The 72,089-nt window shown below is 33.8% G+C and overlaps 1 protein-coding gene and 3 pseudogenes across 1 annotated transcript; all 4 read left to right on the forward strand.

Annotated features, from left to right (window-relative positions):
• Positions 1-25,566: 25,566 nt before the first annotated feature.
• Positions 25,567-28,243, forward strand: LOC120158728 (geranylgeranyl diphosphate reductase, chloroplastic-like). The gene is made up of 2 exons (XM_039169510.1): positions 25,567-26,328; positions 27,401-28,243. The coding sequence occupies exons 1-2, from the start codon at positions 25,645-25,647 to the stop codon at positions 28,100-28,102; spliced, it is 1,386 nt and encodes a 461-aa protein (XP_039025441.1). The 5' UTR covers positions 25,567-25,644; the 3' UTR covers positions 28,103-28,243.
• Positions 28,244-30,782: 2,539 nt separating this feature from the next.
• LOC120158552 lies at positions 30,783-33,268 on the forward strand (annotated as a pseudogene).
• Positions 33,269-46,459: 13,191 nt separating this feature from the next.
• Positions 46,460-52,604, forward strand: LOC120158700 (annotated as a pseudogene).
• Positions 52,605-58,317: 5,713 nt separating this feature from the next.
• On the forward strand, positions 58,318-59,588 carry LOC120158701 (annotated as a pseudogene).
• Positions 59,589-72,089: the final 12,501 nt, after the last annotated feature.

Consider the following 72,089-nt stretch of genomic DNA (forward strand, 5'->3'; position numbering starts at 1 on the left):
GTTCATCCTTAGCAACTAGGCATAAATTATCATATCAAAGAATTTAAATGCACCATGTATATGTTTCCTATTCTATGACCAACAAGCATAATCCGATTAGAGCAATGTCAATGACTTTACAACCATTAATTTAAAATAAGACATTGAATCCTTTATCGCATAATTGACTAATACTCAATAGATGCTTTAATCCATTCACATATAAAACATTTTAATTGTATGGAAGAGGTATTACCTATTGTACCAATACCTTCAATGTGACCTTTTGAATTGTCTCCAAAAGTCACTTCCCCTCCATTTTGGCGTTAAGCTCAATGAACCGGCTTTTGTCTCCGGTCATGTCTTGAGCATCCACTATCAAGGTACCATGAATTTGAATTTGTTTCCCGTGCCTTGTAGTAATGCTCCTTTCCCTACAAACATAGATAATTTTTGATTTTTGGTACCCAAATTCTTTTGGGTCCATATTTATTAGTTTCCAAAATCCTAGTCCCCTTAGGTATCCATTTGTGTAAGATTTTTATCTTTAGTAGTAATGAGTTCTTTAGGAACCCACATACTTCTAAATTTTTCCATTAGAGGTTCTTTGGGGACCTATGATTGTAGTTTCTAAAACTTTTTCTAACAAAGTTGGATTTTGAATTTCCACCTTTTTCAAAATGTTTTGTTCCAACTTTATCAAAAGAAGTTTTAAGATCATCAATTTTCTTTTGATGATCATCATTGATCTTTGAAAGTAATTTTGCAAATCTAAATTTTTCTTTTCAAACTCTTCTAGTTTGATTTGTAAATCTTTGATTTTACTTTCAAGATCGTTGTTGGTTTGGATATGAGTTTGTTTTCATTTTTCAATTTTGAAACATCATTTTTATATTTTAAAATAATTTCCATAATCCGAAGCCAACCATTATATTCCTCTAATAACTCATCATAGGATAAATCATCAAAATCGGATGAGCTAGAGGTTACCTTAGAATCTTTCCCAAATGCCATCAAGCACAAGTTAGCTACTTCTTGTTCCTCTTCATCGGAACTTTCTTCATCGCTCCATGTAGCCACATTAGCCTTGTGCTTATTCTTGATTGACCCTTTTCTTCAATTGTGGGCAATCTATTTGACATGCCCTGGCTTTTTGCATTCGTAGCAAATGATTAGGACCTTCTTTTTCGGTTCATTTTTGAGGCCTTCATTTTGTTTGAATTTTCTTCCTCGATAAGGTCTCATCATTTTATGAACCGTTTGGCAAACAATGACATTTCCTCGTCATCGTCGTCGTTATTCGAATCACTCTCATCTTTTGTGGATTTGAGAAACTCCAATGTTTTTCTTCTTCTCCTTCTCTTTGGTGTCTCGTCAATCTTGTCGAGGTCCACCTCATCTTCGAGCATCATTTCATGAGTGAGGAGTGACCCAATTCTTCAGAGTTAAGGACGTTAAATCCTTAGACTCGATGATTATCGTCTTCTTTGATTGCCATTTTGGGAGGGAGTAGACTAACTTCCTCACAAGCTTTCATTTGAAATGATCTCTCCATATGATTTGAGACCATTGAAAATCATTGAAAATCTATCCGTCATAGCTTTGATATCTTCATTTGGTTTCATCCTGAAATTTTCATAGCTATGCGTTAGAATACTATTTTAGATTTCTTTACCTCATCAGTACCTTCATGAGTGACTTGAAGTTTGTCCCATATTTCTTTGGCGGTTGTACACGATGAAACTCTTCGTATTCATGGTCCAAGAGCACAAAAATGATATGGATGGCTTTGGACTTGAGGAACTTCTTGTCTCTCCTTCACTCCACAACCTTGGATGAGTGAGAGGTTTGATGTCCTTCTTCTATAGCATTCCATGCTCCCATGTCACTTGCTTGAATGAAGTACATCATTCTATTCTTCCAATAGGCATAGTTAGCTCCATTGAAAAAATGAGGCTTGTTGACGGGCATCGAGTCGAGACCGGAGGCGAAGTTTGAAGTGGAGGCCATTGATGACTTTGATTATCGATATAACTCTTCCCGAATCGACTCAAGAGGTGATTAAACCTTCAAATGAGTTAGGCTCTGATACCAATTGTTGAGTTAATCGATGGATAAATATGGCCAAGAGGGGGTGAATTGGCAATTAAAATTTTTGGTGGAAGCTTTTGCAGAAAATTGAAAATAATTGCACAGCGATTTAGAGTGGTTCGACTTTATCAACCAAAGTCTACGTCCACTACCTTAGCTATCCCACTAAGGATTTTCTAACAAATTCACTAATTTGTTCTTTCTTTGAGGACAAAGAGTAACCTTACAGCTCCCTCAAGAATTACCCAAATTCTGACACCTCTTTTTCAAAGAGAAATACACAATTTGCAAACTTACAAGGAAAACCTCACAAGGTAAGATGTTTGCACAATTCTAGAACAAGAAAGGACACTCACAAATAATACAAATGAGCACAAATGGTGTCTTTGAAAGCAAAATGAATATTGAAAGGAAATTGGCTTGATTTGCACAAACTTGGTTTTGATGCTTTCTCTCTTGTTTCTCTATAATTTCTTGTGATCAAGGGCTTCAGAACTTGTTTAAATACACCTTGAATCACTTCTGAACGTTGGGATGATTAGTGAAGATCATATAGTCGTTTTAGTGTGAACAATTAATAAAACAGCTTGGAGCGTGGGGGGAATCGGTACCCCTATGGGGAATCAGTTTCCTAAGTGTAAATTCAATATTCGACCGTTATACAAGGGGGAATCGGTACCCCCGGGGGGAATCGGTTCCCTCTGAGCATACTAGAATTCCCTGAGCCAAACCATTCAGGGGGAATCGGTACCCCCTTAGGGGGGAATCGGTTCCCTCTGAGCAATCTGGAATTTTTAGCTTTGAAATGGTTCGAAATACTTAGTAAAATTATTTTGAAATGTTTTAAGATTAAACTTAATTTACACTTTGAGTAAGGATTAAAAATGATCTTTGAAAGATTAGGAGTAATGTTTTGATATTCGAATAATTCTTCGAATATACTTAGAAAATCATTTGGAAAATCTTAAAATTCATTTAACTTAATTTGTTATATCGAAATATCAAAATGTTTTCAACAATACAAGAAAAACCTCACAAGGCAAATATGTTTGCACAATTCTAGAACAAAGAAGGAACACTCAAGAATAAATACAATTGTCTTTGTTCTAGAATTGTGCAAACATATTTGCCTTGTGAGGTTTTTCTTGTAAGTTTGCAAATTTGTATTTCTCTTTGAGAAAAGAGTGTTCTCAAGAATTGGGGTATATTCTTGAGGGAGTTGTAAGGTTATCTCTTTGGCCTCAAAGAAAGAACAAATTAGTGAATTTGTTGGAAAATCCTTAGTGTGGATAGCTAAGGTAGTGGACGTAGACTTTGGTTGTTAAAGTCGAACCACTCTAAATCGCTTTGCAATTTCTTTCAATTTTCTGCAAAAGCTTCCACCAAATTTTTTATTACCAATTCACCCCCTCTTGGCCGATTCAGTCAATCGATTAACTCAACACTTACCCTTCCCCACATGTAATCGATCTCTAAACTCCCTTTTTATTACAAAAAAGAATAAATCTCTGGTTACACGTAGACTGATTTATCTTTTAAAATGATGTTTTCTTAAAAACTCTTTTAAAAGAAAATTTTTTAGGTATTCGACCTAACTAACTCAAAAGGTTGATGGCGACTCCAAAACATTTCAAAATCTTTTCAAAGAAAAACCCCAAGTCGTACCAAGTTTTTCCCCACCCGGGCAAAAAACGGTGTCGATAGCTTGACGACTCCACTGGGGAACTTAGTGGATCAAGCCCTAAATCGATTATATATTGTCTCTATAGTGGAAATTAAGAATTCAATTTTATTTAATTAATTATTCTTTTGATTTCTTTCAATTCTTTTATTCTTTTATTATTTTTATTTCATATCCTTCTATATTAATGTTTGTATTTGATTGATTTTCATATATTGAAATTTTGGATTCATTTTAGCTCGATATTAGTCTGGTTTTTGGTCAAAGGTTTGAGAATTTCTCCTCACACACAACACGTGCATTACATAACCTAAGCTCTATATTCGAGGTCTTCCCTCTTTAAATGGGAGTGAAAAGGACGTCTTCATGAGAATTTATTCTCTGTGTCAGACCTAGCAAGTAGCTTCCAGGGTTCATATGCCCTATGTCTTCGTGAGAATTTATTCTCCGTGTCAAGCATAGGGAAATATGCCCTCTCGAATTGAACTCGATCCGCTTAAGCCTATAATGGGTGGGGATTAAGGGTCTGGCTCACCTAAGGGGGCACCGACAAGGACAATTCGAGTACCTTTAATCCTAGAACCAAAACTATGCATATAGTAAACTGTAGAAACCCACTCGATCTAAAAACATGCTGAAACTCTGTCCATGGGTATCTAAATAAGTGTACACAAAGGATAAATGAACTCTAATCTTCGTCTTTTAATAGATTATTTTTGAATAAATGCATGTGAACTAGAAATTATGCGGTTAGGGTTTTAATTTCCTCTGTCTATTTTATTTATTGTATTTTATGGTTCATTTACCAGTTGAATTTTAATCTTTTCATATTTCACTAACATACATTTCCTCTCATTGATTATTATTTTTACTAACATCTTTTCCTTGTCTTGTTGCTTTATTTGCGCATAAACATGTTGTTAATACCTGAGGTAATTATCAAATTAGAAGGCTTTTGAAACGACAATGCCACAAGAAGGGGTATATATTTTTATCTGCTTTGATATATTGAGGCGTTGTGAGTTCTTTGAAAGTTGTTTTAAGATAATTACCTTGACAATAACACATACTTCATACATATCATGTCATATAAGGTATTGATTCCTGAATTAATAGTCGCATTAGAAGGCTTTCAATACAACAATGTCACTCGGAGAGGTAGAATAGAAATACAAAAAAGCATCAATGGACCAGAAGAGTGCTCCAGGAAACAGATGAAGAGGTACATCAAGCTGGCATACATGAAGTTCAAATGATGCAGTAAAACAAGCTTTTCAAGGGTGCTACGACGATGTTGATACAAATAGCCGAAAAGAAATAATATGTTTGAAGTCATCAAGCAACAATGATAGCCAACACGAGACACTAGATGATGACGGTCGCATATGGTCGCTCAACAAATGCATTGCTGGAAGAGAAGTCGAAGCGTTAGAATTTTCCACCAAGCCAATGATAAAAGAAAATTGTTTCCTTGCATGTTCAAAATTGAAGAAGTCGAGTAGTATGACGTGATTTGTAGTTTCCATATGCCTCGGTGTATTGAGACATTGTGTGTTCTTTGGAAGTTGTTTTAATACAATTACTTTAGGGATCAATTCCTTTGTTGCATTTACATTTTGCATTTTGCATTCCCTTTTTTGCATCTTTGCATTTGCATGAGCATCTTTGCATTAGCATCTATACATAGTACATTGAATATCAATTTAAATTAATCACGGATCCTGGGAGTAACTCGCTGAATCTTTTGAGGTAAATTGAAGTCACCCCTTTCATACCTAGAAAAGAATTTAGAGCTAAAGACGTCATGTTAGCGCCGTCCAAAGTTTGATGCACATCATTGAGAACTGTGAGGCACCGAATATCAAGGTCTAGAATTTGTTTGACCCAGGGGTATTGACATTTAATGTGTCATGAGACATCCTGGTGCGAAATTTTTTTCTTTCACCCACCGTGAATCCTTTTGGCACTACCTTTGTCCTTTTTGAACGTGTTTTTATTCTTTCTTTATTTTCTCAATAAATATCTTCTTGATTGAACTTATGTCATTTTCCAAGGTTATGAGCAATAAATCAAGTTTTAATCTTGCAATTCTTTGAATATTGACTGGATTAAAGGTTATTTTACTACTTCATTAATTATATATCTTTGACAAGGGGTGAAGATTAGACATTTCATACCCCATCCAATGCCGAAATAACCATTGCTATGTTCCTTACCTGAAATAACACACAGTTACTCCTAAAAGACCGAACTTTCATATCACTTCCCTTCGAAACAATAAAGTCATACCTTTATCCCTAAGGCACCAAAATTTGTATTTTTACCTTCCCAGACAGAAATAACCTTTCCATAACATTACCTTTTCCAGAATTACGACTTTAAAGTCACGTATTTCCCTTCCTATACACGGAACCAACATTCATTTCCCAACCTCAATAAATCTTGGGGTATAACGAGGACATTTCTTGCAAGAAAGACAAGATGAAGTGGTGCACGTAGAGTTTTTAAGAATTTGAATAATTGGGGCATATTATGGGTGAATGGAAGAAGAAGAAATAAAAAGAATCATTGAAATAATTATATCATGCATTAATTACATTTTTTCATATAAATAAGATTAATCATGAATATTCGACCACCTGGGGATACCTCTTTTACAAGGACTTCCATGTATGAGATGATGAATGGAAATGTTTCATTTATCCTTTTATATATATATAATCACTTGATGTCCCCTTTTGAGCCTATAATTCTTTTTTCTGATTCAACCCTAACCAAGGATCACCCTCCACACTGTGGGGCAAAGGTGAAGGACATCTGCTCGTATGAGTGAAGATCATTAATCTAGATTTCGCTACATAAGCAAGTCATGAGGAATAAAGTGAGAAATAATAAGATACCGCGAGGCAGACCAAATATGAAGCTGTAACACCCTAATTTAGGGGTCAAAATATAATTTTTTGAAACTTATAGCCAGTTTCAGAATGTGTAGGAAATTTAGGGACCCATTTATGAATTTGCCTATTTTTGTTGAGTGTTCAAAATTAAAACCCCCTCCCCGAACAATATGGTTTTCCCCAAAAGTTTACCCCTAATTTTTCTTCCCCGTCTACCCCCTTTACCACCATATTCTTTCACCGTCCGCCACCCCAGCTCGAGCCACTACCACCTATAGACTCACCATTGAACGGTGATCATAACCTGGCCTCCAGCTCGTCTAGTAACACCGTAGTTCGTCGTGAAACTCACCGAAAAGTCCTATCAAAAACCATTCGTCATCGAGTGTTTCTTCATTGATTTCGACTGCGTTCGACGTTGTTTCGCCTCACCACCGCCTCCACTGGACTCTTCGACACCGAGCGCTCAAAACCTGACAAAAATTGTCACGTCGTTGTTGCTCCGTCATCGTCACTCACCGACCACCGTTGGAGAAGTTCGTACCTTTTAAATTCTGCATTCTGTTATGTTTCATTGAAAAATAACACTTCATACATTTTAAACTCTACAATCTTGAAAAATAACACTTGCATGAGAATCTCGAGGTCACGATATAGTAATCTGGAAATTTTTGTTGTCGTCCAATAATCAGAGCCACCGCACGCGCCTCTCCCAGCGCGTGGGCATCATCTGCCAGTTTGGGAGGGTGCTGATCGGCTAAATCGGTCTGGACTGGTTTGCCTAAGCCGAGCTGAGCCGCATGCATGAACCGTTGACCAGGTGTTGATCGTTAACCAGCGTTGATCGACCATTTACTTTTTTCAAGTACACATATTCTGATGTTTTTTGACGTCCTACGTTTGTTTTTTAGGTCTGTTTTGCCAAATTCGAACTCGGTAAGCTGTTTTCACTTATTAACCACCCCATTCGATTCCTTTTTTTTGCAATTAAGCTTTGTTTCTGACTGTTGTTGTATATCTAAGGAATTATTGGACGTTTAATTCGAGTTCGAGGGAGATCGAATGGAGTTTAAATGGTCGATCAGTATGGCATGGAAATCAAGGTAATACTTTTCTACCTTATGCATACTTTATTGGAACATGTGGTATTGGTAAATGCTTGAATAAAATGCTTCTCGTTTGTGTTGTTAATTTTTTCTAAACTCAATCCGAATACGGTTAAAAGTCGGTAATTGAATAAAATCCTTATGGCTTGTATAAGATATTAGAAGTTTGATAAGGAATAATTTCAAGTTCAGATATTATTCGAAAAATCAATTAACCCTAGGATCTCTAAATTCTATTTATCCTTATTAAGAGTTTTAATATCGAAATTATATGGTTAAGAAATTACGAAATTACCCTTTAGAGGTAAAAATAGCTCGAATTGACCCTGAATGAGCAAATACTCGAGAATTCATCCTAATCTGATGAATTACTAATCTAATCGTTAAGTTCACACTTTTACACAGAAAATTTTGGATAATCAGTCCGTAACCTCTAAGAAGACACTCGACCTAAAATTTCTGAGTTATAAGCAAATCCCTTAATATTAAAATAGATTATAGTTCTAATTAAATAAAAAGACCGGACGGAAGGGAATAAGTAAAATACCCTAGATCTATAAAATGACCAAAATCCCACTGAAGTGTAAATGACCCAAGAATATCAGCAAGTCATGAATGATTGGATGTCCTCAAGTTATGAAATAACTGGAGTAACCTTGAGCACCAAAATGACCAAAATGCTTATGATTTTCCTGAATAATGGAATCACTCTGGTCATATATGAAAACACAAGTAACTCATATGCAAAGGAATCTGAATACCTTTCTGAATTTATAGTGCCTCCGAAAAATATCCCAATACTATATGATCCTGATAAATCACATTCTGAATAACTGATGATCTCGTCACCTAATGAACTCTTTCGATAGTGATACTAATTTATGGTATTCTATCGATATATTGAAGATCCATATTTCCCTGCCTGATAAGATTATCCAGTACCTCCGAATAATATCTGGAACCTCTAGTGTGTTCCCTGATCAAATAGATGTTTTCACTGATTTATGTTATGATCTCTGCTCTGACTGGTAATTCCTTGTATAGGTTCTGCACCGACTGGTAATTTCTATCTCTGGCAGGTTCAGTCGCTATTGATAATTCCTTTTATAGGTTCAGCATCGACTGGTAATTCCTTATGGACCTAAGGCGACCCTTAGGTAGGCTCTGAGACCCCCGAGAATCTTTCTTGGGTAGGCTCTCAGGCCCCAAGGTGCTCCCTTATGTTCTGCAGTTTTGGGGAGCTGCATATGGCGTTCGGTTGGAGGGAATACTACGGTTTTGAAAACATGTTTTAAATGGTTACTATTTTAAAAAAAGATATGTATATTTTCACTGGTTTTGTGGGAACACACTAGACATCCTATTTTGATCTCCTGAAACCACTCATCTGAAATATTTCCCTCTCAACTGAAAGCTTATTGTCTGTTACTACTTGAGATATCACTGGGACCTCAGCTCAGCATAAAAATTTGTATATGTCTGAATCAATAAGGAAACATATGCTTATCTGTTATACTTATGTTCTATAGCATCAATTGGTAGTGTTGTATTACTGAGTTTTCCAAAGCTCACTCTGTTACTCACTATTTCAGGTTAAAAGGATTGAACCAGTACAACTATCGACATCGATAAGGGAGTTCCACCGGCGTTGCTTGCGAAGTACAGTGTATGTGTTTAGGGGGCATGTAGGTTGTATTTTGTTTTTATATTTGAGTCTAGAAATCTGTTTTATTTCTGAATATTGGCAAATTTCACTTTTGTATTTATAATTGATTTTATGACTTTACGTGTTTTAACATAAATTTGATATTTTCTTTGATTTTATGGTGGGTCGCTCCAGTGGCCCTAATGTGATACCCCAGATCGGATTGGGTCAGCCGCATCAATCTGAGGGGGTTATATTGAATGGTATCAGAGCCTAGGTTGAGTCAAATTTTTTCAAGATAGACTGGTCAGTCAACAATCTAAAGATGTCTGGTCATTACATGCCCCTAGACTACAACTGTACTTCCATAAGCCGAAACTCCAAGACGAGTCCCACTCTGTAACCTAAGTTTTCTATCCATTAGGGCTCGACCTATGAATAAAGAAATATCAGTAACATTTGTCCAAATTTTGTAAAGTGTCTCATTAGTAATGTGAGAGTTACTTATTCGAGAAATTCTAACCCGACTCAACAAATGAATTAGAACATGTTACCGCTCTATAAACCTATTTAGCCAAGGTCGAATTATTTCCATAAGGATAATTCCATTCTGATTCTTTTATTGGAATGAGGAAGACTTCAGACGAGAATGTATACTCAACTGGTTAAGGATTAGTAAAAGACTTGTACTTCTGTAAAGCTCTTTGAATTTATGGAGGAATTGACAAAAGCTTAAGTCTTGCATTTCTGTGACTTGAGTAAATTTTGAGGACGAAATTTATTTTAAGGAGGGGAGAATTGTAACACCCCAATTTAAGGGTCAAATTATAAATTTTCGAAACATATAGCCAGTTTTAGAATGTGTAGGAAATTCAGGGACCTAGACGTTGACCGTTGACCGCCATTGCCTGACTGTTGACTTTTTCTGGGTTCACCTATTCTGATATTTTTCGACGTCCTGAATTCGTTTTTTAGGTTCATTTTGCTAAATTCAAACTCGATAAGTTGTTTTTCACTAATTAACCACCCGATTCGATCCGTTTTTCACAATTAAGCTTCGTTTCTGATGCAATTTTTGTTGTCGTGTATCTGAGGTATTATTGGACATTGAATTCAAGTTCAAGGGCGATCGAATGGAGTTTAAATGGTCGATCGGTATGACATAGAAATCGATATAATACCTTTCTACCTTATGCATGCTTTATTGGAACATATGGTATTGGTAAATACATGAATAAAATGCTTGGCCTCGACTGTGTAGTTAATTATTTCTAAACTCGATCCGAATACAATTAAAAGTTGGTAATTGAATAAAATCCTTATGGCTTGTACAAGATATTAGAAGTTTGATAAGGAATAATTTCAAGTTCATATATTATTAGGAAAATCAATTAAACCTATGATCTCTAAATTCTGTTTATCCTTATTAAGAGTTTTAATACCGAAATTACATGGTTAAAAAATTACAAAATTGCCCTTGAGAGGTAAAAATAGCCCAAATAAACCCTGAATAAGAAAGTACTCAAGAATTCATGCCTAATGTGATAAATTACTAATTTAATTGTTAAGTTCACACTTTTATACAGAAAATTTCGGATAATCAGTCCATAATCTCTAAGAAAGCACTCGACCCAAAATTTTTGAGTTATAAGAAAATCCCTAAAGATTAAAATAGATGATAGTTTGAATTAAATAAAAGGTTGGACGGAAGGGGATGGTTGAAATACCCTGGATCTATAAAATACCCAAAATACCCCTAGATCAATAAAATGACCAAAATACCACTGGAATGTAAATGAACCAAGAATATCACCAAGCCCAGGAATGATTGGATATCCTCAAGTTCTAAAATAACTGAAGTGACCTTGAGCACCAAAATACCCTTATAGCCTAGAATAAGTGAATGTTTTGGATTAATTATGGAATCCAAATAAGCATGGATGTTGTATTGTCCCTAAGATCCATTCCGCGATGATTCTGAAGATGATCAATTCTACAAGAATTGTCTGTATAAAAAAGTGAATACTCTGGAAGGGCAACGATTTGACCAGTTGACAGGTATCAGTGATGGGACTTGTACAGTTCGGGTTGACTCGAAATTCTGATAGGTCGAAACAAATCGTAAATACCCTGAATCTTCATTTCTCCATTCTCAACTCAAATCACTAAGAATCCTCCAAGAATAAAATGTCCAAAATGCTTATGATTTTCCTTAATAATGGAATCACTCTGGTCATATATGAAAACATAAGTAACTTAGATGCAAATCAATCTGAATACCTTTATAAAATCATAGTGCCTCCAAAAGATATCTGAATACTATATGATCCTGATAAATCACATTCTAAATAACTGATGATCTCATCACCTAATGAACTCTTTCGATTGTGATACTAATTTACGGTATTCTATCAGTATACTGAAGATCCATATTTTCCTACCCGATAAGATTATCTAGTAACTCCAAATAATATATGGAACCTCTAGTGTGTTCCCTGATCACATGGATGTTTTCTCTGAGTTCTGTTCTCATCTCTTCTTTGATTTCTGATATCTCTATTTACTGACTGAAAATATTTTAATTGGGTTACTCTAGGATTTGGTATGAAGACTCTGGCAGGTTCAGTCGCTGTAGGTAATTCCTTGTATAGGTTCTGCACCGATTGGTAATTCCTTATAGACCTAAGGCGGCCCTTGGGTAGGCTCTGAGAATCCCGAGAATCTTTCTTGAGTAGGCTCTCAGGCCCCAAGGTCTCGATCTAGCAATCTAAACATTTTCGTCATCGTCTGACGATCAGAGCCGCCGCACGCACCTCTCCCTTCATGTGGGTGTCGTCTTCCATGCGTGGGTGCTTACCGGCTGAACTGGTCTAGACCGGCTGAACTGGTCTAGACCGGCTTGACCGGTCTGGTATGAAGATTGTGGCAGGTTCAGTCGTTGTGGGTTATTTCTTTGTATAGGTTCTGTATCGACTGGTAATTCCTATCTCTGGCAGGTTCAGTCGCTGTTGATAATTCCTTTTATAGGTTCAGAACGGACTGGTAATTCCTTATAGACCTAAGGTGGCCCTTGGGTAGGCTCTGAGACCCCGAGAATCTTTCTTGGGTAGTCTCTTAGGCCCCAAGGTGCTCCTTTAGGTTATACAGTTCTGGGGAGCTACATATGGCGATCGGTTGGATTAACTACTATGGTTTAGAAAACATGTTTTAAACAGTTACTGTTTTTAAAAAAGATTTGTATATTTTCTCTGGTTTTGTGGGAACACACTAGACACTCTATTCTGATCCCCTAAAACTAAACATCCAAAATATTTCCCTCTGAACTAAAAGCTTACTGTCTGTTACTACCTGAGATATCACTGGGACATTAGCTCAGCATAAAAATCTATATATGTTTGAATCAATAAGGAAACATATGCTTATCTGTTATATGCATGTTTTGTAGAATCAATTGGTAGTATTGTATTACTAAGCTTTCCAAAGCTCTCTCTGTTACTCACTATTTCAGGTTAAAAGGATTGAACCAGTGCAACTATCGATATCGGTAAGAGAGTTCCACTTGCATTGCTTGTGGAGTACGGTGTATGTGTTTAGGGGGCATGTAGGTTGTATTTTTTTATATTTAAGTCTGGAAATCTGATTTATTTATGAATATTGGTAAATTTCAGTTTTGTATTTATAAATGATTTTATGACTTTATGTGTTTTAACAGAAATTTTAATTTTTCCGTGATTTTATGGTGGGTTGCTCCGATGGCCCTAATGTGACACCCCAGATCGAATCGGGTCACCCGCATTGGTCTGAGGGGGTTACAGAAGTGCTTGAAGATCAAATCGTGTTACCAACACAGAGAGAAAGAAGGAAAGATATAGCAAAAAAAGACGTAAAAAGATAGAAAAGAAAGAAAAATAGAAAAAAAAAAGGTAGAAAAAAGAAAAAAAATAAAAAAATAAAAATGAAGAAGAAAGAAAACCGATCAAATACTTTAAGAAGGGTGGTTCAAAGATCTTGAATCAATTCACCTGAAGATAATGAAACACCAAAGAAAAATAAAAGAGAATAAAAGACACACAAGCGGATTCAAATCAAGCAAGACAAGATTGAAGACAACAGAACGAATTGATACTTGGTTCAATAACCCTTAAACACTTATTTGGGCCTATTTATCCATTTCTTTCATAATCATAAGTCCTAGCCTATGTTACGTGCCTGAAAAGTCTCTTCTAATCCATACATGGATTTCTAAGTGGAGAGATTCTCTTCAGATTTCATTCTGCCCCACAGGGTTAATTTTATTTGCAAAATTAGTTTTCTAAAATTTTTAATGCATGATAGAGAAAAAATAATAATAATAAATTGAGGGTTCAAGACATAAAATTTTAGATGACGTCATTTACGTCTTGAAACCAAAGGAGAATTCGAGTTGAAAACCTGAAAATGAGACTCGATCGCGAAGATTATCAACCACTGCACAGAAGATGATCTTATACATCTCTTGATAAAGCACTACACAACCTAAAGGTGCTCATAAGGGCTGAGAACCAATAAAAATGTCAATAAGAAAAGCATGATGGTTACTGCATCATATCAATAAACACCAGAATCAATGACGCAATAAGCCAACCTGAAATACATTACCTCCCCAGATTTACCTGAAACACCTTACCTTCCCAAGTCAACCTAAGCTCTATATCAGCATTAATCTTTACAATTTTCAAATGTATATAATTTTTGAAGGATTAAAAGAAAATTTGACTTATTTGATAATCAGTGAACTCTTCTTTTACAATTTGTTTTGATTGTGAGCCCAGAGAAAATGATAATTTTTTTAATTTTATTCAACATTTTTTCACATTTCTAAAATAAAAGAAAGAAGTGAAACATTTTCAAACATGACAATCTCAAGTGAAAAAGGTCCTTGAAGCTGGTGATGCTCATTCTGCCTCTATCAGAGAAAATAACAAGCAATGCCATAGTAATGAAGACATTTCACATAGTCTGAGAGACCAGAAAGACTAGAGGATAGAATTTCTAACATTTTCTTGTGATGTCGTCAGTAATTCATCAAGAAGCAGATGATCGCCTTAGTCAAAAGAAGCACATATCTCAGCTAATAGCAAAGATTCAAGACATTTATGTTAAAAGAATTTATCACTTCTAAAGTTTCTATCTGATTGTGGCATTATTCGATAACATTTCTGTTGATGGCATATGATTGCTTATTAGAGATACAAGAGTGAGACCATTTGAGATTAAGATTTTGGCACGAAGAGAGCCATGAGAACCCATATTGGGGCATTACCAAAAATAGATGTTGTTAAGATAACAAGATTCGAATCAAACAGACATGGTGAATTACCCCCATCGCTTGGAGTGCTAGGGTCAAAAAATGAGCACAAGCAAAGCTCACCTTAAATTGAACCATGTTGAAGAGAGGATTCAAAAGATGAACCATGTCAAAGACATGTAAGGTGCCCAATCATCGACATGATCGCAACGAGGATTCAAGAGAGGAAACACTTCTTCTAGAATCATGTTGAAAAAGCAAGACAAAAGATAGAAGATGGGAGGGACATAATTATTCTAGATGATTAGTCTGACCATGCTGATGTTGGGGCAGACTCTATAAAAGAGTTGTCAAGTGAAGGAGGACAGATATCTCCATTTTGAAGTTAAAAGAGGATTGCTGATAAACATTTCTGCACATAAGAAAGTCATGCATTACATTCAGATACAAATTACATTCACATTTCATGCATCAAGGCATATTTTATAGATTTTTCCAAGAAAAGAAGAGAAAGAAATTTCATAATTTAAGCCTCAAATTGAGGGAATTATATTAAGAGTTGTAGAACTTCAAGAATTGAGGAACTGAATACACATAACAATAATCATTTTTGAAGTGAGGCATGTTACCCAGCTAATGTGTTTTTTAGAAACTAAGTCTGATTTTAAGAAGTTTCTTGATTATTTTTAAATGAGCTTTCAAAGAAATTAAGTCTAATTTTCATAAATTTCTTGACAAAATGAATTTAAAGAAGTTAAGCCTGATTTTCAGGAGTTTCTTGATGTTTTCAAATGAATTTGAAAGCAACTAAGCCTAATTTTTAGGGGTTTCTTGATGTTTTCAAATGAATTTGAAAAAAGCTAAGCTTGATTTTCAGGAGTTTCTTGATGTTTTCAAATGAAATTTTAAAGAAGCTAAGCCTGATTTTTAGGGGTTTCTTGATGATAATTGTAAACGAAAGTTTTTAAAGAAACTAAGCTTGATTCTCAAGGGTTTCTTGATTAGTAAGTCTTTCAGGCCATCAGTAAGTCTTTCGAGTATGATTCTTAAATCCTTCGGGTCATATATAAGTCTTTCGAGCAAGATGATAAGTCTTTCGGGTCATTCATAAGACCTTTGGGAAGGATGTTTTCAACATTTTCTTTGCTCGATTCACAGCACTTCGAATCAGCAACGCCCCACCAGAGGGGTTAACATTTCATATTGCTCGATTCACAACACTTCGAATCAGCTAAAGTCCTTCGGGCCATCCATAAGACCTTTGGGCAGGATGTTTTCAATATTTCCTTTGTTCGATTCACAACATTTCGAATCAGCAACGCCCCATTAGAGGGGTTAACATTTTATGTTGCTTGATACACAACACTTCGAATCAGCTTAAGTCCTTCGGGACATCCATAAGACCTTCAGCCAGGATGTTTTCAATATTCCTTCGCTTGATTCACGACATTTCAAATTAGTGACGCCTCACTTGAGGGATCTTTATCTCGCTTGAGATAGTTTTATACAAAACAAAATTTTATCTCACTCGAGATTGTTTTTCTTAAAACAAACTTCGTCTTGCTTAAGATAGTTTTTACTCAAAACAAGAAATTTAATCTCACTTGGGATTGTTTTCTTAAAAAAAATTCATCTCGCTTGAGAAAGTTTCCCTTGAATTATAAATTTTGAAATTGTTTCACTTGAAACAAGAAATTTATCTCACTTTATATTTTTTTCTTAAAACAAACTTTGCCTCACTAGAGACAGTTTCTCTCGAAACAAATTTTATCTCACCTGAGATAGTTTCTCTTCAAACAAATTTCTTTTGATTCATTTATTCCCCTCACAAATGTTGAATATTTGACAGGAATAAAAAACGAAAAAATGATAGAAAAGATTTCGTTTCACAATTCCATGTTGAAGAAAAAGATTTCAGCAAAGAATTAGTCCACTTTTCAATCTTTGAAAATGTGGATCTCAGCAAAATTCGATGACCTTTTGGTCAATACCTTCGAGTACTTCAAACATCATTATTACTTACACATGATAATCTTTTGCAGGTTTAAAACTCTTCAAAGAGAGGGTAAACCAATCAACATTTTCAATTACGAGTTCATAATGAGAAGAACTCATCCGATAGAGGGAGAAGAAGTTCATAATGAGAAGAGTTTGTTCGACCTATCACTCAATTAATGTCATTTTGAATCAGCGACGCCTCACTCAAGGGATCAACATTTCTAGTGGAGAGTTCATAATGAAAAGAACTCATATGATGAGGGAGAAGAAGTTCATAATGAGATGAACTTATTCAACTTTAGCTCGATTCATCGCATATGGAGTTGAATCAGCAACACCTCACTCGAGGGATCAATATTTTCAGTGGAGAGTTCTTAATGAGAAGAACGCATCTGATGAGGGAGAAGAATTTCATAATGAGAAGAACTTGTTCAACCTTAACTCGATTCATCGTATATGGAGTTTAATCTGAAACACCTCACTCAAGGGATCAATAATTCTAGTGGAGAGTTCATAATGAGAAGAACTCATCCGATGAGGGAGAAGAAGTTCATAATAAGAAGAACTTGTTCAACTTTAGCTCGATTCATTGCATATGGAGTTGAATCAGCAACACCTCACTCGAGGGATCAACATTTCCAATGGAGAGTTCATAAAGAAAACAACTCATCCGATGAGGGAGAATAAGTTCATAATGAGAAGAATTTATTCAACCTTAGCTCGATTCTTCACATATGGAGTTGAATCATCAACACCTCACCTGAGGGATCAACATGTCCATGTGAGAGTTCAAAATGAGAAGAACTCATCTGATAAGGGAGAAGAAGTTCATAATGAGAAGAACTTGTTCAACCTTAGCTTGTTTCCATTGTATAAAGAGTTGGAGCAACACCAATATTTCGTTCGATTTCATCATAAAATGAGTTGGATTAACATTTTCATTTCACTCAAATCCATCACATAAGGAGTTGGATCGGCATCACCTTGGGTCAACCATCGCAGAAGATGGTGAATTGACATCCCCAGCGAAGAGTTCATAACGAGAAGAACTAACCCGATAAGAAGAACTTGGAGCTCGATTGTTTGGCAGTCCAATCAGATGAAAAAATTGGTGCTTTACATCTTTGCTCTATTCCTGTTTCACAATAATGAGCAAAGAGGGGTAGCTGTAAACACCAATTTTTATCTAATAAAAATAAAAATCATCACTACTATACCTGCTACAATAACCATGCCTCCATAACAACTGCTACTAGCAACCCCATCCCGGGCTTACCCTACCACCAAACAACAACCCCATGCCCCACGTCATACCCTGCAATAGCAAGGTCACCATCTCCAACAAAGTTATGTCACCTTCAACTGCCAATCATTTTTTAATTTCATTTTCAGCTTGTAATGAGTATAAAACCCGAGAAAACAAACAATGTAAGGCATTTTTCAGCAATAAAATTTTTTCTCAGCACTAGAAATTTACGAGAAAAGAGGTCTTTTTTCCTTTTTGGTTTATCAGTTCAACTATTAGAATGCAATTCCAGAGTAGGGTCTAGTTTCTAATTAGTTTTGGTGTTATGTAAATTTGGCGATATCAAAAAAAATATAAAATAAGATTGGGAGAGTTTACCTTGCTGCCGGAGTAATAGTCAGGTTGGTGAGGAGTTGAGGTCGAAGAGCCACCGCGTATGGTGGTCTGGTGCTAGGTTCTTGCCCGAGAATGGAAACATCGTAGGGAATGATGTTTGCATTTTGTGGTGTTTCCAACACCATTTAGGTCTCGGTCGGAGTAGCATCACCACCCATATAGGGTGGCCGAGGCGTAACTAACTCCAGTTCACTGATGATTCGGTCGTCGTGGTTGTTGCGTGCAAAGGAGAAAGAGGGATGAGAAGAGTGGGGCAAGAGATTTAGAAGATATCAGGCAGAAGGGAAGTGGGAAAGGAGAGATGTGTTTTTTAGTTAGATTTTGGGCAAATAACACTAAGGTTCCAGACCTTTAGCGTGTTTTGCATTTAGGTCATTAAATAGTGGGTTTATTACGTATAGGTCCTTTGACTTTAGGAATCTCATTATATTCTGGTCACTAGCTTATGGGTAAATTATTATGTGGTCCTTGTCTTTAGCAGATGTAATATTTTGGTCAGTTGTTCATGGGAAAATCTCCCTTAGGTCCTTTATATCTTATCGTATTTTATATTTAGGTCACTAGATTCATCTTTATTTGCTAGTTTTGATTTAAGCCTGCAGTTTTTGTTGCATTTTATTCTGTTCACTTGCTATATATTATTTATTTGTTTCGAATTGTTCTGTTAATTTTTATTATTTTTATTTAGGTAACTGTTATAGTTATATTTTGCTTGTTATCTTCATGTGATGATTTATTTCACATAGTTTGTAATATTCTATTTTAGTCCCTAGTTGTGGTGCAATGTATTACACGTTATATTTTGCTTGTAAAATATGTAGTATGTATTTTAAGTGATGCATATGTTTTATATTTTAATATTTATAATTTAAGTGAATGTATAATTTTATGTTTTTTTTACTTAAGTATTTTAATTTCTTTATTTACATTTGTAATGTTCATTTTAGTATTTATTATTTAAGCTTTATTATTTAGAACTTTAATATTTGTAATGTTCATTTTTGTAATTATATTTTGCTTGCTTATTTAACGTACTATTTATACTTTAAAATATGCACTTGTTAATTTATTCAAATTTTATTTCCAGCATTGAATAGTATTTAATTTTTATATTTGCTTTAATTTCCATTTATTTGTTCCTAATTAGTATTTTAAATTTTTAGCTTTTTCCATGTAAATTTGTTTGCGTATATAGATCTAGATATTTTGAATATATATGAAAGCTTCATAAGCATAACTCAACGGATTTCATAACTGGATTAAAGGTAGTATTTATTTATTTTAAAATATTAAGAATCGACTGTCTTAAAGTAACTAGATGTCCTATTTTGATATTTTAAAATAAATAAATATGCTACTAAAAGAACCTAAAAATCTAGTATGCTAAAATTAATCAAGCTTGAAGGGAAAAAGAAATATTCGCTTATTTAAACTTATCGAGACAATTCACCTAATTTTATTAGGGATTATGTCTCGATATTTTTAAATAATTGAGCATCCCTTATCTTTTTTAAGCATATGTAATTTGGATTAATTGGCTTCTTTTTTTATTTAGTTGAATTAAATTATTTTAATCTTGAATTATTGGGGGAAAGTATTATATTCTTTTTATTTCAATTGAAAAGAGAAATATTCGTCCTAAAGTATTTTAGGGATTATTTTCTCTTCGATTTGAAATATTGGAATATTTTCTATTTCCCCTTAGAATTTTCTGTTAAATAAAACTTGCATGGTTGAATTTGGAATAATGGGATCATAACTTAGATTTGTATTAGAATTCTTAGGTTTCCACTATTAGAGATAATATATAATCGATGGGGTACCAATTTTGGGCGTTTTGGGGGTGTTTATCCTTCCTCACACATAATCGATCCCCGAACCCCTTTTCTTATTACAAAAAAGAATGAATCTTTGGTTACACGTAGACTGGTTTATCTTTTAAAATGATATTTTCTTAAAAACTATTTTAAAAGAAAATTTTTAGGTATTCGACCTACCTAACTCAAAAGGTCGATTGCGACTCCAAAACATTTCAAAATCTTTTCAAAGAAAAACCCCCCAAGTCGTACCAAGTTTTTCCCCACCTAGGAGAAAAATGGTATAGACAATATACATACACAGATAAGCATCATGGTGTGGTCGGAGGGTTTTTCTACATCTCAGAGGCACGCATCACAATAACCTACCTAGGGTGGGATCCAGAATTTCTACATCAGAAGCATTCACTCGACCAACCTACTCCAACGAGTACTTGGGGCATCTACGTAAAGCCAGTAATAAAGTGCCTAGTGTACTAACTAAGACATGTCTAGACATTCTAATAAACAAAATGATCACCTTACTACTAGAGTACCTTGAGTGTCCTAATCATTTCTCGAGCGTCATACAAAGGCAAATTTTATGTCTTCCTAATTTATGTCATTTCTAGTTGTAATTATAATCCTTACAGCTGTTCTTAGTTGTAATCTAATTTATATAGTTTTTTTATGGCCTTTGATCCCATAACCATAATACTTGAGATAAGATAAGTTCCTTACCCAAATTAAGACGAGGGTATCGATATTAGGCCTTTTAGTATCGATATCGATCCAATATTAGCAGTACCAACGTGAGGTATCGATACCAAAATAGGATATTGGAATTCAAGGAGTTCTAGCGATATTGATACCCTTAATTGGAGTATCAATATTCCTATTGAGGTATAAACACTACCCTTAGTATCAATACCAAATTTGGTTTCAATGTTTGAAAAATTAGTTGAGTATCGATACCCTCACCATGGTATTGATACTCCCTTGAGTATCGATACTAAAATTGGCTACTGGAATTTAAAATCTAAGGATGGTATCAATACTACCTTTTGAGTATCGATACCAGATGAACAATATCTTACTCTCGATCAAGTTACTTTACTAATTTTAACTACACAAAAAAATATTGGCATTGTTCATTTAGTACCGATACCCAAGCCTAGAAATGCCATGATTTGAGCACAAAAATGTAACCTAACATTACCCATTTGCCCCTAAGGCCATCAGGTAATGTTTAAGTCTTATGTAAGTTGATAAGGGTTATAAAGAGTCATTTTCATGCTTTATAACATCATAAACTAGAATTTACCATGAACATGCTCACATGCTTCATAACTAATGCAAGCTAAGAAAGGGCACTTGGTGATCCAAAAATGGTATAGGGAAGCTAGAAATGTGTTACCTTAACTTTTAAACTGATGAAAACATCTTCAATCAACAAATAACTAACTTCTCCTTACCCTTGTTTTTGGAACCTTCTCCAATCTCTTTCACTAATTATAACAAGGGAAATGAGTTACTAACTCGATTAAGGGACCAAAATGAAACAAAGAACACTTTCCTAAATCTAAATATACCAAAAACGAGCCTAGAAATATCTAGTTTTCTAAATCCCAATTAAACTCCCATCTATGGCCAAACCTTATGTTTGAGAGATTGAACGAAAGCTTGGAGTGAGGAGATTATGATTTGTACCATGGAAATTTCGTAATAAGCTTGTAGGTCACCAAGATTTCACCTTTACTAAGTTTTCTTAAAGGAGAAAAAAATGAAGATGAAGAGAAAAGGTAGGGGATAAAGAACTAATAAAAATGAGAGAAATAAGGAGAGTGATTCAACATATTACATCATCCTCAATAAAGAAAATCAGCCTTTGAAATAAAAATGGTATAATAACCCTTTTAGTCCTTCCTCTTCCAATCCAATGCTAAAAATACCCCTTTATGCTTCTATTTGGGCCTAACCCAAGCCCAAACCCACCCTCAAATGGTCCAAGCTTTCTTATAAGTCTAGTGGGCTTATTTAAATCTTCTCGGGTTAGCCCAAATCTACTAACCCGGGATTAGGGGCATTACAATTCCAATTTAAAAGGTTTTCTATAACCATATTCAATACATATATATTTCTTCATATTTTTCATATATGATATACATATATCCTACAGAACTGGAGGACTCGACTCAAACTTGAAAATCAATTCACTAATTACCAAAAAAGTTTGAGTTATTCACGTTCTATTTTGTAACTCGACTCAAATTTGAAAATTTTTCGAGTTGAATTTGTAAAATTTTTGAGTTTGAGTAAAAAAGGTCAATTTTTTATAAAGTCGAGTTGAGTAAAAAAAAGGTCAATTTTTTATAAAGTCGAGTTGAGTTTTTCATACTCCTATTTATATCAATGTTTATAATTAAATTTTAAAAGATCTTGTATCGTATACATAAAATTTTAGGTCAGATGTAAAATCAGGTATCCTTAGTGATTAAAATGATGGTTGTTATCCCTAGAGGTTCTGAGTTCGAGCATGACGTTTGTAGTGTGTCTTGAACTTTCATTATCAAACAATTGAGAGTCTTTTGAATATATACTATCTTGTAATCATGTCATACTAATAAAAAGATTGGTTAGTTATAGAAATGTAAAAACGTTAACTCAAAATCAATGGATTGATTTTATTTAATTTTAATGAAATTTACCTCTTTAATTTTCTTAGTTTTATATTAAAGAAAATATATTATGTCAAATATATTTTTATATTATAAAAATAAATAATAAAATATTTATATCAAATTCATCCTTTCAACTGATTAATCAATATAAAAGTTTTTGTATATCTATATATTCTTCATTAGTCTCTCCTAATCTTAATTAGATTAATAAATATTTGTAGGATCCAGTTTTGGTTGTAAATTAGTTTAGTCGAGTTCGAGTATTGTGAAGCTCGATTCTACTCAAAAACTTTAAAATGAAGTTTGACTCGGCGTAAAACTTGCGAGTCTAAAATTTTTAAGATCGACTCGAACATAAAACTATGAATTGGAGTTCGTAAAAACTCAAAATGAAAAAAATTTTAAACTTAACTCGATTAAAGCTCAAACTCACACTCGAACTTGAACCTTAAAAACATAAAAACCTTATACTATATTTTAAAAAAATCGACACATAAAAGTTAATATTATTAATAATTTATTTTTACAATAAAATTTTTAATATATCATATTTTCAAGTTTCTCGTGAATTTTTCGAGTCGAACATTAAGTAACTCAAGTGATCATTGGTTTGATTAACGGATAACATTAATCATTGAAGGATCACTTGTTTAGTATTATAATCTTGGCATAATGTTAAAATAATTTTGAATATTTGACTATATAATTATTTTTTCTCTTATTATTTTAAAGTGTTTTATTTTTTAACTTTTTAATTTTTGTTAAAATAATTATTTTATGAAAAATATTAATTAATTAACTTTTAATATTTTTTAGTGATATAACATATTCATATATATTCAATGATTAATTAATTACTATTATCTCTTGAGTTCTCGGGTTTGAGCATCATATTTGTAAAGAATACAAACGTTTTTTTTCAAATGATTAAGAGAGTCTTTAAACAAATACTACCTTATAATCTCATATTTATAAAAGTAATGATGTAATGTAATAATATCACATCAATAATTTTTTAACTCAATTATAATAAAAATAATAATATATAACCCTTAAATAAAATCTCTTGATTTATTATAATACTGTTAAAATTAATTTATATTAATTTCAAAATCTGAAATAATTTTTACAATCATTTAGTTTTTTTTAATATTTATAAACCTAGATTTCAAGTGCCGATGAACTACAAATAAGACTATAAACTTATTTTAATATCAATTGGCTTAATATATAAACTTGTTCTAATATAAATTTGCTTAATATAAAAAAATGTCTAAATTATACTTACAATTAAATTTTGGTGTTTAAAGAATTGTTTGTTATAAATAAGTGGCTAATGTTTTATCCGTTACACTTTTAGTTGTCTACTGTTAAGTGATTTTTTAATAAATACTTTTAAATAATATTTTATTTAAAAATTAAAAAATATAAACGTGACACGTGTCACTTAACAGTAGGTAACTAAAAGTATAATGGAGAAAACATTAAACAACTATTTTTAACAAATTAATTTAAACACAAAAAATTAATTTTAAATATAATTTAAACACTTATTTTTATATTAAGCCATATCAATTCCATTCTTAGATTCAAACTACACATATGCTTGTCTCATGTATAGTACTTTTCATGTAAAAAGTTTTATTTTTGTATATGATATATATATTATATGTATTATTGATATTCCATTAAAAGTTGTGTTATTTTGTTGTGGTATATGGAAATGGTGGGTTTAAAATTTTAATACTATTTTTGAACAAAATAAGTAATGTTTTTTATGTTATCTTTTTCGATACCTAATATGTTACAATTGTTAAAGAATCATTAACTTACATGCCTCACGTACAAACAAAAATTAAAAAAAAAACTTAAAATTATCAAAGACCCCAAACTTTTATAAAATTACAACAAAAATTAAAATTTCTTAAAATCCTAATGGTAACCCCTTAGCATCGTCAACTATCACTAACATTGTCAGTCGATCAAACTCTCAACGTTGTACAACATTGTCAGGTGTTTAGTTTGATCACACAGAGTTGAAGTTTCAGTCGGTTGGCGACATTGGTGCCAACAGTAAGGATATTGAGAAGGATAAGAATTATATTATGATTGAAATTTTGAGTAAAACTCAAAATCTTAATTGAAAAAGGACACATATCAAAATAACAATATTTTAGGGATATTATTGTCTAAAATGAAATTAATTGTGCAATACTTTAGAATTTAAAAGTAATAGATTATTATATGATAATGATATTTTTCGTGAACTAAACGCGATAATAAAATTCTGAAAAAGATTAATCCTTCGTAATAATCATTTCTGTAAACAAAATGTTCCCTTAGAGTTTTTTAGGAAATTAGTTTTTTTAAAATATTTTTTAATTTTATAATTAAATAACATGATTTTTTTAATTACGATATAAACACTTAAGAAAACAAAATACAAAACGTACTTTGGATAATTTTTTTGAACAACTAAAATTAACTTCAAATACTTAATTTTATATTAATAATATTAATTACATATAAAATATAATTTTTTCAAATTAATATGAGCCAAACTCCCTGATTTGTTTTCTGGTTTTATGAAACAAAGCTGGGTCCGTAACGTGGCACAAGATTGGCCATAAAAGTCATCGAATCTCCAATGAAATTAATTTCAGCACAGAAATCGAAATCTATCCCTTCATGATCCAGAATCCAATCCTCACTGTCTATTCTCCGAATCCAACGATCATTTCCCGCTCATAACCTCAAACCATATCCACCCTTCTACTGCAAAATCAGAAAACACTCTTAACTTCGCTTGGTTAGTTGCTGGCATTTCTCATAAAAAGAAAAATGAGCTCCATTGCTTTCAAACCCTTCACCGGCCTCCGCCGTAGCTCCGCCGTTCCCTGCCCCAATCCTACCGCCACTCTCACCAAACCCGTCGTCAAATTCCACGTGTCAGCCGCCAAGAGGTCTCCAAAACTAAGCAACCGCAACCTCAGAGTAGCCATCATAGGGGGTGGCCCGGCAGGAGGCTCGGCCGCCGAAACTCTGGCAAAGGGCGGCATCGAGACGTTCCTAATCGAACGCAAACTCGACAACTGCAAGCCCTGCGGTGGAGCCATCCCGCTTTGCATGGTGGGTGAGTTCGACCTGCCATTGGACATCATCGACCGGCGAGTCACCAAGATGAAGATGATTTCTCCTTCCAACATCGCCGTCGACATCGGGCAAACGCTGAAACCCCACGAGTACATCGGGATGGTGAGGAGAGAAGTGTTGGACGCTCATCTGAGAGACAGAGCTAAGGAGAACGGCGCTAACGTTATAAATGGGCTGTTCTTGAAGATGGATATGCCCAAGAGTTGGGATGAGCCTTATGTTCTGCATTACACCGAGTACGACGGCAAGGTGGGAGCTACGGGATCTAAATCTACTTTGGAAGTCGATGCTGTGATCGGAGCTGATGGGGCTAACTCTCGTGTTGCTAAAGCCATTAATGCCGGAGATTATGAGTATGCCATTGCATTTCAGGTATACACTTTTTTTACCCTTTTTTGAGTTATTTGTTGTTCAATTGCTTATTTTAGCAGAGAATCCATGGATGAATTGATAGAAGTTAGGGTCATAATTGAACATCCATTCACATAACATGGGTGATTGGACCTGCAAAATCTAACCATAATACTAAATTGCGGCTACGGCTACGGCTACGGTATCCCTTCTGTGAATGTTACGGACTTTACCTTACAAAGTGATTTATTTCATAAAAATAACTATGATTTAATATTGTGGTTTGCTGTATCGACTTGATCTTGAAATACATTACGGTAGTTATAATTAGAGGTGCTCACAAAATCCAGATAGTATAACAGGTTTGGGAAAAAATTGGACGATCGAATTTTTTACCTGATTAAAAACCGGTTTGAAAAAAACGGATAAAAACCGTTTTTTTATCCGAAAAAAATTCGGTCTGGGTTTTAAAAACTAGCCGTTAATATAGCCTTTAGGAGGTTTTTTGACCTTTTTTTCTAAATACACCACTGGTTTTTTTATATCCGGTTTTTTTTTAAAAATCAGTTTTTTTCAAACCGAAACCGGTTAGGATCCGAATCGGTTTTTTTAAAATCTGGTTTTTTGGCTAGATCGATTTATTAACCGACTTGGTGCATGTCTAGTTACACTGTATTGCGGCCGCAAGCAATTTATACTATGTACCTATCCTGATTATTGGAATGTTTATTTTTTATATATATACGTGTGTGTGTGTGTGTGTGGAGTAGTATATTTGATATATCTCTTTAGTTTGAAAAAGGGTTTGACAAATCTCAAAATAGTTCATGTGCAAGGTGAAGTCTGAAAAAGTTGTTAGAAAATGGGTGTTTTACTTTAGTTGTAGTATTTCAATAAATGATTACGCTCAAAATCGTTCATTATGGGGCTTCTTTTTGCAGGATTGTTTGTTGTGCATTATAATTATAGAAAAACACTAATATATGCAGTTAAATATATGGTTAAGTGAAGAACATGTGTTCGGTACACTTTCAATCATTTTTATATGATGTTCAATTTCTCCTACATTCATGAAACCTCATTGTGATTGCAGGAGAGAATCAAAATCCCGGATGACAAAATGGTGTACTACGAGAATCTTGCCGAAATGTACGTTGGAGATGATGTCTCGCCGGATTTCTACGGTTGGGTTTTCCCCAAATGTGATCATGTTGCAGTGGGAACCGGCACGGTGACTCACAAGAGTGACATCAAGAAGTTCCAGCTAGCCACTAGAAACAGAGCAAAGGACAAGATCCTTGGAGGTAAGATTATACGAGTCGAGGCACACCCAATCCCGGAGCATCCTCGTCCACGCAGGTTATCCGGGAGAGTAGCCTTAGTTGGAGATGCTGCTGGATATGTGACGAAATGCTCGGGTGAAGGCATCTACTTTGCAGCCAAGAGCGGGAGAATGTGTGCGGAGGCCATCATCGAGGGGTCACAAAATGGGAAGAAGATGGTAGATGAAGGGGACTTGAGGAAGTACTTGGAGAAGTGGGACAAGACATACTGGCCAACATACAAGGTATTAGATGTCTTGCAGAAGGTGTTCTACAGATCGAATCCGGCTAGGGAAGCTTTCGTGGAGATGTGTGCTGACGAGTACGTTCAGAAGATGACATTTGACAGTTACTTGTACAAGACGGTGGCGCCCGGAAACCCATTGGATGATCTCAAGTTGGCAGTGAATACCATCGGGAGCTTGGTGAGAGCCAATGCACTTAGGAAGGAAATGGAAAGGTTAAATGTATGAGATAAATTATCACTAGTTTCGGTTATTTCTGTTAAGTTAAACCTTTTGAGAATGACGTTTAATTCTTGCTCCAGGGAGAGATTATATTATGTTTGTATTTAGAAGATGAAGTTGCACTTTAATTTATTACTATGTTCAGAATATATTGTATGCCAATGCCATGAAAATTTATATGATAATTTCTTTTTGTAAAAATTTACACAGTAAAGGTACTCCACCATATATTATTAATCAATAGCTCCAAGTATTTATACAAGTAATGAATAGCCAATTACTTGTAACATGCAAACTCTAACTCTAATGATTAACTAAATCTCAGCAATAACTAATTCTAACACTCCCCTCAAGTTGAAAATGTAAAAAACAGTTCTAAAACCCAACTTAGAAACTAAATAATCATGCTGTCGTGATACAAGACCCTTTGTGATGATGTCTTCAAGATGTTCAATTGATGCTACATGTACTGCATGGATTAATTCTTGTATCTTTTCTCTAATAAAGTGACAATTAATTTTGATATGTTATCGCTGCCGTCGCCGCCTTCCCCTTCCGTTGAACTCCTGTAGCTCTTCTGCCGTAATACATGCTTACTATGACAAGGCCATTTCCAACAACAGACTAATTTACATCCTGGGTCACATAATATTGGTAGTGATGTGGGCACCCACATTGCGCTAAGAATACAAAGTTTCTCTATGGTCGAAGCTGGGAGAGGAGAAAATGGGGACAAATCAAGGGTTAAGAACTTGGAGTGAATTGATAATTGAAGACGAGAATGAAAAAAAAAGAAGGGGAAATCGACGAGACTTACCTGTAACCAGAATGTTGGTCAAGTTCGGATCAGGCCACTAACAATTATAATTGATGGACCAACCCAAATACAAATGGAAAAGAACAGAAGTGGGGTGATGAAGTAAATGAGCTAAACATTATATCAACCTAAAGGACATGCATGAGTCATTAGATTATCGTTAGATGATTGTTTTGTTAGTACACATTACAGCTGTAATAGGGTGCATGTACAAATATAATACCTGGTACTGAATTTAAATTATCACTATATTGAATTAAGTTATCTTTCCGGAAATCTCGTTTCCTTTTCTAAATCTTCTATTCTTTTAATCTCTGTTTTTATTTTCTTCAATTATCGTTCTTTGATTTTCTTGGCTTCATGATAAATTGATAATCAGAACCACACCACAACGATTTCACCCAAACAGGCAGGCACAAAGAATTTTCAAAGATGGTTTCAAAGGATGGATGGCAACAATGGGTAGAATAGAGGCTAAGCTATAGAACAAAATAAGTGCCTCTCTAGAATATTGAAGATTTTAATGTAAAAAAGGAGTTTAATCTTCCTATCGAGATGTTGATTTTGTGATTCAAGCACAAATAAAAATCAACATTGTTCATCTTAAATCTATACAGCAGAACCATACCACGGAAAATGACACAGACTATTATGATGGATGATAATTATAATAAGAACAACTACACCGTCTGTACACTTGAAGAAACTTCAAGGACTAAAATACCCAAGATAAAATAGGAGATAAAGTGATCATTTCTGCAAATGTTGAGAGTACTTTTATAACAAGTAAATAGCATATGTGATCTTCCGACTATAGGACATTGTTTTTTTAGTACACTAGCTATTAAAAATTACAAAATGATCACCGATTATAATACGTTGTTTTATTGAGTCATCGACTATTAAAAGTTACAAAATGGTTACTCGATTATCCATATGCTCCAAAATCGTTATTTTATGTTAAAAAGTGACACATGTCTGAGCTAGACGTTAACTTGCTAACTGAGATATGATAAAATTATATTTTAATAATGTCTATAAGCACCGATGTTTCTTTCAAGCACTGGTTTGTCAGTATAATGTTTCAAGTACTAGCTCGAAGATATAATGTAAATGGAGATTTGATCCACAAAATACAACTAAAATGATTTTGGGATTAGATTTTATCATATCTCAGTCAATAAGTTAACGTCCATCTTAGATGACCGTAAATTTTTTAATGGAAAAGGACGAGTTTGAAATGTATGAATAGTCAAATGATTATTTTTGTAATTTGTAATAGTTGGAGGACAAAAAAAGTAGTGCTCTATAAGTAAAGGATCATCTTATAATTTTTAATAGTCAAGAGACTAAGAAAATAATACTTTATAGTCTAGGGACCATGAATATATTTTACACTTATAATTATGCAAATTTTTTGATTGTAAAATATAAAAGGGTAAATTAAAAATTTGGTAACTGAACTTTACTTTGTATCCTATTCACTCACTATACTCTAAATCTTTTCAATTTCCTCATTAAACTTAATACATTGAGTTTTTGGTCACTCAACCGTTTCCTCACTAACTACGTTATAAATAGGATTTTATATAGATATAAAATGATGTCGTTTTGGTAAAATTTTGTTTTCCTAAAACGGTTTCGATTTGACGCCGTTAGCTATTTAGAGACAGAGTGACTAAAAAAATAAATATATTAAGTTTAATGAGGAAATTGAAAACCTTTAAAATTTAATAAGCAAAATAAGAGAGAATAAAATTTAGTGATGCAATTTGTAATTTACCCGATAAAAAATTACATTTCTATCCATCGAGGCTCTAGGGCCAGCTGTGCGACTATATATTGAAACTTGCGTAGCTCTGCGGATTAGAATATTATTGTTATCGGCTTCGATAGGTTCCCAACCAAGCTTGCAAATTTGCAGGTTCATTTTTTTCTTTTCTATTTTCGTATTTATTTATTTTTACTTGTTCGATTAAGTTGGATACTCATGTTATTTCTATTTTGATGGTCAAAGAAATCTTAGAAATCGATACGGTTTGAATTTCGTCCTTTTTTCTTATGTAATTTTGTGGTTACCTTTATCTGTTGATTTCTTCTCCTTTTTTGGGATGAAACATGATATCATGAACTTATTATATCATTTTATCTGATATTGTAATCAGAATATATTAAAATAATTATGTTGGGATGTTTTCATTTTTTGATAATTTTTAATTGGCACTTTTAGTTATCTTACCAAAGTATTTGTGGATTATTCAACATCTTTGTTCTTAGTTTTGATGTCTATTTGTTTATTTAAAGTTGTTGATTTTGATGGCTCTTTGAAGAATTAGTGCATCATCCAATAATAATTTGTTTCAATTATTTTAAGATAATTTTGTATAAATAACTTAGACATGTTACAAGTGAAGGCATATCCATAATTTATTGGTGTTTGGTTTTTACCTATATATGATGGTTATTATGATTTGATTTGTTTAGATCTTTTATTTGATAAAGTTGACATTTGAATGATTCATTTTGTAATTGATTTCCCTTTGTTCTAGATTTGAATAGTTTTGATTTGAGTTATAGTTCGGAATAATCTTGTAGCCTGCTGCTTTCTTGGATTCTACTTCATCTAGTGATGGCTGACGGTCACGAGAGTGACAAAAATATTGAGATATGGAAGATCAAGAAGCTGATTAAAGCACTTGAAGCTGCTAGAGGCAACGGCACGAGCATGATATCACTCATAATGCCTCCACGTGATCAGATTTCAAGGGTTACCAAGATGCTGGGAGATGAATTCGGGACTGCTTCGAACATCAAAAGCAGAGTCAACCGTCAATCCGTGTTAGGTGCAATCACATCTGCTCAGCAAAGGCTCAAACTTTATAGTAAGGTTCCTCCCAATGGTCTGGTGCTCTACACAGGAACAATTGTGACTGAAGATGGGAAGGAAAAAAAAGTCACGATCGATTTTGAGCCTTTCAGGCCTATAAATGCTTCACTTTATCTTTGTGACAACAAGTTTCACACAGAAGCACTGAATGAACTTTTGGAGTCGGACTATAAGTTTGGTTTCATTGTGATGGATGGTAATGGGACTCTTTTTGGGACATTGAGTGGTAATTCCAGAGAGGTACTTCACAAGTTCAGCGTCGATCTTCCGAAGAAGCATGGTAGAGGAGGACAATCTGCCCTTCGTTTTGCTCGGCTTCGAATGGAAAAACGCCACAACTATGTGAGGAAGACTGCTGAACTTGCCACACAATTTTTTATCAATCCTGCCACGAGCCAGCCTAATGTATCTGGATTAATACTTGCTGGTTCAGCTGACTTCAAAACTGAGCTGAGTCAGTCGGATATGTTTGATCAGCGGCTTCAGGCTAAGATTCTGAACGTGGTTGATGTCTCTTATGGAGGAGAGTGGTTTCAACCAAGCAATTGAGCTTTCCTCAGAAATTCTGTCAAATGTGAAATTCATACAGGAGAAGCGCTTGATAGGGAAATACTTTGAGGAGATTAGTCAAGATACCGGGAAGTATGTTTTCGGTGTTGATGACACACTGAAGGCATTGGAGATGGGAGCTGTCGAGATACTTATAGTGTGGGAAAATCTGGACATAAATAGGTATCAGCTGAAGAATAGCACTACTGTTGAAGTTTTCATAAAACATTTGAACAAGGAGCAGGAAGCTAATGAGAACAACTTCCGTGATCCATCCACTTCCACTGATCTGGAGGTTATAGAGAAGATGTCGCTTTTAGAGTGGTTTGCTAATGAATACAGGCGGTTTGGTTGTAGTCTTGAGTTTGTTACAAACAAATCACAGGAGGGTTCTCAGTTTTGCCGTGGGTTTGGTGGTATTGGTGGCATCCTTCGATACCAACTGGACATGAGATCATTTGATGAATTATCTGACGCGGAAGTATACGATGATTCTGAATAGCAATCAATCAACTCAACCCCATTGATGGTGCAGAATAATGGGGTCAAGAGCAGAGCCTGCACCAGCGCTCGAGCTGTCGTGGATACCGCTGCTCCTTAGAATGCCCCCAAAGTTCTCCAAGCATCTAATTAAGATTTGGGTTTTGAAGAGTTCCATTTCTACAATGCCCTTTTTACCCATTTTTCATCCCATACTTGATGCCCATACAATGTTTATGCGGTGATGTTGCCGGAAAGAATGATGAATGGCTAAAATGTGTAGAGGCTTAGCTGGGAAGATATCTTAAAACTTGCTGGAGATTCCATGGGAGCTTCCTATTTTCTACGACCAGGGCCCTGCATGTATTAAAAACTGGTACTTCATGTCTGTGGTTATTTGCAGCTGTTTATACTTTCCAGAAATAAGGAGTGTTTCATATTAAGTTTGTTATTTTGTTGATGCCCCTACGTTGGGCTTTTGGTTTGTTTCATATTCTTATGCTTATTTTTACTCATCTCGCAGAGATGTAAACTGTGCTTAACTTCTAGACTTTTATGGATGTTATCTTTATTTGCTAGTGTTTTTGTTCAACCATTCATAGCTGATTAGAGATCCATTATAGGGGTGTGTTAGACTTTTCAGTATTTATTATGGACCTAGTCTATAGGGAGTTGTTATTTTAAGTTGTTATGCTTTCCATGATTTTAGGAATAAGTTGCATATTTTTTGCTTGTTTTGTTAGTTGTATAGCCTATTTAAAGCGGTTGTTTTGCACCACGAATAATATGATATATTCCTTCTAAATTATCTCATTTACTTTAATATGTTGCTCCCACAATAGTGGCGTCAAGAGCCAGGCTTAATTAGCGATAAAATAACAATTCTTTTTTCCCCTCCTTTATTTAACAAAATGGCCTCTGATAGTTTTGTACAACCATCAATTCCTCGCTTTAATGGTCACTACGATCATTGGAGCATGTTGATGGAAAATTTTCTCAGATTCAAGAAGTATTGGCAAGTCGTCTCTATGGGAATACCGGAGTCGGGCACATCAGCAACGGATGCACAACGATTAGAAATTGACGCTTTGAAATTGTAAGATCTTAAGGCAAAGAATTATCTCTTTCAAGCGATTGATCGTTCAACATTGGAAACTATCCTTTACAAAGATACGTCAAAGGATATTTGGGATTCGATGAAAAAGAAATTCCAGGGATCAACCAGAGCAAGGAGGCAGCAACTTCAGGCACTTTGCTCAGAGTTTGAACTTCATCGAATGCAATATGGGGAGACCATTTTGGACTTCTTCTCAAGGACGATGGTTATCATCAGTAAGATGAGAACATTTGGCGAGAAAATAGAGGATGTGGTTGTAGTTGAAAAAATTCTCCGCTCTTTGACACCAAAGTTCAATTATGTGGTATGTTCCATTGAGGAGTCAAAAGATCTTGATCTTTTGTCCATTGATAAATTGCAAGATTCATTGTTGGTTCATGAAGGAAAATTGGTGCAGCAAGATAATGCAGAATTAGAATTGAAAGTTTCGTCAGATCATTCGATTAAAGGCAATGGAGGACGCAAATCAAATGGCCACAATGACAGAGGCCGAGGTAGAGGTCGCAACAAAAGTCGAGGTAGAGGAAACTATGGTCATCGACAGAATTCAGGAAACCAATCTCATGAAAGATTGAGAAGATATGACAGTTATCAAACACAACCAGCAGACAAATCAAATGTTGAATGCTATCGTTGTCACAAGTATGGTCATTACAAATCAGAGTGTCGAACCACTTTCTCAGGTGCACATGGGGAAGAATCCAATTTTATTGGAAATGAAGAAGAGCAAGATGAAGATATATCGTTGTTGATGGTATGTCATGCAAAAGAACCTACCAATAAGCATTTGTGGTATTTAGACACCGGATGCATCAATCACATGAGTGGAGATAAGAGAATTTTTTCGACTCTTGATGAATCATTTAGAGATAATGTGAAGTTTGACAACAATACTAAGATCTCTGTGATGGGAAAAGGACAGGTAACAATTCTAAATAAATCTAATGTTACTCAAACTATGCTTGATGTCCTTTATGTCCCAGATTTAAAGACCAATTTGTTAAGTATTGATCAATTGCAAGAGAAGGGTTACGAGATCAAAATTAAAAATGGGATGTGTCAAGTTCAGGATGGAAAATCAGGATTAATTGCTCAAGTAGCTATGACAGCAAATCGAATGTTTCCTCTCCACCTCAATCATTCTACTCAGTCTTGTTTTGCAGCAAGCTTATCTGATTAAATGTAGCTATGACATTTTCGTTTGATCATCTCGATTTTGGAGGCTTACAAACGCTTAAACGGAAAAACATGGTAGTTGGCCTCCCATAGTTCTCTTGTCTTACAAAGGTTTGCTTGGAATGTGTGCTCAGTAAGCAGCACCGAGAACCATTTCCAAAAGGAAAATATGAAAGAGCAAGAAACCTATTGGAGATAGTGCACTCTAATATTTGTGGGCCAATTAATCCCATTTCTAATGGAGGTAAATGCTATCTTATCACCTTTATAGATGATTTGAGTCGAAAAAATTGGGTTGATTTTTTTCAGGAAAAATCTGAAGCTTTAACTGCTTTTAAAAGATTTAAAGCAATAGTTGAGAAAAAAACAGGGCCTTCTATACAAGTGTTGCAGACTGATCGCGGAGGAGAATATAATTCGCATGATTTCACTCGATTTTGTGAAGAGCATGGAATTAAAAGGCAATTAACAGCAACCTACACACCTCCGAAGAATGGTGTATCCAAAAGAAAGAATCGAACCATTTTCAACATGGTGCGAAGTTTATTGCAATGAAGCAAAGTTCCTAAGACGTTTTGGCCAGAAGCTGTCAACTGGAGCATTCACATTCTAAATAGGAGTCCAACTTTTGTTGTTCGAATTATGACACCGGGAGAAGCATGGAGCGGAAGGAGACCCGATGTTAGCCATTTCAGAATCTTTGGGTGTATTGCTTATGCACATGCCCCTGATCAAAAAAGAAAGAAGTTAGAAGACAAAGGAGAAAATGCATCTTTCTTGGTGTTAGTGAATGTACTAAAGCATTCAAGTTGTATAATCCTAGTACTAAGAAAATTGTCATCAGTCGTGATGTGATTTTTGATGAAGCAAAGTTCTAGTGTTGGGAAACACCAGTAATGCAAAGGAATATTACAACAGATTTTGATGGAGAGTCACACGTTGAAGATACTTCGCAGCCACCTAATGAGCAACAAGAAACAATTCAAAACTCACTTGAAGTTGCAACAGAGTCAACAACACCACGTATAAGAAGAAAACCTGCCTGGATGAGAGATTATGAAGTTCAAGGAATTGATCAATCTGAGGACCCATTAACTTATTTTGCTCTTTTTTCATATTATGATCCTTTCTTTTTTGAAGAGGCGATTAAACAATCAAAATGGATGATGAAATTGCAGCCATTGAAAGGAACAAAACATGGGAGTTAACTGAGCTTCCAAATGGACATAAAACCATTGATATGAAGTGGGTTTATAAGACGAAACTGAAGGAAACAGGTGAAGTTGACAAATGCAAAGCACGCTTGGTAGCGAAAGGTTATAGTTAAGAGTTCGACATTGATTACAATGAGGTATTCGCTCCAGTTGCTAGGCATGACACAATCAAATTGGTTATTGCATTGACTACTCAAAATTCTTGGCCAATTTTTAAACTAGACGTCAAGTCGTCATTTTTGCATGGAGACTTGAGTGAACAGGTATCTGTTAACCAACCTCCTGGCTATATTAAGTTTGGAGAAGAGCATAAAGTGTATAAATTAAAAAAAGCTTTGTACAGACTTAAACAAGCCTCTCGAGCTTGGTATAGTCGTATCGAAGCTTATTTTCTCCAAAATGGTTTTCAAAAGTATCCTTATGAGCATACCTTTTTTTGTGAAAAAGGAAAATGGTGAAAAATTGTTGATGGTCTGCTTGTATGTTGATGATTTGTTATTTACCGGGAATGATCAGACGATGTTTGATAAATTTAAAAAAATCCATGATGACTGAATTTGACATGTCAGATCTTGGAAGAATGCGTTATTTTCTGGGTGTAGATGTTGCACAATCAGATGCATGTATTTTTATTTCTCAAAGAAAATATGTGCAATAGATTCTAAAGAATTTTCAAATGGCAGACTGCAATCCGGTTGGTTGGTACACCAACAGAGACAAGTTTAAAGTTGGTCAAAGATGATAATGGAAGAGTTGTCAACAATACTTTGTACAAGCAAATCGTGGGGAGTCTGATGTATCTCACTACGACTAGGCCAGATATAACATATGTTGTAAATGCTATTTGCAAATTCATGGAACGTCCAAAGGAAATGCATCTTCAACCAACAAAAAGAATCCTTAGATATTTGCAAGGTACAATCGACTATGGAATTTTGTACAAGAAGGGAGAAAAATCAAACTTGATTGGGTTTACGGATAGTGACTATGCAGGAGACCAAGATGATAGAAAAAGTACATCTGGTTACGTTTTTATGTTAGGGTCGGGAGCTGTTTCATGGTCGTCACGAAAGCAACTGATTGTCACTTTATCAACGACCGAAGCGGAACTTGTAGCTGCATCAGCATGTGTATGTCAAGCCATTTGGATGAGAAAGTTTCTTGAGGAGGCTCATTTCAAGCAAAAGGGGCCTACTATTATCTACTGTGAAAATAGTTCAACCATAAAACTATCTAAGAATCCTATTTTGCACGGGCAAAGCAAGTATATTGACGTCCAATATCATTTCTTGAGAGATCGTGTGAATTATAAAGAGATTGATATGGTATATTGCAGAAGTGAGGATCAAATCGCAGATATATTTACAAAGGCCCTCAAGCTTGCAACATTTCAGAAGCTACGACAAATGCTTTGAGTTTGTAAGGTGACAAATGCAGGGAGTTAGAAAGGCATAAAGATTTCTTAGTTTAAACTGATATTAGAAATTAATATTAGTTTAAGGGAGGATTTGTTAGACTTTTCAGTATTTATTATGGGTCTAGTCTATAGGGAGTTGTTATTTTAAGTTGTTATGCTTTCTATGATTTTAGGAGTAAGTTTCATATTTTTTGCTTGTTTTGTTAGTTGTATAACCTATTTAAAGAGGTTGTTTTGCACCATGAATAATATGATATATTCCTTCTAAATTATCTCATTTACTTTAATCTGCTGCTCCCACAACAGGGTGAACCTCTTATACCAAGATTTGAATTCCTAATCTTATTTAAGATATTTACTGTTTTATCTCATTCGACCAAATTTTTGTCAGAATTCCACACTTGCGGATCTCAGATTTTTCATAATTTCAACATATTCTACTATCCTGCACAATTATAACAAATGTTAGGCAAACAAATGACTTGAAAAGGATGGACTGATGTACTGATTTTGAAAGCAATTATCGACCCAAAATAACCGATTTCATTGCTTATAGAAACTTCTTTTTTCCTATATGAATAGAAGATTATGGGGATTTACAGGCAGAGGCATGCATGGATGAAGATAAGCTTTAGAAGTGGATGATGAAACTTGCAGAGATCAATTTTCAATAAGTGTGCGCATTTGGGTTCACAAGATCGTTTGGGATATTCCTCGACTTGTATCTGTTCCTGATTGACCACCGCCCTTCCTTTATGCCTTCATTCTTTTTTTTCCTTGCAAATCGTTATGCGTTATGGAAAAAGGTAGATGTTGATATTGAAACTTTAGTCTTAAACTCGTTAAAAAATATTAAATTAAACGTCTATGTCGCTTCATATCATCATCACTTCCAATTTTAGGCTTCACAAATAATACAAACAATGGAATAGCAAGTACATCCAGAGATGGGTCAGGGGCGGATGGGGTAGTTTTCATTTCTGAAAATTTAAAATTAATATATATTTTTAGATTTTTTATATGTTTTGGTTAAAAATTTATTTTCGTCCTATTCGAAATTTTATAAATTCATTCTATCTTAAAATTTTAGATGTTCTTCTCTCTTACGTTCGTCTTTGGTTACATCATAGCGTTAAGAACCAAAAAAGAATCCTGGATGAGAAGCAAAAGTATTTTTGTTGACAAAGGTACCTAAATGACTTAAAAGGAATAAGTGGGTGATATATCCTAAAACAGGAGAAACATGAAGGACCCAACTTTAAATTTGTTCATTTTCTGTTTAAAACAAAAGACAGTGACCTACAAATCTTGGTTGCTTTTAAAAAGAAACATAGCCCACAGAAAAAGAAGTTGTAGTAATCTATGAATAAAAATGCTGGAAAACAACAACAATAATAGTATAATAAAACAACTAGGGGGTAAGGTAAGCTAAGGTCGAGTAGGACTCATGGTTTTACAGACAAAAGGGATTAAGCAGCCTAGTGCTTGAGGTCCAGTCTCATTGTGTATCATTTTTTTTTCTAATTTTTGGCAACGATGAGCTTACCTTATTTATAATCAAATGATGTCTTGTTAATTAAGGGTCAAAGCAAGCAATAAAATAGCTTCTATAAAATAACTAATACAAACAAAGTTTCATAATCGCAACAAACGAATGGTACGTTCAACGAACTGTTCGGTGAGAAGTTTGTTTATTTATTAAATGAACGAACATGAATAAGATTTCATATTCGTTTAGTAAATTGAATGAACACGAACAAATGATTCGTTCGTAAATGTTTGGTAATATGTTCGTTTATGTTCATTCATTTATATTTATTTATGTTCGCTCGTTTATATTCAACCCAATTTCTGACTCATTTAAAATATTAAGAATTCATAAATTTTAAGCTTAAACCCATTAATATTTTAAAACCCAATTAATTCAAACCCAAATAAAATAATACTCAAATAATTTAAAGAAAATATAAACCGTAAAATTATTTTTTTACAAAAAACCACAAAAATTATTTAGAAAGAAAAAACTTTTCTCAAATATAAATCCAATTAATTTTATATTTGTTCATTTGTGTTTGTTTATTATTTTAACGAACGAATGTGAATAAACATGAATAAACTATAATCATTAATGAACGAAGACAAATAATAAATTTTATTGGTTTGATTGTTCGATTAAAATTAAACAAACGAATATGAGCATACATTTGCTAGTGTTCGTTCAATTCGTATACAAGCCTAATTCAATTGATGATGGCAAAGCACCGTGTTCACATTGTTCAACGAAAAGATAGATATGTGAGGAAACAACAATATAACACTGTAAAACATAAAAATTATACATTTCGAATTAACAGGGTTTATGGTTTATGGTTTAAACTTTAGGCTTTCCTTGTATTTGATTTGTCGTGTCTGTTCTGCTCGTCATTCTTTTTCATCTTCTCATTCAAGTGACACCTCAAAATGGCAAGAAGACAATGAAATTTATGAAAAGTTATTTTTATTAGGCCATGCCAATACGTGGTTACAAAGTTAATCACAGAGTGATCATAAAAGTTTTATGTATAAACTTCAATTGTTAAAATGAAAATTTTTAAAATTCAGTGAGAATAAAAAATAAAAAATTAAAAATTCATATCCCAAAATATATGTTTTAAATTTATATATTCATTAAAATTGAACTTATATATTATTTATTTATTAGAAATTAAAAAATGCATAAAATCAGATCTGTAAAAAAATAAAAATTGTAATCATTTAGCTGATTCCTCTAGTAGCTTGCTTCTTGTTCTTTTTTTTTTTAATTGAAAACGAAACCAGAAAATTTTTTCAAGAACGATATTAGAGAATTTTATAGGAATTTTAATTTTATGATTTTGTTTTATTATTTAAAGATTATTTATTTATTATTTTATTGTATTTTCTAACAAGATTTGTATTATATTTTTTAAATCATGTCATTTTAATGATTAGGTTAATGATAGACTGATTTTTTTAAATAAGGTGGATCTAATCTGTAAATGGATCCAAGATAATATTATCAGATGTATTATTTACAAAAGTTTTAAGGCATGAATTAGTCCTTATATGTTTCTCTTTGGATTTTCTTAGTCCAAATCAACACTTAATATAATTAGTTAACAATTTAGTTATTTCTTATTATTTTTCACGTCATTAATCTGAATAGAATTACCATACAAATTACAAAAAATCTTATGTGGAGGAGAAATTATCATGGTATTTTCCTGTAGGGATTTATGGATGAGGGAAACAAAAAGTGGAAAGTAAACATAGAGATTATTTCATTTTAAATTCTTAATACTTTGTACACAAGGAGTAATATTAATAAGCGTTAAGGTTTTTTTTATTAATCTAAAGTAATTACAAGTAGTAATATCTGTTCTAAAGACCTACAACTATTTGACGATGAACGTTTAAATCTCTTGTAGTCATTGGTGCTCGAACCCGAGATCTGTAAGGATAACAACCATCTATTTAACCACTGAAATCGTTTGGTTTGGGCCAGTGTATTATGTATAATTATATATTAAAATAAAAATAATTATGTATTAAATTATTTTTATTTAATTTTAACGCAAAATCTTTTTTTTTTAAAAAAAATTCTCTAGTTGCTTGCTTACTTCTTCTTCTTCTTATGTTTGTTTGACAGGCGATAATACTAACCTTGGTGTTGGTCATCGATAGCTTGTATTTCATATTTTTTTCTATTTTATTATACCACACCTTATTTTTTTCTTTCTTTTGCTTTTTAATTTTTAATAACTCTGTCTCTATTGTACGCCTTCGTCTATATTTGTGATACATTTTTCCTATTTTTTTACACTTTCTCGATCATTTGACCATTTTTTTCATTAAAATTTCTCAGGGTTGGATTTGACGACACATCGATTAATCAATATGACACTTATTTATTATCATATTGATCTTCCTTACTTTGGACCATCATATTGGATTTGAATCAATTTACGTTCGGAGATTGTTTTCTCACGATACTCGGCTCTAGTTTACGATTATCAATGGTCTTTCAATTGTTTAATTTTATGTTGTGGTTCGGTTGCTAATGTAGTCATATATGTTTGTGTCTATCTTTTGTTCAAGTTTTTAAATGAATTTTTAATATTTTCTTTGTAAGGTCCTTATATGATATCAGGTAGCTAGCTTCTTCCTTTAATAATTACAAGGACATGTCCTAATTATATGTTAATTGTAATGTTAGATTTTATCTTTTTAAAAATAAAAAATAAAACTAGTTCGATTTATATAAAAAAGTTCAATTATATTAAAAATTATATAAATAATTTCAAAGAAATCTTGAATCATGTACACAAATATCTTTAAAACCAAAAATCCCCTAGGAAAATTTTAGAGAATTCGAAATGCAATATAGGTTACCAGAACGACTAACAATTGAAACGTATAACGTTTTCTACTTTTAATCAATAGAGAATCACACTTATTTAAAATCAAATAACGAATCTTGCATTTTTTTTAATTGAAATAAGGTACATGTTTCGATTGACTACAACATGTGATAAACTATAATTGTACGATCGCGGGGGAAATCTATTGAATATAGGGCACTCTGGAATAAAACTAATGTTCTAAGGCAATCCCAGGGTCAATTTTAGCTGGTTGATTTAGAAAATAATTATTATTTAGTTCGTTTTTAAAAACAAGGATGATTATGTGAAGGTACTCACGGATGGCCCGCGGATGATTTTTGGAAGTTACCTCACCGTGCAACCTTACAGTAGGGACTTCACAACATCGGAAAACCACCCATCAAAAGTCAGAGTGTGGGTAAGATTGCAAGGACTACCGTATTGTAATTATCCGAAATCCTTGTTCCGATTTCTTGCGGTTGAACTGAGCAAGGTAATCAAGATTGAACACAATACGACAGAAGGTGAAAGCGGTAAATTTGCAAGATTGACTATAACAATGGACCTTCATAAACCCTTACTTCCATACATTGGTATTGATAATTTTATTCAACAATTACAATATGAAGATTTGCAGAATATATGTTTCAAGTGTGACATCTACGGCCACTCACAAGAGACCTGTGGATTACCTAAAGAAACAATTGACACAGAGGGAGATATTCCTCCACAACCAGCAGAGAAGACTATGATATATAAATTGGGGAAACAGGTATGGTCCTTGGATGATGGTTACGGATCGTCGAAGACGACCAAAACATAAGACTAGGTAGATAAGAGCATGAATCGAGGGGTTGAAAAAGAAAATGCATTGCGTTTTTCTGTGTTAGAAACGATTAATGAAGACGATCAAGTTGTCTCTCCTGAGGAGGTAAAGGAGGCCGCCTCCATTGATAGAGCAGGAAGTACAAGGATCACACATAAAAACATAAGAAAGAAGGCAATCTCTACATTGGCCAACTCACCACAACAAATATTACGCCGTAATTTTATTTTTGGGAGTGAGAACTCGGATAGAGGCAAGGACTTATTGACAAGAGGCATTCAAGCTAGAGAAGGAGTGAAGTTGAATGTAAACAAGGAATCATGACCGTCTATGAATGAAGGAAGCCATCATTTTAAGGTTAGTACTTTGGTGGAGGGTGAAACATCCGAAGTGCATATCTGAGAAGGAGGAGCACGAGGGAGACAACATACTTCTGTTACAATCATTAAGGACTCACATAAGTAGTAACCCTATATAAGGAAAAGAACCGCAAATAGAAAATTGGGTCAACAAAGATAGCAAAGAGATGATATCTCGAAAGGTTTATGGGTTAAGAAATCATTACAATATAACGTGTCAAGTCGACCAAAACTTGCTGATTGGGTACAAACGACGATAACTAAGCTGGACAAAACCTCGCATATTCCCATTATTTTCCCTAAAGAGACTCCGAGGAACATGAATGAACAGGAAAATGAGGTCATCTCGATAGCGTTGGAAGCTGGCGAGGAACAAACAACTAAACATTAACATTTACTATGGTTGATTGTCTATTTTGGAATAATCAGGCTGTGACTAGCCCTGTCTATCGCCGATATTTCAAGCAAATCATGAAGGATCAAAACCCTTCGTTTCTCGCGTTATTGGAAACGAGAGTAACCGAATCTAAGGCAGACATAATTATACAATAGTTGGGGTTTTCAAATTCATTTCAGGTAGTAGTAAAGGATTTGGGTGGAGGGATTTGACTACCATGGAAAAAAAACTACAAATCCAGATCTTGCATTTATCTAATCAATTCATTCACTTCTCCATTAATGGCAAGGACCTGCCGCTACAAGTGTTCGTTACAATTGTTTATGCAAACCTCCACATATCGGTCAGGAAGCATTTATGGGCTCAACTAGCGTGACTTAATCCGGGAAAATAGAATATGTGGTTACTTGGTAGAGATTTCAATGCGATCCTGAGTCAAGGAGAAAGAATAGGGGGTGCTCTCGGAAGAAATGGCATAAGTAAGAGCTTCTCAAATTTTATCTTTGATAATGCATTACTTGATGTTGGGTTAAGAGGAATACCATACATCTAGATGTGGGGAACGCTACATCAACGACTTGATTGCTGTTTAGGAAATGATAGTTGGCTTAATTCGTTCACAAACTTCACAGTCTTTTACCTTTGATCGAATGGGGTCCGACCACCGACCAATTTTACTAAGAACTTTTCTAAAGGAGGTGACACACCTTCGCAAACCTTTTCGATTTCTTTTTTGTGGTAGCAACACCCCGAGTTTGGTAAATTTATTCAAGAGGCATGGAACGATGACAATGACATCTGGGCTCAACTAAACCAATTAAAACCAAAGCTAAAGGAATTGAACCGTTTTCTATTTAGAACAATAGGCAAAAGGAAAAAAATATTGATTGCACGCCTTAGGGGAATTGAGCGGGGATTATTATTCCATAGACATTTAGATTTTCTTTTTGATTTAAAAAGAAGATTGAAAATTGAAATGGAATCGATCCTAGAGCAGGAAGAAAGGCTTCATATGTAAAAATCACGATGTGAGTGGATGATTCATAGGGATCGAAACACGAAACGTTTTCATGTGACGAAAAAAATTTGACAACAAAGTAACAAAATCGCAACGCTAAGGCGAGAGGATGGACGTTGGATTACTTCTTCACTCGAGTTACAACAAATGGCGTGTAAATACTATGCTGATTTGTTCACAAGCGGAAGAGAAGAGGGATATTCATATCATGTTAGGGGGCAATTTCCAACAGTGCAGAGGAATCGTGGAACCTATTATTATATCTGATAACAGATGACGAAGTTCGGCAGGTGATTTTTAACATGTCTCATTCCAAAGCACCGGGGTTGACGAGTTCCATGCTTTTTTCTTTCAACACGATTGGGACGTAGTTGGTCCAGGAGTTTGTTAGTTGATACGTTCATGCTTTAAGAACGAAGTTATACAAGTGGAAATCAATCAAATTTTGTTAGTTTTAATTCCAAAAGTGGACTCTCTAGAAACTTTCACTTGATTTTGATCAATTAGTTTCACTATAGCAAAACAGGTATATAGCGGCATTTGTCGTAGTGTTTTCAAAGTAAACACCACTAAATTTATGTATATAGTAGCATTTATATCCAAAACGCCACAAAATTGTAACATTTACGATGTTTTTTCATAAAAGCCGCTAAAACTCATACTGTAGAGACGTTTATTTCACAAACGCCGCTAAATATAAGTACTTTAATGGTGTTTTTAAACAAACGCCGCCATAGAACCCTACTTTAGTGGTGTTTAAATAAACACCGCAAAAGAATCGTTCTTTAGTGGCATTTTTAAACAAACGCTGCGAAAGGTACATATATTGTGGCGTTTTAGACAAATGCAAAAAAAAACTAGTACTTTAGTGGTGTTTTTAAAAAAACGTCGTAAGAAAATCGTTCTTTAGTGGCATTTTGAGACAAATGCCGCAATAGTTCAGAACGTTTGTGGCGTTTTGTTTGAAAAAGTCGCAATAATTTGTTCTATAGTGGCGTTTGGTTTAAAAATGCCGTAAAGTGTTATAAAACCCCTCATTTTTCTCCTGCCCGATCCTAATTTCTTTTTATCATCTTCATCAAATTGGGGTATCAGTCTCCACCAGTCAAGCCGCGGGTCACCACCGTCGCGCCATCAGTCACCACTATCGCGCCTCCATCAATCCTCAAGGCTCAAAATCATGTACTCTTTTATTCCTCAATTGTTGTTTGCTGCTGTCTACAGTTCAGCAGTCTTCAAGCCGGCGATGTTGCAGTGTTAGAGGAGCAAGTTTATCAGAACCTTTTATTAGCATTCTTTAAGTTTTAGAAATACATTGGGTGAAAAACCTTTTCTTTCTTTCTTTTTGTTAAAAAAATCGTCTCCGCTTTCTCGTACCTGGACCCTTGCTTCTTCTCTTCTAAAGCACTCCAAATCCCTAGATTGTCATATTTTTCTTTCTGGGTTCTCTGTAATACAAGGTAGAGTGCTCTTTTTTTGGATTTTGGTCATTTTCCGCTATTTTTTTTTATTTTTTTATTAAATGTTTATATGTTTTATGTGCCAAGAGCCATTATATTTAATTTTCGTTCTTAGCTGCTGGTGGGTTCTTTTCCCTCGTTGGAACGCTATGAACTTTATTAGTATTTGCCTGAGTTTTAACCAGACATAATGTAACCAGAAGCAGAAACCGAGAGGATTATGTGAAGTAGCCAAAGTTGAGAAAGATGATTGCTGAGAAACCAAGTTGGGTTAGGGATGAGGGAATGCATGTATTCTCCATTGATGTTCAGCCTGCTGGTCTTAGGTATGCCACTAGCGGAGGTGACCACAAGGTAAAACCAGGGATTTAAATAACGTTCGCGGTCACGTTTTCGGTCACGTCGCGTTTATCGCGGTTGCAAACATAACGGATGTCATGGCAGTCACTACGGGTGTCGCAGTCGTGAATTTTTTTAAAATTGATATAACTTATCATAAAATATAATAATTATACTTGAGGACCCATTTTTCGCATCATACATCTTAAGGCAACTAAGTTTTCCTAAAGGATTCTCCTTTAACACCCTCCTAAAGCATCGTCACTGAAATAAATGGAAACATGGGCCGCTAAGTTTTAAAACCATGATTTTATTAATTACCCCTTGACGAAATGACCTCCCCAATGGAAGAACTCAATATATTAGCTAAAATCAACTGAACCCTAATTTATCAACCTATTGTAGCTAAAGGAATTAACAGATTTCAAACAAAAGCAAAAAACCCAGAAAGCATAATCCATAAACAATGCAAATTAGAGCTTCAAAAAAAAGGAGGAAAGTGATAGCACATGCCATCTTCAGCAAGTGAAGAAGAAGATGAATGAGCAAATATGAGCATAAAAACGAAGACCCATTTGTTTATCGACCAGCTCTTAGCCATTGGTAAGAGGCTTACTCACTTTCTCTGGCGTTGCTTACTTTTCTCTCTCTTTAATGTTTGCTCTATTTTGATAATGAGAGCAAGCTAGGGCAGTGGATTCCTTTTATGCGAAAACTTGTGAATAACGGGAATAGCGTCCCGTTATCAACGCTAAAAACGAAGACTCATTTGCCGTTAGACACTAAATTGCGACCGCGACAGACCGCTATTGTTGTGATTCCACCCCCACCGTAATTTTTTAAATATCGGTTTCGAACGGCAGTGCTACCGCGAAATAGCGGCCGCTATTGCCGTTGAGCTCCGCTTTTTGAATCCCTGGGTAAAACGTCCCTTCTTGGCACTTACATATCTCGTTGTCTTTGGGTTTCTACTGCTAGAGGTGATCATTGTTGCAGAGTTAGCATTTATATCCTACAATGATATGAGCGGGGGTTATCTAAGTTTGCTGACAAATAGAATCTTCCATTCGTGTGTTAGATCGTTTGTTACTTTTTAGTTCTTTAAATTTCACTGTTTTATATCGGCTGAAAAATGCCGGTTCGAATTTGGAACTTAAAATCTGTTGGCAGGGACTTGGAAAACGATGAATCTACACAAAGGCTTCTTGCAACCTTGCGTGATCACTTTGGGTCTGCCAACTGTGTTAGGTGGGCTAAGCATGGACGTTACTTTGCATCCAGGTCCGATGACAAGTAATTCTAATTCATGAGAGAGCCTGGTTCTGGAACCACTGAATTTGGCAGTGGAGAGCCTCCCGACATTGAAAATTGGAAAGTATCAATGACACTGAGGGGACACACTGCAGATGTGGTAATCATAATGCTCTTAATGTTAGGACATTTTACCAGCGATAAGAACTCAACTCTCCAATCTCTATCTTATAGTTAGTTTTTTTCTGCTGCATATTGATTTAGTTTTCGTTCTTTGAAAAAACATCATATCTTACCTAGAAATTCAATTTCTGCAGTATCTTTTTCTCACTGCACAAATTGCTGATGTTGTACTTTTTAGTTTGTGTTTGTTTTGTTTTGGTGATAAGTTAGAATAAGGATACATGGTTGAAATTCCCTACTGTAATGTTGTATGCACCCCCTTAATTTATTGTAGTGATTTCATATAAGCACTGGCTGTCTTCTGACTTGGAAGGTCCATTTATTCTCGTTTTGAAGTAGGTGGATCTTAATTGGTCTTCTGATGACTCAATATTGGCTAGTGGCAGTTTGGACAACACCGTCCATATATGGAATATGAGCAATGGCATCTGCACAGCGTTGCTGAGGGGTCATTCTAGTCTCGTTAAAGGAGTTGCCTGGGATCCCATTGGGTCGTTCATAGCAAGTCAGTATGATGACAAGACAGTCATAATATGGCGAACAAGTGACTGAAGTCTTGCTCATAGAACAGAGGACCATTGGGCAAAATCAGTATGTTAATCTGTGGTGGTGGAATTGTTTTTCTTCTTCTTGAACACTGTTTCATTTTCCGATGGAAATATGTTTTTTTCAGCTGGGATCAACGTTTTTCAGGCGGCTTGGATGATCACCTTGTGGCCATTTCATAACTACCACCCATGGTTACCAAAAGGCAAGGCATTCTGCACCTGTTCTAGAGAGAGGGGAATGGGCTGCCACATTTGACTTCTGAGGTCACAATGCCCCAATTATTGTAGTGAAATTTAATCACTCAATGTTCAGAATGAATTTTTTGGTAATTAAGTGATTTGCGGATTGTTCAAGCTTCTCTAGAGGATGAAGAAACCAGTAATGATGAATCGAGTGGTGCTGGATCTTTCGAAATTTCGATTACTGTTGAAAAAGCTGTACAAATTGAAGGTAATGTTCGACACTTTCTTAATTGCTGGTTGATTTTGAAAACTTACATTGAATTATTTCTTATATAGTTGAAAATGGTGGAAGATGCAAGACTAGAGGACGTATAACGTTGAAGGAATTATACGAACTTCCTTATGGGAACCATGTGAAAGTTTCAAGAAACGATGTCGGTCAGCCTATTGGCCCAGAAGTAGCATATCAGAAAAAATGTGAAGAATTTCAAAATTGACTTTAAGTTATGATGCAGATGATACAACAAAATCAACCCTAGAGTCCACCATCTTAGGTGTTATTAGATATATGCTTTGTTTATTTTAGTTAATGTTAAACTAAATTATATTAAACCTTAATATAATCTTTGATTTATTATTATGGATTTTAAGTTTGTTGTTATGGATTTCAAGAATGTTGTTATGGATGTCAAGTTTAATGGATAATGCTACAGGTTAAAATTTTAAAATTGGGTAACAAAAGAGCAGAAAATAGCATTTGAAAAATCAGACTTAATTAGCAGCGTTTATATAAAAAAGCCACTAAATACATAGTCAATACCGACATTTTTAAAAAATGCCACTAAAGTTCTAGATCTTTTGCGGCGTTTATACAAAAAAATGCCACTATATGTCCTGACATTTAACGACGTTTTTTTGGAACAAATGCCACTAAAAGTCAGAACATTTAGCGATATTTTTGGGAACAAATGCCACTAAATGTAAGAATATTTAGCAGCATTTTTTTGAAACAAACGCCACAAAATAAAAGATAATTAGCAGTGTTTTACCAAAACATCGCTAAATATCATAGCCTTAGCTGCGTTTTTAAAAAAAGGCGTCACAACGGTGTTTATTTTAACAACGTTTTTTGCGGCATTTGTTTTTGTGCCACAGGGTTTTTAGTGGCAATTAAAAACGCCACTATATGACTGAAAAAACACCGCTAATAACCTATTTCGTTGTAGTGTTTGGTCACCGTACTATATAAAGCTTTAACAAAAGTTATCACCAATAACCTTAATCCATTACTTCCCACTTGGATTTCTGAAAATCCAAACAAGCTTCATCCCGAGGAGAAGTATTTCTAATAAAATCGTTATTGCACAATAAGTTATGCACTCAATGCAACAAACAAAAGGTAAAGTTGGATGGATAGAAAACAAGTTAGATTTGGAGAAAGCATATGATAAATTAGAATGATCGTTTATTGTTGACACGTTATTAGATGTGGGTTGCAAAACAAAACTATTTAATTTGATTATGAGTTGTGTCTCAACGGTTTCAACTCATGTTTTATGGAATAGACACCCAACAAAATCATTTAACCAATCAGGGGGTGTTCAACAAGGATCCGGTTTCACTTTAGCTTTTTGTACTATACATGGATCGTTTGGCATAAGCTATTCAAATGGAGGTTGATAATGAAAAATGGAAACCAATTAAACTATCGAAAGATGGCTCAATTATATCCTATATCTTTTTCGCAGACAATTTGATATTGTTCACAAAAGCCTTGCTCACTCAACTAGATGTGATTAAAAGGGTTCTGAGATTTTTGTGACAACTTTGAATAGAAAATAAGTCTAGCAAAAACCAATATTTGTTTCTTAAAGAATGTAGATGGAACTCTTTATGTGGACATAAGCGAAAAATTTCAGTTTTCCCTGGTCTTTAAATGTTTGAAATGTCAGTACTAGTGGAAAGGTCTTAAGCAGGATATTTGACGGTTTTGTCTTTAAATGTTTGAAATGTCAGGAGGTGAAGGCGGAACATCAATGTCTATCAAGATTATTATAGCATAGTGAGATTTCGTCATGGAATTGAGAGCTTGTGACTATTGACTTTATTTTTGGGTCATTCTACTCAATATGGGTTATCATTGACCGTCTTACCAAATCCACACACTTTATTTCGGTTTGAGTTGATTATTCTTGAAGAAGTTGGCTCGAATTTATATTGTTGAGATTTTTCGTCTACATGGGGTACTGTTGTCCATCATTTTAGATCGTGATATGAGGTTTACTTCAAAATTCAGGAAGTCTCTACATAGTTCCCTTGGTACTCGATTGAATTTCAGTACTTTTTATCATTCGTAGTCTGATAGTCAGTCTGAGCGGGGATTCATATTCTAGAGGACATGTTAAGAGGTTGCGTGGTTAATTATAAAGGTAGTTGGGAGGAGTTTTTACTGTTGGCGGAGTTTGCTTACAATAATAGTTTTCATGCCAGTATCAAGATGGCTCCATTTGAGGCTCTATGTAGAAGTAAGTGTCGAAATCCGATTGGTTGGACTAAGTTTTTTGGCATAGATTATTGGGTCCAAATTTGGTTTTATAGGCGGACCAAACTGTCAGGATGGTTCGGGATAAACTTAAAGCTACTTTTGATATATAGAAGTCTTACGTTAATCTGAAGTGCCAGGATATTGAGTATGTAGTGGGTGATGGAGTTTTCTTGAAAGTATCTTTGTGGAGAAAGGTATTTTATTTTGAACGGAGAGACAACATGAGTCCTTGTTTTATTAGCCCTTATTGGATTGTTCGTTGTGTTGGGCCGATTACATATTAGCTTGAGTTGCCACTCAAGCTTGCTCGTATTCATGAAAAATTTAACGTTTCTTTATTGAGATGTTATAGAGCCGGCATGTCTTATGTAATAGATGCAGATAAGGTAGAGATCCAAATAGATTTGGGGTTCAAAGAGGAGCGATTGAAATTCTCGAGAGGGATGAGAAGGTTCTCTAGATGAAGACTGTTGAGATGGTCAAGGTCATGTGGTGTAACCGATGTTATGATGAGTCCAAGTGGGAAACCAAGGAGATCATGAAGGCTTAGTATCCTCATCTTTTTCCCTGAGGTAAATTTCGAGGTGAAAACTTTCTTTAAGGGGGAATTGTAACACCTCGATATTGCCCCAATTTAAAACCCTACAATTTGGGAATTTTTTCCCAAATCCCTTAATCAAATTCAATGACCTAATTGCAAACTGGAAAAAGTTTATGGTCGTTTGGTAAACCTTAGGGAAACCAGAGGATTACCCTCGTGATTTCCCTAATTTTATTTTTAATAGAACTCAAATCCCTTTCCCTGATAAGAACCTGTGCGTCTCATTTGTTTAATTTTTCTTCTTCTCGACTCAAACCCTAGCAATGTCATTCACATTTCTCTCATTGCATTGTTGTTCGGTTGAGTAGGTCAAGACATCATTTTTTGGTTGGTTGGTCACGTTACTTCGTCATCTTTTCTTCTTAGTCGTTTGTTTCATGAGGATTAGGGTGAATTGAGTTTTCCAACTCGTGAGACACGGCTGCACCGCCGCCATATGCGGTCGCCCGTGGTCGGACCAATGCAAGCTTCGTTTGGGGTGGTCAGTTTGGCCAGTTTTGGGTCGAACGTTGTAATCATCAGCTTCATAGTAGCTGCTAAGCACTCGGTAGCCCTTTTCAGTCGTGGTTGTTGCTGCCCCTACTTATTCGCTAGTCATTTAAGCCCACAAAAAGGCCAACCGTGAGTTCTTCGGTCCTTGGAACTACTGCTGGTGTAGTTCCTAGTTCCATCACCGATAATCTTGTTTCACCTGATCCGACAGGCCCTCATATTCGAACCAAAACTCTCATTGTCGACTGACGATTCAAATCCAAAATTAATGTATTATCATCCTCAAATTATTCTTTAATTTGGAAATTGGTATTTTGGGATTTAAAATCAAACATTGTGATTTTTGCAAGAGAAATTGAAGCAAGAACTAAGTTACTGCCCCTTCGCCATTACTCGCTAATTTTGAATTGATGTTGACCATGAGTATTAGTTGAAATTCTATACGATTGTCGTTGACATTTTTTTAGAATATTTATTTACGTATTAAATTATTCCGTACAAACTAATTTGGGCTGATCCACTGTTCGAGCTGATCGTGGGAGACGTTACAATTATCGATAGTTATGTCGAGGTGTGTCTCTATTTGGAGCTAAATTTGTTGTGTGATAATTTTGGTTGATTGAAAATTGATTTGAAGCATGACTGTTATGTGATATAGCTGTATTGGATTCAAATTGAATAGATATGATATGTCACGCATGTTAATTATGAACTTCGAAATTTATATTATGCATTCGGACTTTGAAATTATGTAAATATCTTTACATTTGGATCGGATCGAAATTTGAATATATATATCATGTTACCATGTCATTCTCGGTTAGGATTTGTAGACCCCACTTCAGACGGTGTTAGTAAAGAGTGGTTCTGGAAAACCTACTCTTCATACGATGTAAGACGTATGGGTTAATGTTCATTTGAATATTATTCTAACTGTGACTATTGCTATACGAAATCGGACTATGATGTGATTTGTGACTGTTGCACTTTAGAGACACAATAAACTTAAGAGAAAATAACCTCATTGACCAAAAATGCCTTATAATATACGATGTGATTATTCATGAAACAATTAACAATCATGCACCTTAAAACAACTGAATCAGCAACCAATTGTATTAGTATTATACGATTAAATATGTCATAATTAAAAGTCAATCTACAATCAATCGCGATTATTGGAATTTTAAGCAAAACATTCAAAAATAATATCACTATTTAAGGCTCAATCAAACATAGTATTGAGAACAAGTGTTGGTAATGCTCAATCCCACATAGTATTGGAAACATTATTGGGAATGGTATTTAAGGCTTGGCTTTCCCACTTCCTTGTTGAGTGATAGAGAACAAGGGAGACTCTCGCGCGCCGCCGCCGTCCGTCTCGTCTCGTCTCGTGGTCATACGTGTCTTCGACACGTCCGCGTGATTTTGGACTATCGCAACGAACTTGGAATAAATCGCAACGAACTTGGACTATCGCAACGAATTTGGAATAAATCGCAACGAATTTGGAATAAATCGCAACGCGAACTTCGACTATCGCAACGAACTTGGAATAAATCGCAACGCGAACTTGGACTATCGCAATGCGAATATGTAAATCGCAATTCGATAGTCGAAGTTCGCGTTGCGAATCTGGAAACTGATTTGCGATACCGGAGATCGCGTTGCGAATTATCGATCGCATTGCGATTTAGTTGGTCATTTTGGCAAATCCAAAAAAAGTTGGTTAAAATCGTATATTATAAGAGATTTTTGGTCATTGAGGTTATTTTCTCTTTCAAATTCTTGATTTTAAGTGACCTGGTACTTAGAGATTTACGTTGTTTTCAGATTACGTTAATATTCATGCTATGAGGTTTTACTCAGACTTTCTATTTCAAATTATATTAATATTTCTATTTAGGTAATATTTATTACTTATAATTATTTTGAGACATTGGACATTAAATTTATTTTGGACATTGGATTTTGATTTGGCGATGTTATGCATTTACATTATGACTTATATTATTTTTTTTATTCATTTTGGATATTATAAGTTTTGAAAATAATAATTGTGAGGCATAATTTTAATACATTTTAAATAATTTTTAGATTAATTTTGAGAGACAAGTTAATTTGGCCTTCTGGATCCGACCTCTTTCTTCTAGGTCGGATAAACAGGTTAAAAAAAGAGACCAAAGTTGAGATTTCAAAAGTAGTGAGACAAACAATGAATCAAAAAAGAAAAAAGCAAACCAATTGTTTTTCAATTTTCAATAGGTAAAAATATTTGCAGTCACAATAAAATGATTGAACCAATTGAGTCAAAGAATAGTAGTGAACATCAATGTATGACATTCACTGTAAACTTATCCTTCTAGGTTGAATTTTTTTTGATAAATATAGGTTGAATATTTGAATACTTTTAATACACATATATATATATATATATATATATATATATATATAAACTTTTAGTAATTATTTTTATAGTATTTTTAAATTTAATTTTTTAAACATTGAATACTTTTATACTTTATATTTTAAATTTTAAATTTTTTTTATTTTTTAAAAATTAAATAAATTCTTGAACTTTAAAAAAATTAATTTGGTCCTTGAACTAAATAACGAATTCAATATATTTTCCACATTATCAGTCGCTATGAATTATCACATTAGCACTGTGAATCGTTGTGTAAGAACTATGAACTACTATGTCAGCATCATAACAAAAAATTACATAAATTATTGATCAAATGATCACATTGAATTTTTTTTAGTTTACGGGTCACAACGAATGCAAAAATAATTCGAAAGTCATATTAGTTTTTTTTTGGAAATGTATGAGGGCCTATGATACTATTAAATCTAAAAAAAATTATTGAGTTAAATCAAGTTTTGTTCACTCTAATATGATATTTATGATTGATTTGGTGTCAACCATCTATCACCTCAGATGAAAATCGACTAAAATGTTTCTTTTAAAATGATAATTAATATTAGGATATGTTACCTAATTGGTCACCTACTTACTACTTAATTTTTGTTTTTGTTACTTAGTTATTATTACTTTTCTTATGTCACCTGGTTATTATTATTTTTCTTATCGTACTTAAGATTAAGTTTTGGTTTTATTTTGGTCATCTGTCATTAAAAAACTAACAGTGATGTTGTAGTATTTCTTTTTAATTTTCAATGTTGACATGACATTACCTTATGATGAAACATCATCGTCACTGCTGAATGTTTAAACGACGAGTGATCAAACCAGAGCCAAAACATAACATTATACATTATTTTGAAAAAAAATAATAACTAAGTGACCAAAACATAAATTAAAGAATAGGTGGATGACCAAATATGTAGTTTACCCTTAATATTATTATGAAGATTACTTTCTTTTCATTATTTTGTATAATTTTTAAATGAATGAATTAAAAATTATTTAAAATTTAAATGAAATTAAACAAATTATATACAAAATTTTTATGATTTTATTTTAAATAATTTATTAAACAATTTCTAAACATATATCTTTTATATAAATATTTTTAATTGTGAATGTGAAAAAAATCTAATACTATTTTAACTAGAATTTTCATGTATTCTTATATTTTTTAATAGTAACTCATAAATATTTATTATATTTAGATGTACATTGTAACGTGCTGTATAATTTATATTTACCATTATTATTATTATTTTAATAGGACAACATTCCTTTATATAATGGATCCACTAAAACTTTTAACATTTAAAGATATTTATTTTTCAAAGCATATTAATAATAGTTTTAAATTATAAATTCATTAAATAAATTTTATGTATATAGTACATACGTAAAACTAGTCTGTACATCGCCTGAGACAGAAATTAGTTAACGTATTGACGGGAAAGCATTCTATCAAGTCATTTTAAGTTAAAAAGTCTTTAAGTTATTTGAGTTTATAAGTTATATTTTATTTTATGATTTAAATTAAATTTGAAATATTTTTAGTCGAGTTAAGTTATTTGAGTTTTTATAAAAAATTAATTATAATTATTTATAGTATTATGATGAGAATCAATTTTAATTTTTGGCTTTTTCTAACTATATATATGGATGAGCGTTTGACCGAGTCGAGTAAATTTTTTTCGAGTTTTTCAGGAAACACGAATCCTATTTTATAAATTGAATTTTACTTGACATTTTTTGAGTTGAATCAAATTTATAAAATTTGATTTGTGTCGATTTGAGTCGATTTATTAAAGTTTAAGTTTAAATTCAATTATAAATATTTATAATATTATAATACTATTCTATTCCAATTTAAAGAGTTTTCTATAACCACACACACGCACGCGCGCACACCCACACCCGCACACTTTCACCCACACACACGCACTCGCACGCACGCACAAGCACGCACGCACACGCACGCGCGCACACACACGCGCACACACATATTTTTTTCGTATATGATATAAATATATCATGCAGAGTTAAGAGATTTGACTCAAACATGAAAATCAATATGCTAATTATTAAAATTTTGAGTTATTCAAGTTGTATTTTATAACTCGATTTGAACTTGAATTTTTTCAAGTCTAATCAAGTTTATGAAATTACAATTCGAAGTTAATTTGAGTCAAGTTTTTTCAATTCGAGTAGAGTAAATACAATCAATTTTTCGAGTCGAGTTTTACTCACCTTTTATATATTTCTTCATACTCTTCTCACATTATAATGTTATTTAATATATCAAATATAATCTAAAGTTATAAAATATATTTACAATATTATATCTTAAAGAATGTATTTTGAGGGAAAAATATTGATGAGAGTATAAATGAGTTGAGGAATTGATGGGAAAAAGAATTTGCAAATAATTACAGTCAAAAGACTAAATTAAGTAAAATATAAAGTTAAGGGACTAAACTAAAAAAGAGTACATTTTAATAAAAAAAAATAGGAATTGAAGTTACATAGGTTTTCTATAATGGTGTATGAGCATGTGGTTCAAATTTGATAAAAAAAAACTTAAAATGAAGGATAAAATGAAGAAATAAGGAAAATATGAAAAATTGAGGACTAAATTGAAAAATAGAAAACTTATTATCAAAAAGAGTAATTGAAAGTACATAGGTATTCTACTATCTTTTAGGAGCGTGTTGTTAAAATTTGATAAAAAATATACTTAAAATGAAGGATGGATTGAAAGAATAAGGAAATCGGGGACTAAATCACAAAACTGTCAAAATATTCATCCAAATTTTTGGTTTTTCGAGTGACTCGAAATTTCAAATTTGAACTCGAATCGAACTCAAAAATTGAATCAATAATTTTAGTTGAATCGAATAACTCGAAATAAAAGAATATATATTTCAAGTCGAATCTAGTTTTGCTTACCCTAAACTATTTATTTGGAGTTCGATTTAGTATTGGTATTTGATTTGTTAGAAAGATTTTAGGAAAAAAAAGTAAATTTGAAAATTATAAATGAATATGTGTTTAATATATAATGTGATGTATGAGTTTTGATTTAGTGAAATTTTAAATACAATTTTAATTTTAATTAATTTGTTATATAAAATGTTAATGTGAAAATAAAATTATATCAATTACGGTAATAATTGTGAATGCAAAATGAATTAAAATACATAAAATTATGTACTTAAAGTTGATGTATGAAATTGGGTGATATACATTGCGATAAGATTCATAACTAATCTTAAGAAATTATCGTAAATTTGAAATTTATTATATCTATAATAAGTAAATATCATTTAATAAAAAAATGAATTTATTTAGTATTATTCAAGAAACCACACAGCGGAGTGGGATTTATTTTCGGCAACACGTAGTGGGGATTTTAACAAGGAAAGAAAACCTCCTTTTCTAGCCCAAAAAGAAAAGAAAAAAAACTAAATGAAACCACCCTGCAGACTCCTTCACTGCGGCCAAACGTTACAGGCTTTGAAATTTTAGCTTTTCTCAATGGCAGAGAAAGAGCCATCGCCGGATCCCGCCACCGTTGATTCATCCTCCAAAATTCCTAATGCCGGGGATGACGCCAACGGCGACTTGAAATCAAAGCGTGAGAGAGAAGAAAACGGTGAAGAAACCGGCGACGTATCCAAAAAGCAGAAGATGGAGAAATCCGTAGAGGAGGAAAGGCTTGAGAATAAGTCGGAATTACCCGAGTCCGGTCCTGTCCGGCTCGGCTCGGTCCAAAGGAGTTCGGGTCGTCGGTGGAGATGTTCGATTACTTTTCCTATTTGCTTCATCACTGGGGTACTCAACTGAACTTTAACAAGGTACTTGATTAAAATAGCTTATTTTCCGTTCTCTGTTAGTTTTCTGTGCAAAATATTTTCTTATAAAAATTTATGAATCAATCAAGTGGCTATTCTCAAATGATCTCTGAGGTTTGAATAACTATTTTTGTAGGTTATATGCGACGTTAATAATTAAGACATATTTTAAATGTATAGTATTTTTGTAATTACTTTAAATTATTAAAAAATCACAACTTTCATAATGAATGTGGTTAGCAGGTGATTACATTTTTTTCGTTACATGAAGCTTGATGTTGTAAAGGGGTTATTTTAACACATGGGTTGGTGTTATTATTAGTTCTGGTTAGATGGAGGGAAAATCATGTTTATAGGAATGATAGATGGGAAATGCACATAAAATTCATTGCCTCAATCTTTTAATCGTCAAATTTGATTAGGCGCTGAAATATTTAAGATCTTTTGTTTTATATGATTAAAGATGGATTAAAGGGCTGTGTACGGTGACACATTAGAAATTCAAATCTTCCTATATTTTAAGTGTTTTCTTCATATTTTATATTGATTATATGATATTACATCTTCTAAACTTTTAATATGATTTTTCAAATTCTTAACCCTGACATAAATTTGTAGCACCTATAATGTTCCTTGCATATAATGTTGATCGACTTTATGTTGCAGTATGAACATATGGTATTGCTGGAGTTGCTTAAGAAAGGCCATCTGGAACCCGAGAGAAAGATTGGTGGAGGGATCAAAGCTTTCCAAATCCAAAATCATCCGGTGTGGAAGAGTAAATGTTTCTTTGTGATTAGGGTGGATGAAACAGTTAAAGATTTTAGCTTCCGAAAGTGTATTGATCATATTCTCCCCTTACCCGATGATCTGAAGATAAAACATACCGGAAACAGGTCGTCGGGCGGTGGAGGTTGGAAAGGACGCGGCGGAAACGGAGGTGGAGGTTTGTAAGCCTAGAAACTAAGGCAATAGTAGTTAAATTGAAGTTGAATTTGGATTATATTCTTTTGTGAGATCAAAACTGCTTTGTTGATGTAATTCTCTTTCCAAATTTCTTATTTGAAGTTATCATCTCTTTTAAAATGGGGATGTTCCCAAACTTCCGGTAGAATTTATATATATCAATACAAAAAATTCTAGGGCACACGTTACATACTACAATACATTATTAATATGATATATCGAAACATACTACAAATAAATTTTCCGTTATTACCATAGTCATTGCCGGCGGCCACTTTACCTTGCCGAAAAATCATTTGCTAACATTCAAAGATATGTGAGACTTAAATATAGTGGAAATCAGTCTTGGTCGTCACTAACAAGAATTATAAAGTATTAGCTACAAGAGATCAACAATGAAGATCCATCAGAGAAAGTATGAATCGATTGTGCACAATGGATGAAGATGATAGAAATATTGACTAAATTCAACAAAGGATGAGTTAAAGGCTAAGGATGTGAATCTTATTCATTTCACTAGAAATGGATTACATTGCTCTGATTGGAATAGTGGACAGGCCCACTATATATACAACAACCAAGGCTAACCAAATAGCCCAACTGAATAGAAGACGATTACAGCAACATAACCATAACAGTTACAACTAACCATATATGAATAATACTCTAATATTCTCATGGGTTTCTTATAATCTGAATTACAACTTCAACATTTTCCTGGTTTCTTCATATATGCTTCTTGATTGACACTTTCAATTTTTTCCCAAGACTTTACACCAAGGTTAGAACTCATATCACTAAACACTGCAGTTGATAATGTCTTGGTGAGTATGTTAGCCACTTGTTCTGCAGAAGGAACAAAATTCACACTGAGTTGTTCTACCAGAACTCTTTCCCTCACAAAATGAATATCAATTTCTACATGCTTATACGAGCATGATGTGTTGAATTTGCAACCATAGAAATTATATAGGTGTTATCACACCATACAACTGTCTTTCCAGTTACAACAATCCCAATTTCATCAAGTAGTTGTTCAATCCAAATTAATTCAGAAACAGAATTAGCAAGACTTCTATACTCTGCTTCTGATGTAGATATAGAGAAAACACTTTGTTTCTTAGAACACCATGCAATCGGGTTGCCTCCAAGGTATATACAATAACCTGTTGTGGATCGTCGATCTTCCACTGATGCTGCCTAGTCTGCATTAGTATAGCAGACTAAAATGAAATTTCCAGCTTGAGTGGAAAACAATCCATGCTCAAGTGTCCCACTGAGATATCTCAATATGCGTTTCACTGCCCTTCAATGAGTATCACATGGACTATTCATGTACTGACTAACCATGTTAACAACATAGGCTATGTCAGGTCTCGTTAAATACACATATTTCATACCTCCCACAATACTACGATAGAGATGAACATTACTAAACAACTGCCCATCGTTTTCCTTGAGTTTAAGAGCAAGGACCATAGGTAGAGGAGTGGGTGTTGACTCGTCTAAATTTGATCTTTTTAACAACTCATAAATATACTTCTTCTAATTTAAAACCAAGCCTTCTGAAGTATGTTCAACTTGCATCCCCAGAAAAAGCTCTAACTGACCCAAATCTTTAAGCGAGAACACATTGTTGATTGCTTGCACTACGTCATCCACTTTTATTTCCTGACTTCCCGTGATGACAATATCATCAACATACACCATTAAAAGCACTTGGGAGCATGCTGAATTTCTGATAAACATATAAGAATAAACTTTTGAAACAGTAAAACCCAAGCTTTCAACCAGAAACTTTCTCAAGGTCTCAAACCATGCTCTAGGAGCTTGCCTAAGCCCATAAAGAGCTTCTTTAAACAACACACTAACTCCTTCCCATCTTTACTTCTCTGCTCAAATCCTGGAGGCTGAAAAATGTATATTTCCTCAGCTAGCTTTCCATTGAGGAATGTATTGTTGATATCAATCTGCCTAAGTGGCCAATCTTTCATGACAACAACAACCAGAACAGTCCTTATTGTACTCGCTCGAGCCGCTCGACTAAATATCTCCGATAAGTGTCTTTCCACCATTTGTGAATAGCCCTTGGCTTTTAAATGAGCCTTGAACCTGTCAATTGACCCATCAGGCTTCTTCTTCACTTTAAAAACCACTTGCAACCTACTGCCTTGTGAGTTGGTGGCAAAGGCTTTAACTCCCACGTATCATTTTCATAAGGGTAGCGTACTCATTATGAACAATTTCACGCCAAGCAGGATGTTGCAATGCTTCATAGACATTAGCTGGCTCTTGAGGACTTGTCTTAACAAACAACATTTTAGGTTTAAAAAATGCCAGCTTTCCCACGAGTGACCATGGAATGAGTATTCTGAACAAGTCGAGACGGTGGTGGTGGAGGTGGTGAGGATGATGTAGTGGATGTGGATGGTTCTGAAGTGGATGGATGAGATGGAAGAGATGAAGATGAAGTGAATTGATGTTGTGATGAAGTAAATGATATATCATGTGGTGAAGTGGAAGATGGTGATTCTATTGGTTCTTATGAGTGATGTGGTGGGGTGGAAGATGATAAATTCGAGGGATGATGTGATGATACTAGAGATGATAATTCTGACAAGTGTTGTGGTAATGGAGGATATGATAATACTGATGAGGAAATCAAATTGTGATTGTGTGTGTTAGTGGAAGAAAAAAAAGAATGATGAAACAAACTATTTTGAGGACAAATGTTTTTGACACTTAAGTGCTTTTGACCAGTTCCAGTATGACTCTTTATCATTGACAGAGTAGAAGTATTAGAAAAATTTTGATGTTGTTGATAAGGAAACTCATGCTCTTAAAACCGAACATGCCTTGAAACATATACACGACCACTTGAATCTAAGCACTTATATCCCTTATGAGCAGGGGAATAACCCAAGAAAACACAAATAGAAGAACGAAACTGGAATTTGTGTTGGTTATAAGGCCTTAAAAATGGGTAACAAATGCAATAAAAAACTCTCAAAAAACTATAATCTGGTGTTTTATGAAAGATCTTTTCATATGATGATATGTCGAACAATGGACGTGTATGTAGTCCATTAATAAGAAACACTGCACTAGAAAAAACATCATTCCAAAAACTTAGAGGTATTGATGCCTGAGCTAACATAGAAAGACCTACCTCAACTATCTGTCGATGCTTCCTTTCTACCAAGCCATTTTGCTCTGAAGTATGAGAACATGATAACCTGTGCATTATACATTGTTCTTTCATGTAAGCTTGAAGAGCACCAAACTCACCCCCTCCATCCGATTGAAAAACCTTGAGCTTGACACTAAATTACCTCTCTATATGTCTATGAAATTGAGGAAAAATCAGTCTTGACCTCAAATTTTTTCTTTAAAAAGTATCAAAGTATATATGCTGTGAGCATCAGTGAAAGCAACATAAAACCTAAAATCATTAGAATATATAGGAGAATGACCCCACACATCAACTACTATAAGCTCCAGAGGTTGTGTATAAACGGTGTGTGAGTCATAAAAAGGCAGCTTGTATGATTTAGTAAGTTGACATGCTTTGCATAACATTTTTTCTTTATTTATATAAGAAGGGATTACATTGCAATATTTTAGTGCATAAAGTAAAACTTCTCTAGAAGGATGGCCAAGCCTTTTGTGCCACATATCTATATATGCCATGCTAGCATTTACTAAATGGCAACTTATTAAAGACAAATAAGTATTATTAGAACTATTAATAGGGAACCTATCACCAGTTGCCGTGCAACAGTTATTATCAACAAAATTATTCATAGCAACATTGAGTTTGTACAGCCTTCCAGCTTCACTTCCCTTTAATAACACTTTTCGAGTATGCAGGTCATGAACTTGACAAAGTTAGGATAAAATTCAAGCAGGACCGGATTGTCCTGAGTGAATTTGGAAACAAACAACATGTTTTTAGTAATGTTAGGAACATACAATAATTTATTTAAATGAAACCTATTGGAATTAGCATAAAAATAAGATTGACTAGTGTACTGTATTGGCAAAGAATTACCATTACCAACAACTACACTACCTGTTCCAGGGTGAGTGTCTTTAACATGCAAGCTACTAAGATCTTTTGTACTATGATGAGTTGCTCCAGAATCTGGATACCAGGCATTGTCATCCATTGTTTCAGGTGTAGCTATGGAAGCTTAAGATGTAAATGCGGTTGAGCAGCAACAGTGGATTGAGCAGTATTTCCATTAGGAAATGAAGAAATACTATGAGGACTTGAGTAGACCTGATGATGAGCATTAAAAGGATAAACATGTGAACAAAAAGCAGAAACTTGAGGAGCTGTCATCAAGGGTGAAGATGCATAATACATCAAATTATAAGAAGTGAAGTTTTCATTGTTGGGATTATTATAAGTGCAGGAATTGTCTTGAATATTGGAATAGGCTCTATTATTACTCTTTTGTGTAGGGCGAGATGACTCATTCTTGTAACTCATATCAAACCTGTAATAACATCTTTGAAAAAGATGTCCCATTCGACCACACGATTGACACTGCGGTCTAGGGGATGAATATCGTCCTCGGCCTATACCCCTATTGCTGTTGTTATTGTTATTAAAGTTTTGAACAATATTATCAACAAATTCACCCTTTCTTTGATATTCAGACTGCGAAATATTATTAGAAGCCACCTGTTCATTTGTAACTTGAGTAGCAACATGAGCACAAGCTGTAACATGATTAAAAGTATGAGACTGTCTAGTGTCAGCATCAAGCAATATAGTGCTAACAGATCTTAAATTTGGAGGAGTGGGGGTAGCAGTTATGACTATAATAAATGATTCAAATTTAGGTTGTAATCCATTCAATATATTAGTTATATGTTCATGTTCATATTCTGATATTATCTTACCACAATTAGCTAGATTATCACAGACAAATTTAATTTTCATCAAGTATTCTCTTATACTCAGTTCTCCCTTCCTTTGAGAATGAAACATTCTCCTATAGGACATTAACCTAGAAGTAGTTTTGCCACTGTACAACCTATGCAAAGTATTCCAGATCTCAGCTGCAATATTGATTCCTATTAAATGAGGTAAAACTTCTTCACTAACAGTGGAGAGTAACCACGAAGCAAGAGCTCGATCTTGCTCCTCGTAAAGCTCATATTCAGGATTTAGACTAACTATGCGATCTCTAGTTACATACTGTGCAGGCCAAGAAATATTAGAATCTATATACTTCTGCAATCTATACGTTTTGATTGTAAGAAAGACTTATTGATGCAATATTAGATAATTGTTGTCATCTAATGTCATGTTAATCTTCTTAGTACAGAACAACCTATTAGAGGCAACAAAAGCAGAACTACCAGTAGCATTCAGAGTACTTTCATCCACAAAATTAGCCATACATAACACAACACAGGCTGAAGGTGAATCACAAAAGTTCAACTAGAAAACAAAAGAGAAAAGAGAAAGAAGAATGCAATACGCCAATCTAATCGAAAAAATTAAAACAGTCTCACCAGAATCGAAGATCAACTGGAGAGCAGAGAAGATGCAAAGAATCAATCTGATGAACAATAATGACCAACCTTGATGAAGAACAGAAGCAAATCCACTTCATCAAGAAGCACAAAACATATCATTAGGCAATTTTCATCAATTTGCGACTGAAAGCAAAAAGAGGTGAAGCGAAGAAGAAACAAAAAATCGAAGAAGAAGAAGAAGAAGCAAAAGAACTAAAACGAAGCGAACCGGAAGACAAACGGTCGCAGGAATTTAGGCGAATGATACCATAACAAGAATTATAAAGTATTAGCTACAAGAAATCAACAATGAAGATCTAGTAGAGAAAATATGAACCAATTGCGCACAAAGGACGAAGATGATAAAAATATTAACTAAAGTCAACAAAGGATGAGTTAAAGGTTAAGGATGTGAATCTTATTCATTTCACTAGAAATGGATTACATTGCTCTGATTGGAATAGTGGACAGGCCCACTATATATACAACAATCAAGGCTAACCAAATATCCCAACTGAATAGAAGACGGCTACAACAACCTAACCATAACAGTTACAAATAACCATATCTGAATAATACTCTAATAGTCACCAAACATTAGATGAACAACTATATTGAAACGATAAATTGGGTGAGGTTTGGTGATGACCAAGACCGATTTCCACTTTATTTAAGTTTTCGGCAACGTTGGATGTTATAGCAAACGATTCTCTGGCGAGGTAAAGTATTAGTCGACGACGACTATAGTGATGACCAATTAATTGAGATAACTCTACACTTAAATAACTTTAAAATTTTTAATCATAAAAAATGAAATTACTTAAATTAATTATTATTTTTAATAAAAAATATAATTTTATTAAAATTAAAATTTTAATAAATGTTTTATTTTAAGTAAATTACTATATTTTTTTAATATTTAAATAATAAGGACAAATTTACTTGTGGTGCTTTTCGGTACGTCATTTTAGTTGTGCGTTGTGCACTATAGACTCGTCCATAGCAACATTGTTAAATAGTTTTAACAAAAAAAATTAAATTAATAATTTAATCTAAAATATTTTTTATTTATCACCATAAAATAATATTTAATTGGTAATATAAATAATAGTTTTTGGAAAAATTTTCAAATATTTTATTGAAATAAATTCAAAAGAAAAAGAACTATTTTTTCTATAAATTCTAAAAAGCATTAATTAATTTTTTAGATAATATTATTTAATGATGGTATTTGAAAAATAAATGAAGTAAAAGTATCAATTTAAATAATGTTAGTGTAACTGATTTAATTTATTAACGTTTCTCAGATGTAATTTGATTAAAAATAAAATTTTATAATTTAAATAGAAATTAATATTTAATTTAGTGATCTAGACTCAATATCGATCTTACTTCTAAGGCAAACAAAATTACGATGAAGTAAAAGTATCGGTTTAAATTTTCGTTTATCCTTAATGTAATTACAAGAAATCTTTTTTCTCATATTTACTTAGAACTGTGATCCATAAGTATGTGAGTCCCTTTTATTTTGATAATTAATAGATTTATATGATAAAAAAATTATATTCATGATGTCTTTTCAAATTTTATTTTATTTTTTATTTTTTTTATTTTTTATTCAGTTTATATATTTAATTTAGTAATAAATTTACTTAAAAATTATTTTTTTAATTACCTCAAAAAAGCTGACTTCATAATTCTCTTCTCAAAGTATTTTTTATTCTGCACTTTGTCAGAATGAATATTAAGGTGGCGTTTGGTTGGCATGAATCCCTTGGAATTAGGGGGAATTGGAATCCAATTCCACCACTTTCCCATGTTTGGTTCAAATTTTCCAAGGGAATTGGAATCCCTCATGGTTTCAACTTTCCATCAAATGAGAGAAAGTGAATTCCATCCCTTCTATGATGGAATTCAATTCCCTTGTTGGAGAGAATTGAAATTTGACCATACCCTCATCAATCTTTTGGTAACTTATTCATATATTAAATAAAAATATTTTTTTATTATTTCCGGTATGGTCGGGTCGAGTCGGGTCGGGTGAAACTTTATTTTGGTCGGGTCGGGTCGGTTTTTTTAAGTGTGATATTCGGGTCGGGTCGAGTTTGGGTTTAGGGTGAAAAATACCCAACCCGAAAATATATATAATTTTACCTTATATATTTAGAAATAATTACAATAATACCTCTCTCTATATAATTTTTTTCAATTAAGTCATTGTTTTTATTGAATAAAAATAATTTTTTTATTATTTCGGGTCGGGTCGGATTTCTAATTCATATATTCGGGTCAGGTCGGGTGAAACTTTATTTTGGTCGGATCGGGTCGGTTTTTTTTAAGTGTGATATTTGGGTCAGGTCGGGTTCGGGTTTAGGGTGAAAAATACCCGACCTGACCCAAAAAATATATAATTTTACCTTATATATTTAGGAATAATTATAATAATACCCCTCTATATATATATTGTTTTCCAATTAAGTCACTGTTTTTATTGAATAAAAATATTTTTTTTTATTATTTCGGGTCGGGTCGGGTTTCTAATTTATATATTCGGGTCGGGTGAAACTTTATTTTGGTCGGGTTGGGTCTCGGATGGAGGTTCCCTTGTTCTCGGGTCTGGTCGGGTGGACCAAAAACCCGACCCAGCCCGACCCATGACCATCCCTAATTGGGATGATTTTAACTTATGATGTTTATTAGCATGATTTTTATAATTTATTGAAATGAATAATCAATCAATCAATAAAATTAAAATTTATATAATATATTGCTACATGTAATTTATAAAACAAACTAAAATTAAGCAAAAAAAAAAACAAGAATGGCAATCCTTTCATTTTACATTACTGAAATCAAATTCATCTGACATGTCTGCGAACCAAACAAAATATGGAATTGGATTCCAATTCAATTTCCTGCCAACAAAACAGAATATGGAATTGGATTCCAATTCCTGACAGATTCCAATTCCTTCACAGATTCTAATTCCCTCAGAAACATTCCAACAAACCAAACGCCACCTAAGTTTGTTGGTTATATACTCGATTTATAAAAAAAATCAAAATATTTAGAGTCGTCATCATTTTCTTATGTTTGGAAAAAATTCTTTTAAAAGATAAAATAAATCTATGTTTAATTAGAAATTTATTTCAAGAAGAGTTCGAAAGTCGATTACGCGTGAGGAATGATAAACACCCATCAATACCTAAAATCGACACTTAATTAGTTATATGTTAACTTTAATAATGAGAAATATGAATTTACATATAAATTTAAACCATGATCATTCCTAACATTTTTTTCAAAAGAGTGAATATTTTTAAATACAACTCCATTCGCTCAACGTTTTAATTAGGACGTCTTTTTATTTGAAAAGTTAATAAAAATTGTTACCCTACAATTTAGGGCACTATTCTAGTAACCTCCCAAACGAAACAACATTGCCTAGTTATTTTTTTAGGTAAATTATATGTTTAATGATTAAATTATCAATTTTGTTCAATTTTAGTACCTAACTGTAAACATCCGTTTTGTCCAAGTTATTATTATAAATATTATTATTTTATTATTTATTATTTATTATTATTATTATTTATTAATTTATTATTATTATTATTATTATTATTATTATTCTTATTTTTATTACATGTTTTTTTTGTTACATACCCAAAATCGGAAGCCCAAACATAGTAGCCCAAGACCCAAATTACAAAGGTACCAGAAACCCTATGGTTCCCCTTTTCCATCCGCCAGACCACATCAACTGTTGGATCGATACTTGATCCAATGGCCCAGATTCATTTAGATTAGGGTTTTCCTTACCCTATCAATAGAAACGTGCCGCCACCTCATTGTAACCATTGGATCTGCCTAGATTCAACGATCTTGATTCTTTGATGATTTGGGTTCCAACCTAAGTACTCGCACCAGCTGTCACCTCCACATACGCCTCCCTCTATCCGCGTGAGATGCATACGCTTGTCTCGCAGATTCCCGAGGCCTGCTGCTGTCACCGCAAGTTCGTCACTGATCATCACGAAAGCAAACAAGAAGCTATGAGGTAAAAATATTTTACCCCGTCTTTACATATGTCCCCGCCATATTTCACTCATCGGTCAGAGCATCAAAAGCAAAAAAAAAAAAACAAAAAGATTAAAACTTTCAACATGCAACCAAAAGGGAAAAAAAGGCTTCGAACGAGAATAAAAAGAGAACGAAGGATAGAAGAAGGGGGACTTTTTGAAAATTAAAAAAGAGAGAGAACAAAAGGGAATGAAGAGAAAACAAGAAAATAGAAGGAGAAGAGAGAAAGACTTACCCCTGGAGCCGAGCCTCTCACCACCGGAGCGAGAAATGACTGTTGAAAACAGAAGGTAACCCCTTCGTTTGTTCTAGATCTAGGGCCGAGGGTTATTTTTAGGGTGAGTGCATGTCATTTTCGATTTGAGGAGAAAGAAAAGAGAGTTTTGGGCTAGTTTTTTTTCGAACTACGACCACCGTGTGTGGCGGTAGAGAGCTCTCTGGGTAGCGGTGGCTGGAGGCTTTTAGCCTTCCCCGACGAGGATTGGAGAGGAGAGAGGGTTGAGAAAAAAAGCTTTCCCATTTTAGGAAGAGAATCGAAATGAAACAAATGGAGAGCAAGGCCATTTTCGGCCATATGTTTGACTTATATACCCATGCTATGAGACGTCATTTTAGGGAGGGAGAGTGAGCGTCAAGCATGTGGGTAAACCCCGTCTCGGATCCTCCTAGCTTTGTGAATTTTTGATTTAGTCACTAAATAAAGTTGCATTTCTTTTTATTTCAAACATGTTAATTTATCCCTATTATATTTTAGTCCCTTTCCATTTGTTATTTTATTTTTATGCTTATTTTATATTGAGTACCTATTTTAATAATTTCCATTTTAGTCCTGAATGTTGATTATATTTTTATTACGACTCCAGTGCTTAGTTTGTATGATGTTTACAATGATTGCCCTAGTCCTTGTTGGTTTTATAGTTCAACCTTTAAAGTTATTATCTTTTTACTTCGATCATCCATTTACATAGTTGTTTAACTTTCTTTTATTTGCATTCGAGCTTGCTGTGTCTGTGTTGTTCTTTTCAAGTCCTCGTTGGGTTTCTCTCTAATACATTAGCATCATTATATTATGTATATAATATATATATATATATATATATATATATATATATATATATATATATATTTGTGTGTGTGTGTGTTTATATGTTTTCGTATGTCATGCTTCCATTTATTAAAGTAATATTATTTTATATGAGGAATTTATGGAGATATGCCTTAACTGACAATGAGTGTGTTTCCTAGAATTGTTCGTATAGGGTAATACATTTTTTTATTCAGATGATTTCTTTATTTCATTTTATTTACTTTATATATAAATATTAAATATATAATTTAATAAAAAACATGGTAATGATCATTTGTATGTAAAATCAATAAAAACGCGCCTGAACTAACAAGGAGTGTGTTTTTGAAGATTATCCGTACGAAATGATATCATTTTAAAAAAATTTATTCGAACAGGATCATAATTTAAATGTATTTTCAAATTTGCAAATTTTGATATTCAGATGATGTATAATCGCTTAGGTACTGATTTTGGGCGTTGTGGGGTGCTAATCCTTCCCCACACGTAATCGACTGCCAAACCCTTTTCAAAATGAGTTTTTGGTTAAACACAAATCACTTTTTATCATTTAAAATCATCTTTCTTAAAATTATTTTAAAAGATATTTTTAGGTATTCGACCTACCTAATCTAATTATCGATGGCGACTCCAAATTTAATTATATGTGCATTTATTTTAAAACCCAATATTTTCTAAAATTAAGTTGGATCACTCCCAGCCATAGCCCTAAAAAAAGCTTAAGGACCGTTCTGACAGCTTGGTGACTCCATTGGGAAATTAGAGAGTCAGGTCGTAATCGATTATACATCATATTTTTAGTTGAAAATGGTAAATTTGAATTATATATAAAATTTGATCCTTATATTTTGTTTGCATCACATCATGTCATAAATCTTTTTGTTATTATTTATTAGTTGTATTAATGTGTGGTTTCCATTGTTTCAGATTTCTAACCTTTTTTTAGTTTGGTTGTTTTTGGATCGAGGTAAAGGAATGTGAGTTCCCCCATCTCACATGCTATAACCTTTTGGAATATTTAGAATCTTCTAACTGTGCTCTGTCTTGTTAGGTGGGGGTTGAACGCTACGCTTACGTGAGAAAAATTATTTTTCTCCATATAGGCTTTAGCAAGTAACCTCTGGGTTCATATGCCTTGTGTTTACGAGTGAAACATTGAGTTTCATCGCATGGATATGGGGAAATGCATCCTCTTGAATTGAACTTGATTTGTTTAATCTTATAATGGGCGAGGATCGAGGGTCTGGCAGGCCCAAGGGGGCACCAGTAAAGAACAATTCAATGACCCTTTTAGTAGTAAAACTCTGCCCGTTTAGTACTGAAATTCTATATGTGGCTCTTCAAAAGTCACAAAGGGGAAACTCACTCTAACCTTTCCTCAGTTTATTTATCTAGTTATTTATTTATTTTACAAAAAGCATGGGAACTAGAAGAATATACAGTTAAGTTTTATATTCCGTATGAAGTATGTGAACTAGAAAAATGGGGTTAGGATTTATACGTTGAACAAAGGATGGGGTAGAAAACATGTATGGGTAGAATTGTTATAAACGTATGTCAGGGTAGATACATGTTGGGTAGGATCTTTTCTTTTCGTAATTATCTTTTCTGTTTTTTTTGGTTGAGTGGTACTAACAATTTCTTTTGTTTTATCTTATTTTTCACTATCTTTTGTTTGTATTTGCATTTTCACATCATAACAAACAAGGTGTTAATTCGCAAGTGATTGAAAAAATTAGAAGGTTTTTATATCGACATTAGTGTTACATAACTAGGTAGTCAAATCC

The sequence above is a fragment of the Hibiscus syriacus genome, unplaced genomic scaffold (genome assembly GCF_006381635.1).
Source record: "Hibiscus syriacus cultivar Baekdansim isolate YM2019G1 unplaced genomic scaffold, ASM638163v2 tig00111330_pilon, whole genome shotgun sequence".
Taxonomy (NCBI): Eukaryota; Viridiplantae; Streptophyta; class Magnoliopsida; order Malvales; family Malvaceae; genus Hibiscus; species Hibiscus syriacus.

What these genes read in the sequence shown, in the direction of transcription:
- LOC120158728 (XM_039169510.1), top strand. Translation starts at nt 25,645, where the DNA reads ATGAGCTCCATTGCTTTCAAACCCTTCACCGGCCTCCGCCGTAGCTCC. An exon ending in AGTATGCCATTGCATTTCAG is followed by an intron (nt 26,329 to 27,400) that starts GTATACACTTTT and finishes TTGTGATTGCAG; the next exon opens with GAGAGAATCAAAATCCCGGA.